Source organism: Amblyomma maculatum, chromosome 11 (genome assembly GCF_055883805.1).
Source record: "Amblyomma maculatum isolate TAMU_Amacu chromosome 11, ASM5588380v1, whole genome shotgun sequence".
In the NCBI taxonomy this organism is placed as follows: domain Eukaryota; kingdom Metazoa; phylum Arthropoda; class Arachnida; order Ixodida; family Ixodidae; genus Amblyomma; species Amblyomma maculatum.
In genome coordinates, this window is record NC_139354.1 from 39,634,608 (window position 1) to 39,706,696 (window position 72,089).

General features: G+C 44.8%; 1 long non-coding RNA gene and 1 pseudogene across 1 annotated transcript; one reads left to right on the forward strand and one right to left on the reverse strand.

The window, feature by feature from the left end:
• Positions 1 to 8,587: 8,587 nt before the first annotated feature.
• LOC146173597 (lipase member K-like) lies at positions 8,588 to 27,721 on the reverse strand (annotated as a pseudogene).
• A 24,763-nt stretch (positions 27,722 to 52,484) lies between these two features.
• On the forward strand, positions 52,485 to 57,271 carry LOC146173598 (uncharacterized). The gene is made up of 2 exons (XR_014701849.1): positions 52,485 to 52,629; positions 57,207 to 57,271. It is a non-coding gene; the product is annotated as an uncharacterized LOC146173598 (long non-coding RNA).
• The last annotated feature ends 14,818 nt before the right edge of the window (positions 57,272 to 72,089 follow it).

The following is a 72,089-nucleotide window of genomic DNA, read 5'->3' on the forward strand; positions in this document are numbered from 1 at the left end:
GCGGGTAGTCTGCTACCGCAGAAATCTTAATCTCGCTGGGTTTCCTGAAACCTTGACCTACATTGTGACCCAAGTAGTCCACGGTCGCCCTTGCCAGGCAACATTTCTCGGCCTTTACGGTTAGTCCAGCTTGACGCAAAAGGCTCAGTACAGCTCTTAGATGTACCATATGGTCCGCCCATGAGTCGGAAAAAACCGCAATGTCATCTAAGTAAGGCACTGCGAATGTTTCACACCCCTTTAAAACCCTATCCATGAGTCGGGAAAAACAAAATGGAGCATTTTTGAGCCCGAAACTCATCATTGTTGGCTGGTAGCTGCCCGTCGGAGTGACGAAAGCCGCGTATCTGCTGGCGCGTTCAGTGAGCGGTACTTGCCAGTATCCTCGAGTAAGGTCCAGCGTAGTCACATATGCCGCTCTACTGACCTGTTCTACTCTCTCCTCAATATTCGGAATAGGATACACTTGATCCCTGGTGAGAGAATTTAGCTTTCGGTAGTCTACCACAGGCCTAGGGTCTTTACCTGGAGCTTCTACTAAGATCATAGGCGAAGCATAATCGCTTTCCGAGGGTTTTATTACTCCCAATTCCAGCATGCGAGTTACTTCCCTATCCAGAATTTCTCTTTGCCTTGGAGAAAATCGGTAGCACCTTGATCGCACTGGCACGTCTGAAGTCAGCTCAATATCGTGCTCAGTCAAATCAGTTCTGCCTGGCCTGTCCACGAAGCAGGCCTCAAACTCTGTTATTATCTCGCCCAGATCGGACAGCTGGGATTTCTTTAGTTCTCCTCTCTGCTCCGTCTTTTTGAGAAGCTCCTGAGCGTTGCTTCCCTTTCCGCTGAGGCAAATCAAGTTGTCCCCCATCTCCTCGGGAAGGTTTAACGTTAGATTTACCACGGCTTCCCTCTGCACATAAGGCTTCATAAGATTGCAATGATAAATGCGCACTTCTTTACGCCTACCGGGAATTTTCACTGCGTAGTTAGTGTTAGAAAGCTTTGCAACGACTTCAGCCGGTCCTTCCCACTGTACTTCGAGCTTATTCTGCCTTGAACTTCTCAGCAACATCACCTGGTCCCCGATACAAAACGTCCTTTGACGGGCTGTCTTATCATAGTACACCTTGGAACGAGCCTGGGCTGACTTCATGCTGGCCTCAACGAGTTCCTTAGTGTTATGTAAGCGATTCAAGAGGTTCAGAATGAATTCTACTACTGTTGGGTCTTCTCCGCGCCCCTCCCAGGCTTCGCGCACCATTCGCAAAGGTGAGCGCAGTGACCTTCCGTACACCAACTCGGCTGGGCTAAATCCAGTGGATTCGTGCGGCACTGACCGCAAAGCGAAAAGCGCTGCAGGCAGGCAGGTATCCCATTCGCGCTTGTTTTCATAGCACAGTCCCCTCAGGACTCGTTTGAGAACAGAGTGCCATCTTTCTACGCTGTTGCTCTGCGGATGATGGATCGAGCTATGCACTACCTTAATGCCGCATCGCCCGAGAAATGAGGTGGTGAGGACACTCGTGAAAACGCTACCCTGATCACTTTGGACCTCGGAAGGGAATCCAACTCGTGCAAACACTGACAGCAGCGAATCCACTACACTCTCGGACGTCACCTCGCGCAGCGGAACAGCCTCTGGAAACTTTGTGGCTGGGCATAACATAGTGAGGATATAACGGTACCCTGACTCTGTCACAGGAAGTGGCCCAACTACATCTATTACTAACCGGTGAAACGGCTCGGTAATGATTGGTACTAACACCATCGGAGCTTTCCACTTATCTTGCGCCTTTCCAACCCGCTGGCACGTGTCGCATGACCGTACAAAATTTTCCGTGTCCTTAAAACATCCAGGCCAATAGTATTCTTGCAACAGCCTCTGCTTTGTTTTCTTTATTCCAAGGTGACATGACCACGAGCTGCCATGGGAAAGTCGCAGTAAGTCTCCGCGATACTTTTGGGGAACGACTAATTGGTCCCGCTCTACTCCGCGCTTATCCTTGAATAAGCGATACAGCACTCCCTTTCTCATCTCGAAAGAAATATTGTTTGCTGTCTTAGTGGCGCGGTGGCGCTCCCTTATCTCCTGTATCTTGGGATCATTGGCTTGCTCTATAGCTAAGTCCTCTCGGGTTCCACTTAAAAGTCTCGTGAGATTACTAGACACTGGCGGCAAGAGGTTACTCTCAAGAACGTCCTCATTCCGCGTCTCATCAAGCTCCCTTTCAAGTTGACATATCTGAGATGCCTCGCTCTCAAAGTTTTCTGACCTGCTATCTTCCGCATTTACCACTGTTTTAACTGCCGTTTCCTCCGCTGTGGATTTTTCTGGAATGAGCAGTGTAGCTAGTTCTCGCGCCTTTGAACGTGTTAAGGCTTGCACAACTCTGTCTCCGAAAAGGATGCCCCTCTTTCGCAGCAGCATGTCCGATTTGTTGGAGAACAAATACGGATAGCACTTAGGAAGCTTTCCTGAAACGGCAGCCTCGGTTGTTAATTCGCCGAAAGGGCCCTCGATGACCACGTTCGCGATCGGCAAGCACACACTCTGTTCCTCAACTACCTGTCGGATCCATGCACACTGTCCTGTATAGTCGGAAGGCGATACATACGCCGGATGGACAACATCCATCGTTGCGGCCGAATCGCGCAGTACCTTGCAAGGCTTCCCGTTGACTACTAGGTCATGCAGGTAGGGTTCTAAAAGCTGCATATTTTCATCGCAGTCCCTGACATACGAGAAAGCAATCTTTTCTTTCCGGCAGTTGACGGCAATGTGACCCTGCTCATTACACCTAAAGCATGTGAGCGGCTTCCTAGCCTCAAGCTTATTCTTTGTGTTCTGCACGTTGGTCACTTCCCCACTTTTCTCACTGCCGTCCTTTCTAGGGAATTTGCCTGAAGAAACCTTCATTTCTTCGTTTCCAACTCTAGCAAAGTGCCTTTCCTGACGGTTTTTCACACTGAACTTGGGATTGCGGGGCCTATCCACTGCTGGGTTGCTGAATTGTCGGCGCGAAGCATACTCCTCAATAAGTTCGGCAGCTTCAGTTGCCGACTTAATTTCACCTCGGTCCTGTAACCAATTTCTTTCTTTTTCTGGGAGGCAGTTATAAAACTGCTCCAAAAGAATTCGCTCGACTACAGCGTCCCTATCACTGTAGGAATCTGTGCTCTTTAGCCACTCGCCCAAATTTACTCTTAAATTGTACAGGAATTCAGGGTAACTCTCGTCCCTGGACTTAGTAGCGTTCCGAAAACGTTGTCTGAACGCCTCGGCGCTAAGCCTATACTTTCTCAGAAGGCAAGCTTTGACCTTCTCGTAGTTGTCCGCGTCCTCCTTGCTTAGCCGCGCGACAACCTCCGCTGCCTCGCTGGGCAGAACCGTCAATAATCTCTGAGACCAAGTGTCTCGCTGGAAGGACAGTTTTTCGCAGGTTCGCTCAAAGTTAGCCAGATACAGACCGATATCCCCTGATATCACATATGGCTGCATGTACTTTGACATCTTGAAATCTGCCTCCTTGTTGAGACGAGGTACCGCTAGCTGGGGACAATCGCCCGACCTCTTGCTCAACTCTAGTTCTAATTTCCGGAGCTCAATTTCTTGGTCCAGCTTTTTTGCTTCTCTTTCAAGCTTCTCACGTTCGTGCTCCCTTTCCTCTTTTTCCCTCTCAAGTTCACGCTCCCTTTCCTCTTTTTCCCTCTGACGTTCGCGCTCCCTTTCCTCTTTTTCCCGCTCTTTCTGCTGTCTGAGCTGTTCCTTTTTTTGCCCGATGAGGTTCCATGCTTCACTGAGCTCCTCATCATCGGTTCCCAGATCAGTGATTGCCTTTATAATCAAGGGTTTTCGTGCCAAACCACTTGTATCAATTCCCAATTCCTCACACAATAGCAACAGGTCCGGTTTCTGCAGCTTTTGTAGGTCCATGATCGCTCCGAGTGTCGGCTACTTCCAAAACAACTGTGCAAACTACCAAACCTAAAGGCGTTTCCACACTCTCTTTACCAGTTCTAAAATCTAACCCTGTTCTAGAACCTGGTCCACATCAGAAGAAAAGCCAAGCACTCACCCACACATGCGATCGATGTTCCGAGCTGCTTTCTTGTTAGCCGATTGTTGCTCCTGCTTGTTGCTTGAGATGCCACCTCCGATCACCAGATGTGGCTTGTAGATTCTGATCCACCTCGAATCACCAGATGTTGTAGCTTGTAGATCCAGATCCCACCTCCAGTCATCAGATGTTGTGGCTTGTAGATTCAGATCCTACCGCTGCCACCAGTTGTCGTGACGCTGGGGCTACGTCGTCCCGGCCTTCACTTGGTAGCGTGCAGAGACTCGGGGTTGATGAAGGATTGAATCTTCGAAGTAGGTAAAATATTTACAAGCAGGTTTAATGGCACTTTGAGAAACTTATTTACAAGATTATTTACACGAAGAAGAAGGGTACATCAGGAAAATGGCAAGCGTTAAGAGTTCATAGCGAGAAGCGACTGGATGAGCCGTTTACCCAGGGCCCAGAGCGACATTTCGTGCTCTGCAGCGTCCTTAAAACCCCCTATGTCCAGCCCCTCTCTGAAGATGCTGACCAACCAAATCCAGGGCACGCCCCTCAGGTATCGGCATCCAATCGAACACATCACTGCACTGATGGTCTGAAGCACTGACTGGTCCGGCATTCATTCGTTGGGCGTGATCACTTGTTGGCGGGAAAAGCTTGGGAACGGCGAGGAGAGGAGGTACATTTCTATTCTTCAGCAAAGAAACCACAGGCTGGTTCTGACAAGTGGTTTTACTTCTCAGAAACCCGAGTGCACGTGGCGCCGCATCCGCTCCCAGCATTGTCCGTTTTCGACAATTGCAAATCTTTCCTGCATTCCTGGGAAATCACTTAATGGCTGTATGCGTCATGCTCCTTTCTTGTCCTGCAGGTCAGCGGACATGTCACTCTGTCGTCTCCTTTGGAAAGTAGGCATTCCTCACTGGACGATAGGGCTTATCGACTGGAAGGGTGAACAAAAGAAAGAAAGCACTTCCTGCATTTCCCGCAGGGGGACGTTTCTTTGTGTTTTTCCAGACGTTCTCTTGGCAGGGTCAATTTGGCATTTGCAGAGTGTCCACAAAGCAAAACAGGCTTACAAAACAGGATTCCTGGAAACAGGCTCACTTAGAGCCATTGGACCATCACCACATATTCACAGCACTTATCCATGCCCACAGGCGAACAATAGAGCGCGCAAATGCGGATGCTTGGTCGTAACAGGACCTCCAGGATCTGGGACCTATCGTGAACGCTTTGCACGCTGTGCAGTGACTGTGCGCGAGAGAAGTGCTTTTGAACTTCGTGCTTGTAAACTTTGTGCGCCAGGAACGGTGACCAGCTTTGAATGTCATTCGTGCCACCTTGAGACTGTGAGCAAAAGGAACTGTGCATATAGACCATGTGCCAGCGGACGAAGGGCCGCGGCCTTTAGTATGTATTCGGTTTGGCTGGGCAAAAAAGCCCAGCAATCCTCTTATGGTGGGGCGTGTAAGGCCGCGGTGGTCCTTTCTTTAATGTTTCGGCGCGCGCGCCGCAGAAAACGGCGATGGAATGTTCTCCAAGCTACGAGAAAGCGACGCGACCGATTACGTCATCTCGGCCACCGCGCTGCGCCTCCTCGCCCTCGTCGCCATGCGCGGAGTCAAGCGTGCATTCCCCCGCACGGTCCCGGCCCTCCTCCTCGCTTCGCGCGGGAGGGCCGCGCGTGCTGACCATGTTCGAGAAAATTCGAGGCCTCTCCAGAAGGCCAAGGGGGGAAGGCATAGCTTTGGCAGCGCTAAGCTGTTTTGCGTTCCTCCTCCGCGCCTAGAAGGTTCGGCGCTGGCTATTTAAGAGCGCGCCGCGCAGTTACTGACGGTTCTTGTTCTGATTCGATTTTCGCTCAGAGAGGACAGCATAGCAGGCAGGCCCCGACTGAGAAGTCGTAAAAAGAGCAATGCGCTCGTTTTGCCGTTAGGTATTCGCTCAATCTCTTTTGTAAAGTGTGACGCCCCTCTGTCTCGTGTAAATAAGTTTTCTGTACCCTGTGCTTCGTGTTCTTGTAATATAAAGTTAATGTTCGTTTTGTTACGGCAAGTTCATCGTCCTGCGTCTCATTGTGTGGTTGTGTGTGAACTGCACGTCGCCTGCCGAATCGAGGAGCAGCTTGGAGAGGTGTGGAAGATTTGAAGAAGACAAGAACCTCTGACGTTTACTGACAGCTTGCAAAGGTCGGCCCGATTAATATTTTGCTGCTCCTTTTCTGTGGAGGCGCGAAAACCGTGCGGAGACCCGGTGTTTAAAATTTCCGAAGCACTCCGCTATCGTGGCCCTCATAGCCTGAGTCATCTTGAGACGTGAAACCTCATAAAACTTAAAAAAAAAGGGTTTTACCACTACTGTTGTCGTGAAAAGCCATACTTTAATGTGGTCGAGGTGTTAGCTTTCAAGAATTGCAAGAATTATTTCCGACCCATAGGTTTCCATGCTGGAAACAAAAAAAACTCGAGTCAAATATATTTTTAATGCGTCGTGCTTTTTTGTATTCAAGTAAGAACATTCTAAACGAGATATTCAAAGAGAGCTGAAGTGGACGAATTGATAGAATCCATCACTATAAGGGTAACAAAACACTTTCCCCGTAAAGAGTATTTATGATATTGAGTTTTACAGTTCGCTGAGGTCCGCTTGCTTAAGACAACAGCGAGCCGATTGTACAAATCAGAGAAGAAATGAAAAGCAGTGTTACCGTCACTGAGAGATTTCCTAGGCGGACTGCGTACATCGGCACCGAACGTCTTACGAGGACCTACCTGTATACAGGGGATAAACATTTATCGATTACAATATTTTGGTAAAGTTATCGTTATCCCCTCTTAAATTAACAACAGCCTGAATTTGGCAACTTTTCAGAACGCAGAGATCGAAAGGAGAGAAAAACTTTATGGGGTTAGCAAAGTTAAGGTTCGACGTGTTATTTTGTTCTTGCTTCTGCACCCCGCTTCTTCTCGATGTTCCCCGCTAATTTGCCTGGTGACTTGTATTTGACACGAAAAGACGGATTATTAACGAGAAGCAGCAGATGAAACAAACTTACGAACAGTGACAAGAAAACAGTAGACGTATTTACAAAATAGATATGGGTACACTTCTGTAACACACTGACTGAAATCCAGGCGCAGCTCCAAGAGCTGGCTCGCGGTTCGTCAATGAAGACTCCCAAAATCTGGCGCCTGCTTGATACCGCTGTCAGAACCTCATTCATAACCGGCAGTGGGAGGCCGGCACGTCTAAATAGACGTGTCAAGGAACATGCGCGCAGAGCGGGAGCGCGAACACCGCAGAAGTCGCGAAAATACGCTAGTCTTCTCCTTCAGCGCGCTGGAGGGTCCTCCAATTTCCCGAAGCCTCGGGAGCTGTAAAGTTGCCAGAATGAGCTTCGTTTCCTACAACCGTGCCTTCTCCTACTTTACCGGCTTAGGTCTTGTCCAAGCGCGTTACACTTCTCCCGTAGCTGACAAATTCCTCTGGGAGAGTCAGATATCTGAGCATGTCTGAAAGGATATCCAACGCACGAAGGAGTGAGTTCACTACTCGCTGAATGACGGCCACTCCTGCTGACGCACACTGGTCCAATGCCTGGAGTTGTAGCGGTGTCGCGGGTGTTCAAGCTGCCGAACACTCTAAACCTGCTCATCGCCAAGGCAAAGTTCCGCAGTTCGCCTTATTTTACTCGGTTGTGAATCCGAATGTATGGTGGCTTTATTGAGGGAACCCGCCACGTGGGATTCAATCCTGGCTGCGGCCGCCGCTTTTCGATGGAGACAAAAAGCAAGGCGCCCGTGTGCCGTACGATGTCCGTGCATAATAAAAAACTCTATGTGGTTAAAATTTCGGAAACTCTTCACTACAACGTCTCTCATAGCCTGAGTCGATTTGAGACGTTAAACTTCATAAACTAAACAAAATAAAGAAAGCCTGCTTTCTTGAAGGCATTCTGAAAGACTTTCGCGGAATTACCTTAATTAGAATCAGAGATTTACTGCATGGGTGCACCCAGCCTTGAGCACTGCCCTCTCCTTGCAATCTCACCACGTGGTACAATGCAAACGTCCCAATGTCAATGTGAGAATGTAAAACCATACTTGAGCACGTCCCACTACTCAGAGAGAAGTCATTCATCTTGAGTTACTAAACTAGCAACACATGGATTTGGATCATGCCGGCGGAATGCAGTCGTTTTTTCTTCTTTTTCTGATTAGTATTGCAGATTACTGTATTGATTCGCATCGATCAGTAAGTACAAAATAATCTCCTATGCTTTCGTTTGCGTCTGTGGCTGTTCTTTATCGTCTTACGTAACAGTAGCTATAAAATCGCCAGTACTATGGTACTGCGGCAAGATCTGCCACCGCTGGCATTCTGAGCTCACCTCTAACCTCATAGAAAGATACAACAAAGGAAACACCTAATTGACAAGTGCAAAGGATTTATATTTGCATATTATTTTTACTACAAACTCAAGGTCCAATTCTTCTAGCTACAGTGATATGTTGTCGTCTTCATGCCCCGTCGGAACTGTAATTTGGCACAAGGTCAATCATGTCCCGGTGTAGAATATCTGTGGCGTTGATGCCGAATAAGAAGTCCAGGTGACCGAAATCGGGATCTGGGACAACGTATCGACGCACGAGCACTCTTTGAAGTCGTTTACAGTAGTCTTCGACGTCTTAAGGATCCGCGAGGATGTCAGCAAGGCCTTGATAAACTGCGACTGGTGCATGAATCTTCTCCAGGGGATAAGCGGGTGGCGTGGCCTGAAAAGAAGTCGCTTTAGCGATTTTTTTTAAACAAGGGAAGCTGTCACTGTAGTTACAGAGCCCGAGCTAAGGATGTATGCTTGCTACTATTACTTAGTGGAAATAGCACAAGACAGGTTAAAATACACTGCCAATGTTCAATTTCCGTGTGGTTCTCCGTTCGCGTACACGGTGTCTCTGATGGTGTAGTTAACATACACTTATAATGTGCCTCTAGTATATCACATTATCTTACTGGCATACAGTTCGATGCTATTAAGTCATCGGTCGTAGGCGACCACCCTATATAGATATAAAATTCTGGTTTGACGAAACCTTATGAATATGCCTGCGTAGCGTAGTATTAGCTTGCCTGACTCGATATCCAGGAGTTCAAGAAGCCTGATTCCCATTCCTATTCCCACAGCTGATGGAGAACCGCAGTCGGCAATTTATCCCAACCGTGTTATATTGTCTCGTGCAATAGAACAAAGCACCAAGGAATCAGTGTTCGGCCGTGCAACTTGCGAACTATCACCTGCCACAGTAATGCCCGTGATATTTTATCTCACAGTGCCAGATTTTGTGCACAACGGGACATTTAACTGTATCGCCTTACCCACAGTTTACATTTCTGGTTCTCGATTCATTAGTTCGCCTTGCTCTCTTCTCCGCCCTTATGAGATATTCTTTAGAACTGCTATCTCAGAAAGGCGAAGGTACGGTGTTTATTCCCTGGACTAGTAAGGGTTCCTCTTCGATTGCGAAGCCTCAGTAAAAGGTGTAGCCGAATGGCGGTGCTTAGGTTATTTTTATGCAGTTGATACCTCCTTAATCTTTGCACTTCTTGTTGCATGGCCATCGTTAATCGTCCTTCCTTATTTAACTCGGCGCCGATTTTTATTGCAACAGTATACAAACCAATAGAATTTAAAAGACGTCTGGCTATGGATGCTTATAGCATACACAATAAGTGCTGCTTATAATTTGTAAAACAAATAATAATAGACTCAAAATATCTGCCAATCTTGTGAATTTGGAAGGGCATTATACGTATACTTACAATGGGCAAAGTTACTAAGAGCAATCCAGCCCTTATCGTTACTTGCTTAAGAATGGACGCTGTAACAAAACAAATATGTCCACAAACTGCCCCATTTTGCCAAAAAAAATTATTCGACAGCTTGCGTCTGCCGCCTGTTATACTTTCAATCAGTTATTCGTGCGGGAGCTTTGGATGAATGGGCGGGTATACGAGTTAATTGTTTGAAAGCAATATTGTGTGTGTTTTCATATGCGAAGCCAAAACTTTATTGAAATATTAGCATAAAAAATTTCTGATCGGGTCAATGTGGCTTCTTCTCGATCCGAATTTATTTCTCACACCAAAGCTTTTCTTCTTCAGCGTTAGGAAATGCACTTCAAACAGTTGCCCCTGACAGCACACACAGCAAAAAATGGCAATGTAAGGAAACGCGACATTAGAGTTACGAAAATACTTCACGTGACAAAGTACACTTATATAATGGTTTACAATGTACAATGTACATTTGTATAATGGTTTTTTGAGTCTCTGATGTGGAAAGCGTACGCATTATCTTAAGGTAAATCATGAAGGTAATGTGGTGTTTCAGTAATTTCAAGAGATTCTAAGCACCAGAATCAATAGAAGCATTCCTCGGGTAGAGCTCTAAGCACTTCTCGCAAACCATTATGCAGCCTTTCTACTTTGATGCATTCACCCTCGTAATGACGGCTGTTTTTCATATAGGTCTGCCTCACCCGCGCCCGTCAAACCAGAACCTTCGGAGTGGGCAACATTTTGCATGTTTTCTTCACCATTAGACATCTAGAGTTCGCCTTAACAGAAAGAGCCTTGACTGTTCTACAATTGTAATTGGAATCGAAAGACTTGTGTAGATATCTTACCTGGCCGTACTTGATCATGTTTTCTACAAACCCGTAGTCGTATCGAACGAAGTTTTTTCGCCTGTATATCTGTAAGAGATGCATAAAAGCTTTAAGAAAAGCACAAACGAAAGATAGACCAAAGGAAGGCGGGAAGATTGTGATTTTAAATAAGGCGCGAACAAATGAAAGAATGATAGAGATTCAGATGAAACAAACCAACGAGCAAGCAAAATAAAACATATAGAAGGGAGGAGCTCATGAGGGATGCGGAAAGGCAAAAAGGGAAATAACGAAAGTATCAGCGTAGAACTACCATAGGACAGAAAGAATGAGTTAATTCACAAATAATAAAGACGGGTGTCAGCTGTCAAGGAAGCCAGAAGCTTTAAGACAGAACAAACCCATAGGCATCAACTTATCGGACTCATCAATGCCCAACTTAATATCATGCTCCGAGTGCCGTTATCAGTCAGGGCTCATATTTGGATCATTGTCTGACTACGGCTTTCGTCCGGACTGACATTCAAACCACGATGTGTTTTGTACATGATTCCGGACTTGCACACAACTTCATTATTATATGAGTCCTCGAGTACGCGTGCAGACTCAAATCATGATGCATGCTTCGCAGACAGCAGACGAGAATCCATGGCTGTAATGAAGGACGTCTGAGGGTACGGCGGTTTGGCGATGCATCCGGGCGACCGAACACGATAGTTGTGGAATGTCTCCCTCTCCTGCGTTCTGTGAATTTTGCACTTTTTAATATCCCCGCTGCTCTATAATAAAAGATGGTCGTGGGTCTAGTCAATCCTCCTCTCGCTTTTTGTTATTGCCTGACCTGATGAAACAGACAATACACACGCTGCTGTAGCGCCGGACTATCGTGAGATTCACCAGTGAGTATCATATCACTGGTGTAAAAATCGCAGGTAAGCAAAGCATGTACTTTGCTGCTTGTCGCACTGTTAGTAGTGATTATGGATCTCGCTTGCAGCTCATCCTGACGATCCTCCTTCAAGTATACTTACTTTATTAGTCGCCTAATCAATAATCACTAATTTGTATCTGCATTATTAATATTGCTCATGTTGATTACCCTTTAGCAATAAGCTGCCCAGTTTGGTGAAGGATCACACGAGATAGATATCTACAAACGCGTATTTGACATTGGAGTCACGTGGTCTGGTGATGTTGCAAAACCTTCTCATAGATCAGTAGATGGCCTTGTCACCTGGCATCTACCACCTACCAAAGCCAGGCCCTTGATGAATCGTGCAGACCGCTGACAACGCCGACAAAGCGAGATTTTCTGGAAAACGGAGCCTTAACCCTACCACGCTATAACGTACCATCCTGCTTAAACATAATACAACTAATAATGCAAATAATACAACAATAATAATAATAAAATACAACTAGCATGAAATACCTCGATTTTCTCAGTGAGTCCATGTAAGGCTGGCTTCAAACCTAACGGATGAGTGCAGAGGAGTGGAGAGTAGAAGAGTGAAAGGAGTTGCAAGGTGTTGTTCACTCCAAATTAACAGTGAGTTGGAGGGAGTCCGACTGACCTGGGATTCTAAATTACTTTGAATACATGATTCACTGAGCCCAAGCATGTGTGTGAGTCAAGCGTTGAGCGGACTGGAGTACTAGAGCTGTCCTGTTATAATACAATCAGGAATAATTGAATAAAGAAATGTTGGAATGAAGGGAGAAACGAAGGAGGGAGGGCGCAAATGCAAGGAACATAACGTGCACGGAAGCAGTACATGAACCGCGGGCCGCCGCCTTCGTATCCAGGAGTTCGCAAACCACTCCTTTTGTGCAGATGTTTTGGGAAGAACATAAAAGAAATTATTCGTTTAGTACAAAGTCCCAATAAGGTTGTAATTGTCATGACTATTTCTATACACTGTCTGTGGTCGAGCTCTTTTCAATACTGCCTTTGTTAGCAATAGACTCCAATCCCGCACAATCGCTATGCCTCCTTGCCCTCTGTGTATGTCCCGGAGAGAAGGATAGCGAAGCTTTGGCTTGGAGCTATTTAGGAACAATGAGTTTGCGCACTAACGCTAACCTTTCTCCGTTCTTGCACTGTACATACATAGATTTCTCGGGTACCCGGCGGCACCAGGGATCGAACCTGGTACCTCCCGAACACGAGGCGGATGCTCTACCACAAGGTCACGCTTCGGTCTAAAAAAAAGGGCCACATAATGGGCTTTTGCCACGCGAGGCGGACTTATTGTTGTCCGATGGCGGAACGGATCACTACCACATCGGCGCAACTATTTAGGCCGTGACCCCTTTTCCCAAGCATTTCACCCCAGAAGAGCCGGGCATCAGGCCGGGCGAAAGCTTGTACCCATTTAAAACCTGTGGGTACCCGGCGGCACCAGGGGTCGAACCCAGTACCTCCTGAATTCGAGGTGGATGCGTCACCTCTTTTAACCCCAAAACGTTCTTCTATATGGAGCTTATACTGAGTCTAACGACAGGTATTTCAATAAACTGTCCAGTGACAAAGTACCTCACGGACGGGCCTACATGTGCGTTCCTGCAAAAGGAAAGGCAAATGCAGTACCTTTCAAGTGCCTTACAGTTTTTTAGAAAAGTAAAGATGGAAAGAGAATTGAAATGAAGAATTAAATAAGCAGATTTGTGGCAGAACGGGTTATTTCTCGGTTAACACGGGTAATGGGGTGCAGTAAAATTGGGAATGGAATTTTGAGTCTTAGGTGTGCATGTTCTTACGCAAATGAATGGCATGTATTGTTAAACCATCGAAAGTGAGCGGCAGACTTGCATACATCAAGCTCTCCTATTTTAATTATGAATGCTGCAACTACCAGGCCCCGTTTCGATCCCCCTCCGTCTCGTGGACTCTAGCCGCAGTGCTGCTCCCAGTGCAGTCCGCGCGTCTCGCCCTCCGTTCAGTGATGTGAAAGGGCGTGCAAGCAACGAGGCGCCGTAGGACGCATGGTCTTCGACAGTCAGAAAGCCGAATCAATACAAACACTCAAATCCCTCAAAGTAGATTTTCAGTCGGAGGATGCAGGACAACCTTTGGTGCTTTTATGGTCGTAATTAAGCTAATGCTCCTAATGACTGATGCATCATTTTGAGATTGCAGAGGGAGAACAGGCGCGCTTTCGAATTTGAACATTCGGCTGGTTCTCGAAGCGAGCACATCTCCGACAAATTGCAGAGCGGTACATAGCGAACACACTGCGTTTGATTATGTACAATGCCCATGCTGGGGACGGAGCTTCTTCCCGGAACATCTATGTGCCGATTCTGCCCCCTAGTCTAAATTCCCATATACAAAACATTTTAAAATGAATCTTGGGCAGGTGTGAACCGGTTTCCATGGATTTAAAAATTGTCTTTGAAATACACTTGCCAACTTGAAAGAAAATTTTCAACAGAATGTAAAAACCATTGAAAATATTTTCCACTGACAAGAAATAATTACCTAAGCAAGCATGTACTGTATAACAACACGTCTTGGCAATATCGTTTTACCTGAGCGTAATGCACGACGTCTTGACTCGAAGAGCCCACAAGCAAGTTTGTGAGGTAAACGGGAATTCTAGTCTGGAATGAAGAAAGAATAAAATATTAATTTCCAAATACTGTTGGTCCTCCCTGGCAGTTTACAGGGTGGCTAGGATACACAGAATCAATGAAAACCGTCCCAACTTGTTTTCAAAAGTTTTGGAAGTATAACAGCTATAAAATGCCAGTAGGCAAACTTTATTCCATCCAATAACCGTTTTAGGCGCAAATGAAAATTTACAGACGTGAAGCCTTGGCACATGAGAAATAACTCGAAAAGGTGCGGATGGCAGCAAGTTCAAGCTGGAATCAAAATTGCACGAAGATTAACTCCTTTGCAAATGTTAAGTATTATAACCGGTTCAGTATCTACCTCGGCACAAGAAGACAGCTTCAGGCTGTCAGTCAACATATACTGCATGTATGACTTCGGGGAAAGAAACTACTTGCTGAACAGCAGCGATAAGGGTAGGTATGCCCCTTGGCTAAGAAAAAGCAGGTAAAAACATCCCAGGGGAATTCAGTCGACTTAACAATATTGCTCAACTGTATTTATGAAAAATATATGTTAGGAACCTACACTGAAGTAACGAAAGCCTCGTAGAGGTTGCGCAGAGGGAGCTGGCAACCTCCCGATTCGCATGGAATACTTCAACGGCAGTAGATATTCCTTTTCATCTAAGTCATCATTACATACGGTTTGCTGCTCGAGTACGCAAAGTTCAGCTACACGTGCTGAACTGTGTGACACTGACAAGCAGCAAGAGTCGGCGACATAACATTGCTGAAGATGTACAAACCAAAACTTTATACTTTACTGAATATTTGCAAATACTCCCACATCCAAGCAGCAGTCATTAAAAGTCAAGCTTTCTGTGTTTGTGCACAATTCTGTCAGGGTAATTCACACACATTTATGGTGCTTCCCAAGATTGTTGCTATGTAAGTGATAGGCATAGATGAAAAGAAAGCTATTGAACTCAACTGGTGTTCAGCTTTGTACTTTTATCTCAAGGACCCCAGATTATATTGCGAAATCGAAGGCCGCCAGCCTTCAAGGTAGGTCGTGTTTTCAAACAAAAATTAGCATTTGTAAAACGCGGCTAATGCATTGGTTGCGTCGAGTTCATGATTGGTGAGTTTGACGGTGGTCTAAGCAACAGTGACAATAGTATTGCTCTTCATTAACCTACATAAGTTCACAAGCTGAAAGTGTTCTTCCGAACCAGCCCGGAAAATCTGTGGCAGCCCTTTGATTAGCTTCTTATTTTTGCTCATTTTGCTCTGCTCGGCGGCCATTTTAAAGTGAATAATGACGTTGCTGGGGCTGTTCCTCGTATTCGTAGCACTTCCGCGTCATTTATGCTATAGTTTAAGTACGCCACCGCTTCAAAGCGTTCAAATGACTGTTTTGCCCAAACTCGTGTCATCTTTATACACTAATGTTACCGTTTTCTGACCCGAACCGGCGTTTGCTTGAAAACTTATTTTTTTAAACTGTAAAATTTGAACAAACGTCAAAGAACCTAAAAGAAAAGATTTGCAAAGGGAAAGGATATTGCTTTTACGCAATATTTCTTTGACATCAGTGAACTTTCACTGAAGTCAAAGAAATATTGCGTAAAAGCAATATCCTTTGTTTAAATAATATTTCAACCAAGTTATTTTTCACTGCATTCATTTGCAACTGAACAATGAAGTAATCTTGCCACACTTCTGCATTTAGAATTGGAGTGGTTAGTAAATCAATACCTCTGCCCACGCACCCGTTAATTCATCCGGCACAACGCTGTATTGGGGAGCAAGGCTTTCAGTTTCCTATGCAGATCATGGTTTCTTTAGTTGATATTTTGATGCTTCATCAAAGGTTGGATCTCCTTTCTCAACTTCTTTCTGAAGGAGTTCGCTGGCTATAATCTCTTTTTTAGTGAGCGTAGCGCATGTTTCGACTGAGACGCAGGCGGCATAGTCGTCAAAAGACAAATGGCTGTCTGTTCCTAGTATTTCCGACAATTCTTTGCAGACATAGGACTCACTCTAGATTCGTGTAGACAGCGATCCAGTTTGCAGCATATGGGCGTGCTCACTGCCAGCAGTTCACTACATTTGCTGACTTCAAAGTCTCCTAAGCGACTGTGCGCCTTTCGGCTGCCTGTAGCACGCTAACTGCATCAGGCTTCTGCATTCTAAAATTCGCCGGAATGAGGTGCACATGCTACTGCCGGCAATGTACTCTTGATTTTTTATGATGCCAAGATCAAGGGAGTGCAGTATTGATGTGCAATTTGGTGGCAGAAATTTAACTTTGATGTTGCTCAGACATGTGTCATGTGAATGTGCTGAGCATTTGTCCAAAATTAACGAATTTATTTCAGTCTTTTGGTCATGTCCGTCGACGCCCACAATCCGCAACGCAAACATCTCACGTGGAATCCAGGCTTTTGAATTATGAGTGTAGGCACATCGATGTGATGCAAGCCCTTTAATGCACTCAGGACTGGCCTAGCGATTGATAATTAAATACTCATCTTAGGCGTACCCTATGCTTTGCAGTAAAACAGTGCTGTGATCTTGAACTTGGAATCATTTGCACATTTGCACGCGACCTACTGAAGCATATGGTTTTCTTTGGGAGCAATCCCTAAAATACACCGGTCTCGTCCCCATTGTGCACATCATCCGGACAGTAGTCACTGATGGCCTCGAGCAATTTCTCTTCTTCCCTCGTGCTTGCAGCATCCGTGTCCATGCTGCTCGTGATTTCGTAGAGCGCCGAAAAGCGATGAAAACCAACCACAGTCTGCGTAAAACCACCGAGACCGAAAGCACTGTGCAATACTATGCCTTGAATCATGGGTCCTGAAACTAGGATTGTCGTGGATGGTAAATCCTTTCAGCCAGGTGGGAACATCATCGTCGACTTTTCGGAATTACCCAGTGCACGTTCGCGGACAGGGCGATCTGCGAACGTTTCGATGCAGCCACGATTGCTTCGCGCTGGCTCTTAACTCCTTCCCTATCGTGCCCATTGAGCATCGTTAGCCCGCTAACGATGACTTCGCGCACCAATTTCGAACCCTTCCGCTTTGCTCGCGGGCATGCTATACTATCTAGTGGATAATCGGATAACTGAAGTTTTGATTTTGATGCTGTGTACATTTTTCCCGCGAGGCGGCTATTTTTGAGCACACTCCGAACATGCGGCAGCGTCTGAGTCGCATGCGGAAATGGCGGCATCCGCGTCGACGACGCGTGCTTCGCAACGTCGCAAAGCTGGCAACTCCGCACTATCTACGATCGATTTTATCGATGACCCAAGCAGAAGCAACTGAATATGCCAATTATTGTCAGATTTCAGTTTCGACCACGATGACGACGGAAACTAGCCCAGAACACTGCCGGCTACACTCCGGCCTGCTAACAATGACTTCGTGCGCAAGTTTTGAACTTTTTACGTCACTCACGCACATGCTACGCCATCTAGCTTCTTTTTAGGCAACTGAAGCTTCGAATTGTTACCGCTTACACTTTTTCCCTCGAGGTGGCTATTTTTTAACGCGTTCGAACAAGCGGCTGCGTCGGAATCGCATGCGAGAGTGGCGGCATCCGCATTGATGATACTTGCTTAGAAAGGTCGCAAATTGACGCTTCCACACTGTCTACGACCGATTGTATCAATGACCCAAGCAGCAGTTACTTTGAAGATGCTGACTGATCGTCAGAATTCAGTTCCGACCCCGATGACGATGAAAACCATCCCAGAACATCGGCGGCCACACTTTGTTGGCCTGTTTTGCTTGCGTCTGGGACCACTCTGGATGCTTTGTTTGTGCTGTTATTGTGATTTATCTCATTCCCAAGGTGTCAACGTCATTTCAGTACGATGTTTTGCCAGCCGCATGACAGGGAGTGGCGTTCTGCCCAAGAAGGAAACCGGGCATCCATTTCGGCATGGCGCTCTGCAGTGGCCTAGGTCGTCGATTGCTCATTATGCATCAAGAAAACTATATAATACTGAACATTTATTTTTTTACAAGGAGTGGCCAGTATAATGGTCTGCATTTTTTTGTATCTCGAACATTTTTTTTTATTTTTGAAAGTTCATTTACAAGTGCTTTTATTCAAGTTTGAATTTGTTCAATTTGTTTCTAAAATTTGGTTGCGAATCTATTAACTCTTTTTTCGTGTATTGCATAAAATTTTAAACATGATAGTTTTACAGAAAAAAAAACAATCTACTGAAACCTACAGTAAGCGGCCATTTCGCCCACGATGACACTTGATTCTCAGAAGCGTCCGCAGTGTCGACATAATTGACGCTGTCCGGAGTTTAGTATACGCCAAATATCCAGTCTTCTGTTCAGAGCCAGGCGCTTTCGTTTGCCATTCATGCTACCAAGCACGCATAGACATAACTTTGTTGGAGTTAATAGGCCTAGTAGGGATGGAGCTCTGGCTATGGCTGGTTATGGCTATGGCTCGCTATATGACCATAGAGTCAATTAAGCGTTCTGTGCTCCGAGCTTATGTAGCCAATTCAGCTTAAAATAAAATATGTCCCCATTTCCTCTCGCGTTAATGGAGCGCGGTTTACGACGTATCATCATCATCAACAGCAGCAGCTGCCGGACTATACCCACTGCAGGGCGAAAGTCTCTGCCATATTCTTCTAATTCATTTGGTTATGTGCTAGCTGCATTCATTTGACCCCCTCGAACCTCTTAACCTTATCAGCCTACCTACAATTCTGCTGCCCCCTGCTATGCTTTCACTAGAACCCAATGCATAAATATACGTTTCAACTTATAAATATGCAGAAAAGTACGTGTTGTGCTTGCTTAAGGGCTCCGTATGAAGTGGCGGACATATGATCGCGCTGCAGTAAATGTTCGTAGAAATGAATGCACCCTGCATTCAATATTGTTAAACTGAGAGGGCTTGGCATAACGTTCAAAAGCTCTTCAGGGGTTTTTAATAAATTTATTACAGCTGAATATATCACTTACGTGATGTTCTTTCAAGTGACCTTCTACTGCTTTTTTCTTTTCAAGAGATATATTTTGGCTTATGGAAAATTTTTGTAAATCTTGTTTTATTCAAATGTTTATTCGCAATGGCTATTTTTGATTTTATTGAAAACATGATTTCGCCAATAAATTTAAAATAAAATATGAGAGACTTTATTGATACTCCTAATTTAAAAACGTGTCTAATGAGATTCGGTTTAATGCATTGCCAGCTACTACCTTAAACCGCATCGCCCGGGCCTTCAGAAGAAAGAACTTGCACGAGATTCCCTAGACGATAGCTGTGACCTCAGTTGTCTTATTTAAATCAACATTTATAGATTGCTTCGCTGTTACTCATCCTTGGTGCTTGGCTCTGTAAGATCAGTGTTGTGGCTTGCAGTCTACCTGACTGTAGCTACCGTTCGTGAACAATGTACAGGAAAAAAGCAAGTATGCGGAAAATACTTACACTGTTGTGCTGTTTCCAGTTTATTCCATAGATGATGTCCACTGGTAAATAGCAGGCTTCCCGAATCGGGCCGTTGCACACGCTGGCAATGAACCGTCTCTGCTCGGGGCTCTGAACTAAGAGTCCGCCGTGAGTGACCAGGTCATTTGCGGCCTGCGTGAAGTGTACCAGCGAGCGGGTTTAAAAACTATTGCTTCTTGAAATCACATTTCAGCCCGCGTTGTCTCTCCAAGGGCGCTTAATTGCGGCCTGGAAGGTGGGTTAATAAATTGGCCTCACAGTTGTCTTACTAATGGCGTGCCCTAATATGTATGGTGTGCTCAAACCAACGACATCCTACTTTGGTGTAGCTAACACATAAACTCAAATGAAATAAAAGTTCAATTTCTCTGTCAATAGTTCAGTTCAGTGAGTTAACTGTTGCATCAAATGTTTCTCGACATTCCCGAAACCAAATGCAATTTAGCAGAATAATAACTGCATGTCTGATCTTCAAGTAATACTCGAAGCTTGGATACTGTGTACGAGAGACGTGTGTTGTAACTTAGGTAATTCGTCACTGTCAGTGAGTTGATGGTGAGGCTTTTTACAAAAGTAAGTAATGATTGACCTACACTTTAGTATGGGACCACATGATGGTGGCCAATGCCGAAAAAATAAATTACACTGCTCTAGAGCTTTACACTATTTGCTACTTATTAGCACACCGTGTGATTCGCATGTTCAGTGCAATGGCAGAGACAGCTGCTTCATAAAGAGCAGACGGCGTTTAGGATTCGCTGACATGCTACTCTGCTTAGGAAAGGAAAACCGTCCTCGCACTTCTCCGCAAGCTGCAGCCTAGTCACGAATTTCAAACTGTCGGTACGCAAGCTTGTGAAAGCAACTCGTATATTTAGAAGCATGTGGTCACCTTTATTTCCTCGGCGACTGGAATTAGCCACCGGACTGGTGACGTGAAGTGCGTCAAGTTTCCAACGGGAGCATAGTTAACGAGAATGTTCACCTGCAGTAAAATTATAGACAAAAAGCACGCTGATGGCTTTGCAGGCTCTGCGACGTTTACGGTACCTCTGCCATTATTAACGTCTACTTAGAACGCCTTTTATTGTGTCATCATCAACAGCAGGGCTATACACACTGCAGGGTAAAGGTCTCTCCCATATTCCTCCAAATAGCCCGGTGCTGTGCTAACTGCATCCACTTGACCCTGACGAACTTCTTTACCTCATTAACCTACCTAACTTTCTGCCGCCCCCTGCTACGCTTTTTCCCCCTTGAAAAATAATTTTTTACCTTAGCTAAGCGACTACCGGTTGTCCTTAATAAGCACTACATGGTCTGCCCATGCCCATTTTTTCTTCTTGATTTCTGCTGAAGTATCATTAACCCGAGTTATTTCTCTCACCTGCTCTGCGCGCTTCCTATCTCTTAACGTTACATCTCCCATTTTTCGTTCCATAGCCCTCTGCGTTGTCCTAAATTTAAGTAGAACCCTTTTCGTTAGTTATCCTCCATGTTTCTTCTCCATAGGAGATTACCCTTAAGATGCAACTGTCACAGTGCCCTCTTGAGCGATACCGGTAGGCTGCTAGTCATAATGCGCAAATACTTGCCAAATGCGCCCCATCACAGTCTTAATCTCCTAGTTATTTCCCTTTCATGATCTGGATCTGCGGTTACTGCCTGCCCTAAGTATAATCGCCTACCACTTCCAGTGCTTCTGTAGCTATTGTGAGCTGCTGTTCCTTCCCGATGCCGTTGAAGATTAACTTAGTCTTCTGCCTATTGATTTTCAAACCTATACCTTTCTGCTATTCCTGTCTAGGTCGTTAATCATACTTTGCAGTTCATCCCCTGAGTAATCTATAGATAATTTCATTATCGAATCGCAGATTTGAGATATTAGATATTCTCCGTCAACCCTTATCTCTACTCCCATTACAAGTCTCTGAATACTTTCTCTAAGCAAGCTGTGAATAGTATATTTATTCAATCCTGTCTAAATCTTCTGCGAGAGCCAACGCAATGATCCCCTTTTCCAGCAACGTCTGGCGTGCACGTCGTCCAGCCTATATGGCTACTGGCATTCGCTCCGTTTTTCTTTCAAGGAAAATATTTGCATGAAAAAAAAAACGTGAAAAACAGCGGGTTTATGATTCTGGTTAACATAGACTCATGATCCCGGCAAGAACCAACCTCGAGCAAGAAGATGCAGTCATGATCACCGGCGTCTTTAAGTGCAATATAAATAATAAATAAACCACTCCCTTCTGTAATGCGATATGGTCCTGAGGGTATTTTAAATAAATAAATACGTAAATAAATAAATCTCCACAAACGAGCAAGCGTAGAATAGGGACAGTATGTAAGGATACAGATTCAAGGGCCCTGCAAGATTAGATACTGATCTTGACCTCCTATCTCAACGGCGAAGACGAGTTTACAGCGCCTGCCATATCGTGCCTACAAACATACCTTCAGTTTTCCTGAGTAACCTCGTCAAATGCTAGTTACACATAAGAACGACCATCCCATCTCTTTTTTCTTGATGCTGTGCAGTTAACCTCGTGTTAATCATGTGTTGCCAGGGACAACGCATGGACTAGGTAACCGAGCCATGTGGCCTAAATATCTGGTCGACATGTTTCTACGTCACCTACAAAATCGTACTATCGGCACCCCAGTCAACGCAACGATAAAACGTTGCAGAGTGCACTAAATATGTTAAGTGTTATTGGCGTGACGTTTAAAACGCATGCAACGCTCTAAACTGTGCGTAGGCCCAGGTTGTCTCATTTACACAGCCTCTGGTGCACTATCTCGGCTAAAATGTCACGTTATGTTACAGGTTGCTGTTCTATCGCTGTAAGGTGAAAAAGACTACGCCCTGCAAGGGCATCTTTTTCACAGCAAAAAGACCCGGAAAGAAGTATTTCATGAAATCATTCCGAATAAAACATGTTACACTTTTAAAATTGGGTCTTTCAAAACTATGGTTTGGCATGGTGTGGTATGGTACGGTATAAATTAAGCTGGTTGAAAGAGTTGAATCACAACTGGAGAGTCATCTAATTGTATTTTTAATCTCGTTGGTAAGAACCGCACTTGCCTTGTCGTTGTACTCAGGACGCATGGACAAGAAGATGAGCGCCGCCGTGGTGCCACGCGAGGTCGCAAGCATGCTAACTTTCTTGGAGCCCGTCGCGTTCATCATCCTGTTGACTACGGCTGGCAGGTCGTATCGGCCGATCTCGTCGAAACTACGCACGAGAATGTTAAATAACGTGTTTATTCACATGAAAACTGCAGACTTGCATTGTATGCGTAACCGTGCGCCTAACGTGAACATTCACTTCATATTTTACTGATAAGAACGTTAGCGGTTAGTCAACGTGAAGCAAATACCTTTGAAGAAGTAATGGACAAAAAAACTACCGATACTCTAGATTGTTGTGCCATAAGAAAAGGGGTCGCAGTTAAAAACGGGGGAAGTTGATTGACCTGAGCAAGGAAATTGAAGGCCGACACTATCTTCGAAAATTTTATATATGAAAAGGAAAAGAAAGCATAAATGTTCAGGACAAAAACAAGGAAAACTAAATTGCGAAATTAAAATAAAAAAGAAAGTAGAAAGTACGAGTGAAAAAAGAACTGTTTTATGAAAATGATGAACGCAATTGTAGATGGGGGAGGAGATATGGTTAGGCTTTAATCCAGTTGAGTAGTGTCATGGAAGAGTAAATTTCTCTTACAGAGTCACGCTGAATTCTAGCATGAGCAAGAGAAGGATGACTGAATTAAGAGATGATCCCCGCGTACATTTCAAGAGTAAAGAGCAGGTTTAGAATTGACTTTGGAGACACAGCGCAATGCTAATGTAATATTCTACTTGGATTATCTGACACAAAGGAAGAGAGAGCTCCAGACGGCTAGGTTGTATCCCCTATATGTTTAGAGATAAAGGTCGCATGCGCTAAATTTGTACTTTCTCACTGACTTGGCGGAAGTTGTAACGCACGTAGCGGACCTTTTGCTTCGAACGTTATTCATTTCCTTCAAACTAAAATGAGAAGCGAGATGCTAAAAGTACCTCCAAAATGAAAAATTCGGGAACCTCTGACAATGAACACTTCTCCTTAAATGCTGATCCTTACTGCCACAAGGTTTTAAATGAAGTGCATTCTTTCCAAAATTATATCTTGCTCATCTGTGGGGCTAAAATTTGATCATATCTTCATACAAACATATTCGCTACAATTTGACCAATCTGTCTAATTCTTTGTTCATGGCAATTATAATACCTCCGACCATGATCCTGCTTCAACCGTATCAACACGTACTGCTCCTTTACTTACCTAAGTATTTATTTGCCCAGACTTTATTTCCTTTGGATGCGATCCTTTTAAAAATGCCATCCCTAAAGCGCGTTTATTTTATCACGAGATTTATTCGTTCTTATGTCTAGCCTCTTCCTGATGTATACATCGCAAAAATACGTATGAATGACGTTTCATAACAAGATGTTGCATCCCTTCTCTCCTACCAGTTACACAGCGTTACGAGCTAATAGATAAACTGTGAACGAACCTGCATTAAGTTAGGTTCCGCCATTTTATTACAAGCAAAATTTCATCAATAAGTGCTACACTGTGCCAAAAACTCGCGTTAATTTCTGGTAGTTGCGAACGCCCCATTCAAGTCAATGGGAAGAAAAAGACGTTTGATTGGGAGCAACTTATTGTCGCATGACAGGAACTAAATTGATAAAGCTGAAGGGGTGAGGTGAATGCAGAAAAGGAAACTAAAAGGCACAGACAACTCGCCTCCAATTCCAGAATTCGGGGTCGTCCATTGACAGCCTCACGTGATAGTTTGATTGAGGCACACCCCTGGTGTTTATTAACCAGACATCGAACCCGGCGTCCGCAAGGAGAAATCCTGAAAGGAGTGGTGCTCCATTAAATGTGATTTTCATATACGAGATGGCAATAATGAATACCGCACCGGTGACACAGTTTTGAAGCAAAAAAGAAGCTAAAATTGTTTTGTTCTGTGCAATATCCGAGTGCTGTAAAGAGCCGCAGGTGGTCGCACTGATTCCAGTATCCCTAATTCGAGTCTTTAAGTCCTAGGTTGCATGCAATATATCCTGGGCATTGTAATAATTGATTTACTAGCAGACGTTAATTATCGAGCTCAACGATTCAGTTTCAATACGCCTCCGTTAACGATTCATATCGTCATACGGCACTCGACTGGCTTTTATAAGACACTACAAATATTTTTTTGTTGCGTCTGGGAAGTGCCGAGCAAACGGCCGCCACCTTAATTAACACCAGGTATAGTGGGATGGAAGCTGTTTTTAGTAATATTTACCTTCACCTTTTATTCGTGATTCTCACTCCATCCGGTTACTTGTGTAATACCAACGTACCAAATTCTACATTCGGGTGTAGAGTATGCGTACATAAGGAATTCGAACGAACTCGTCATAGCATTTCCAGCGAAACAATGATTTGTGAGTGGCTCGCCATAACCAAATAGGCAAATCTGATGATTGCATAATTTTCTGAAATGCAAAATTCAGAAACTTTGTTCAGCTTTCAGTGTGAATCCAAGATAGCTTCATTATTTCTAGACTCTATTAAACTGCTGACGTGCAAAATTATCGCAAACAAAAATGACTAAGCAATGTTGACATAAAACCAATTGGTAGTAGATAGTTTCTGAAATCCAGCGCTTACACATAAAAACTTCTTGTAAAGTTCAGCTTGTTTATTATACATGGAAACAGGAGTTTTATAAACTGTTAGGAAGTTGCTGCCATTCTTAGCAGAACTGGTTTATGTTAATAAAGCTCTAGAAGCGGGTTACCGGTTACGTAAAATTCATTCGTTTCTACCACTATCTAATATTTTAGAAGCATTGCCTTTCTGAAGGAAATCCCTTATACTTGACTCTACAACAATGTGACCTAGCGTCGTCTTTCTCACTAAAAAGTTTTGATACCATGCTTTCTCTATTTAGCATATTTTAATGCTTCAGATAAAGCAAACCTGTTGGTTGTGCATATCTTATGCCACTGAAAACGTTTCCAAGCTACCCTTACAGCGACTGAAATAATGTAAAAATAATATATAGTTCCACCTTTAATTATCTCCGTTTTCGAAAAGACGTGTGTTCACAACATGACTTTTCGAACGCAGTACGTTGTCAACTAACGTTGGCTGTCCATTTGAATAAGCGAATAATTCAAACAACAGTTCTTAATTAGGCAGAGCATTAGAGAAGACAATTAGGCATCTACGCCATTAATGTCAGAAGCAGCCCTAGAAAGATAAATATTTTAAGTGCGAAAAAGCGCAATCCTCAAGGAAGGTAGAATTATGCAAACGTGCTTCGTCACTTTTAATTCTGTGTAGAATTACTTGCACCTGCTTCGTCAGTTAAAATTCGGCACTAAGTTCGAATCTTTCTGCCTGAATAGCCAGCATAAATAGGAATAAATAAGCAGCTATTGTAATGGGATTTCTCCTTCATGCCAGCTGTACGGAACATTGATATCGCACCCATTTATGGGCTGTTGAGACAAAAAAGGTAACTGGGTCATAAAATAGATTGAAATGTAGAGCATTTGGCGTGAAAGTTGTGATTCATAAATATATATCATAATTTTCATCGTCCGTTAAGCAGCTTTTATACAATGTAACATGCGATACACCTCAACATCAAAGAAAAAAAAACATACAAAATGTCCACTATTTGCTGTTTTATTTTACAGGCTGCAGATTACTGCGCTAGGATGTTCCGGGTTGAACTCTCATTTTGATTTTCACCTGGAGCATGTACTTGGTTTCAAGGGTAAATTTTATCATTATCAACTGCTGAGAAATAGTGACGTTCTGTTCCTTTACGAAATATGTGTGATATAATATACATTTGCCATCCACTTTGCTTGAAAGTGTTAGAATGTAACGAACATTAAAGACGAAGTGCTGTTCCGATCCAGGGACCTGTGTATTAAAGCGTACATAGAACGTAAGCAAAATTGGTATACAATATACATTTAAAGGAGGTTTTCGCCCGTAAGAGGAGCGAAGTATGACGAAATTATTTCTGTTTGCAAATACCCTTAAGATCTCGATGCCCCCATAGTTGTTATTACAACTATTATTTTTTGATCGAATGCACTGTTGCTCCTCTTGTGTTCTTTTTATTCATCACTGCTTTGTCTACCTACCCGCCTTTTTAATCCTTTTCTCGTGTTTTTTTTTGTTTTGTTTATCTGCCTGTCACTTTAATGTTGTACCCTCTCCCCTACTATAATGCTGCGGTGGTGCAGGGTGTACTGAAAATAAATAAAATACTTTTGGCTTTGCTACATTATGCTCTAGACACTACCAAGCCATCCTTCACGTAAGCCTTAGGCGTGGCAGACTGGTTGTGCATGGTTTTAAAAAACAGTCCAGAGAGGCAAATGGCTCTGCCCAGAATACAAAGGCTTCGAAATATCGCTCAATAGAGGCCTTATAGTTAATGGCGCCGTCCATTTGTTCAAACAGTGTTTGTTTCAGATAATCAGTGATAAATCGCACTGTACTTGCCAGCCAAGTCGTTTCATATAAACAGGTAGGAAATGTAGGATTAACATCGACATCGTGGAAGTCGTTCGACACCATTTCTGGAATACTTGCCGTGAAGGAAGTTTTCAGCCTCGTTATTCATCTGTAGATTTAAGGACGACTTGCCTGCGCTCTGCCAAGGTTGATTGGCCACCCACGTGGCGGCGTTGCAGAATAGGCCATGGACGAGCAGAATCGGCGTCCTCTTGGTTGTGGAGGAATTTGCAGATACTCGCGGCAGTATTCTGTCCACTTCCAAGATATAGCCATCATCAGTGATATCTTTGTGCACTTCCACATTATGGCCAAAACTGCGCATTAGGCTGGCCTGTCGAAGAGTTCATCATCATCATCATCAGCCTGACTATACCCACTGCAGGGCGAAGGCCGCTCTCATATTTCTCCAATTAACCCGGTTCTGTGCTAGCTGCGTCCACTTGACCCCTGCGAACTTCTTAACCTCATCCGCCGATCTAACTTTCTGCCGCCCCCTGCTATGTATTTCCTTCCCTTGGAATCCAGTTTGTTGCCCTAGGCGACAATCGGTTATCCTCTCTTCGCACTACATGTCCTGGCCACAGCCATTTCTTCTTTTTAATAGAGAGATTTAGCTTACCGTGATCCGCGATCCGCCACCGTGGCTCTCTACCGCGCGTGGGCGGGGCGGTCAAGCTGATTGGTTCCGACGCGGCAGGTCTGTGTTGGACATCCAGTATGTGGCGCCATCTGTTGGCGTCAAGGCGGGTCTGCGCATGCGCAGTGGAACGCGCGGTGTCGGATCCCAGTAGCGGATCGCGGATCACGGTAAGCTAAAACTCTCTAATTTCCACTATAATATCAGTAACAATTCTCTGACCCACTCTGCACACTTCCTATCTCTTAATGTTACCCCTACCACTTTTTGTTCCATAGCCCTCTGCGTTGTCTTTAACTTAGGTAGAACCCTTTTAGTTAGCCTCCATGTTTCAGCCCCATAGGTAAGTACAGGTAAGATGCAACTGTCGTATACTTTCCTCTTTAGCGATACCGGTAAGCTGCTATTCATAATCTTCGAGTGCTTGCCAAATGCGCTCCATCTCAATGTTATTCTTATTGTTATTTCCTTTTAATGATCCGGATCTGCGGTTACTACCTGTCCTAAGTAGACATATTCGCCGACTACTTCCAGTGCTTCGCTACTTAAAGTAAACTGCTGTTCCTTCCCAAGCCTGTTGAACATTACCTTAGTCTTCTGCATATTGACTTTCAAGCCTACCTTTCTACTTTTCCTGTCTAGGTCATCAATATTTTCTTTGCAGTTCATCTCCTGAGTTACTTAGCAAGGCAATGTCATCAGCAAATCGCAGGTTACTGAGATATTCTCCATCTACCCTTATTCCTAACAGCTCCCATTCCAAGCCTCTGAATACTTCCTCTAAGCAAGCTGTGAATAGTACTGGGGAGATCATGTCTCTTTGCCTAACACATTTCTTTATGGTAATCTTGTTACTTTCTTTGTGCACAACTATGGTTGCTGTGCAACCACTATATGTATCTTCCAGAACTTTTACGTATGGCTCGTCTACCCCCTGATTTCGCAATGCCTCCATCAACGCCGAGGTTTCTGCTGAGTCAAATTCTTTGTCGAAGAGTTATTGTTGACTAAATGTTCGGCCACCGGCTACGGTGTCCCATTAAAATTAGTGCGCAAATAAAGAGAATAGTGATTCGGGTTAATTTACTGGGTGATAATAAAGAGGCACGCTCGGTTTAAATGCTTGTTTGTTGACATTTTTCATGTGCCGTTATGTAATCTCGCTGGGCCGTAAGTGTTCCTCCCAATTATACTGCTCGAGCGCAGAATCCATGGCCCGGAACCCATGTCTACCTGTTTGCAGTAGAATATCATACTGTGCTTCCCCTTTACTTGATTTTAGTCATGTACAAATACATGAGCCTTAAACTTCGCGTTTGTTTTTATTTATTCCTTTTTGTTGCATAGCGTTTCTCCCTCTTAATCAATTCTTTAATAAATCAACAAATTACTTAAAAGTTTCTGTTGCATATTGTTACTCAAACAGGGAACTGGTTCTGACGCATATTTATTCGCGCGACTAGAAATTATGCTAGTGATAAATCGTAACATGGGTAACCTGCGTGGTCATCTTCAAATTAGTAGCTTAGAAATTTCGTGGCGTTGGTGCTCGTCTTCAAGTAAGTTTAAAAAAAAATGGCTTGCAAATACACACCTGTAACACCTTGACTCCTTAAGAGGTTGCTCTGGAGAGCCTACCAATTCATGCGTTGTTATTGTTGAGAATACAAAATTTACCTGCATAAACTAGGTCTAGCGTGCAGTCAGTGAGCCTAGGTCTAGCATGCAGTACGTGAGACCACATTGTTGCTATAAGATGAACTGTAAAATTTCATGGCCGGCTTGGAAACACGGGTATGCAAGTGATATGTTCATATTATTTGTCATAAGAGTTCGGCGTGAGAGCTCGTACTCGAGCTGTCTATCAAACATATGCTTCTTCTTGATATGGGAACAGTGCTGGCAAGACCCAGTAAGGCTAGGCCCTGTAGAACATGTACTGAATGATCGCTTGCCAGCCGACTTTGTGCTACATGGGTAAGAGGGACCACTGAGGCCACACATCACGTGCTTGATTGGTAATCGTGCTGCGGCCGAAGAACGGCCTCTCGCGCTGCGTGCTTTACCGATAGCCTCTTGTTATCTTGTCCACTGAATAGCCTTCTCTTCGCCGTATGTTACAAAAGTGCCTACTGAAAGGCTTCACTCTAAAGGCGGCGCTCAAGCCATTGTTGTCGAATGCATAATGCAAAAGTTGGCACCTGCATGCGTGGGACGACCACAAAAATTAACATTTCTGCTGCTTCAAGCAGCCTGTCCAGTTTTAAGAAGTGGCGAGACAGAGTCCCTTCAAAGTTCAAGTGCCAGAATGAATGCCCTTCCCAGAATGCCCTAAGTCGTATCTACAATTCCTTTCATCCTTACATTTAGGTGCGCCGGTGAGACACTGGGGTCTGTCTTAGGCGTTGCTTTTTATTCTTATCCAAAGAAACTCTAAATTGTTCGTCTCTGTTTCATAAAGCAGAAAAGTAAATCCTGTCCTTAATGAAAACAAACATGTTGTAAGATTACCGGCGGGAAGCTTCACTTTTCAAAACCGCTGAATGCACTGTATGTGAGGCATGTAATCCTAGCAGCATAATTTATTATGAAAGGGTGAGGTAACAGACAGCTAATAATATTACTTCTGTTTGTGGCAGCTGAAAGTATTCTGCGACACGTTTAAAGTATTCAACAACACTGTAAAGCGCTGGGTAAAATTAATTTGAGCTGCTACGGGGTGGCATGTACGCTCTTTCTTTAGAAAAGTTTGTCACCCTTCAGTGATTTTCCTTTACCGTCTACATAATTTAACGTTGCTTGAATCCTTTTTTTTTTTTGCGCTAAACCTTATATGAACAAATGGAGGTGCACTTAAACTCACAGGAGAAATTCGCTGCAGGCTAATTATATTGAAGGCAATCAGGTAAAATCTTTATTGTGCGCCTGATACATGTTCATTCCTCTCTACATTCTCTAGATTCATTGCCCTCTACATCCTCAGACGAAAGGAAGTCATATTGTCACGAATTTCGGCCACGAAGAACTCGGATTCAGGTTCAGGAGGCTTCCCTTCTAAACATTGCCGAATTTGCTGCTTAATCGTATTCCTTGCGTAGGCTTTGTCTGAGTTATTGTGAGATTTGCAGATTCTAATTCTTTCAAGACAGAACTGAAATTACCTTTTCTAAAGTCAATTTCTGATTCCATCTATAACGTGTCCAAGACGGTGACAAAAAATACTATTTGCAGTGTCAACAAATATCTTCTGCTTTCAAACAACAGCCATCTTGTTTTCGCCGTACGGAACTACATGGTTCCGTATAGTCTGTTTTAAGCAGCTAATAAATTATGATAGCAAATGCGGACGGAAAGTGATTCAAATAATAGCATCAGTTTCGCACATTTATGACAATAATGGTGATCTAAGCAGTAATAAATAACAGCGAAATGGCTTTATTGCTCTTTATAACAACATTTTTAGATTAAGACGATTCTATCAGTAGACAGTCTTCGCTGTTCTTCACTCACACAACGATTAATTTGCTATGCACGTGTTTTTTTTTTTTCGCTGTTCTTTACTTCGCACAGCAATTAATTCATTACGCACGTGTTAGAAACAAAGTTTTTACTCTGAAACATGTTCTTTTAGTAAAGTATAAGACAGCAAAACATTGTTGACATCTGTCTTGCAGAATGAAATATGAACGCTTCGGCCGTAATAGCATTGATATCCTTACAAGAGGAGACTGATAGTTAAGGACGATATGGCGATGGTGAAAGTATATTTACATACTGGGTCCTTCATGGCGTCGTCATAAACGTCCGATGCTGACGAACTTGGAACCATGAGCGGGAACAGCAAAGAAAGCGCTCGTAGCCAGAATACTATCTTCAATACCTGATTCATTTTCCTGGAATAAAGATGGACAGCGCGTCATCTTCGCAACCTTTTTTCTTGATTATTTGAAATCAAAAGACCATGAAATGATTCGCCCCAGTTAGACTGCTGAAATGAGGCACCGCAGCCTGCTAGCGGTTTAAGTGCTTCAAATCAGGCACACTTCAGCTGAACACTGTCACTTCTGTGGAGGGAATTAAGCGGTTGGGCAAATTTATCAGGGCCATGAAAAATCCGCAAAACACAACACCCTCCCACCAAGCGACGGGCCCATTTAAAGAGGGTGGATCCCATGCGTATGCGCAAACTTGTACTCAGCAGGGGGAGCGGATATCCTGTAGTGAGTGTAGTCCCGGCAACTCCTGTATATCTGAAAGCAAATTATGCACGTTCGTGCTCATTTCAGGGGGAGATATATGCAGAGGGTGAAGTTAGGCGAAAATATAGAAAGGCCTTTGTTCAGCTCCAAGCGCCGGAACGCACAGCTGTGCCTGTGCGGTGCTCAGATTTTTGCTGTTTTTTGCGGTTCATTGCGTTGGCCAAAGTCAAATTAAGTTGGTCACAAATGTTCAGACGAAGTCAAATTTTCGAGCTGAGGTGAGCTAAAGTTTGGGGGAGGCCGAGCTCAGTTTGGAAGTTGCCAGTGAGTTGGCTGCAACAAAATTATATTACACACCGAGATTTGTGAAAATTGGACTAAAAAATTAAGGATCCGGTGCCGAAAATTTGGAGGTGGTGCACCTAAATTTGAAGTCGTCACACGAGTTTTCCGTACTCAAATTATGATACACACCAGCTTCCGTCAAATTCGCCAGCAGACGATTTTGGACGCCCAGCAACCAACGTTTGTGGGTTACCCTTTTATATTTTGAAATAAAAACTGTGTTTGACATAGCCGATTGCTATGTCATTATTCGTATACCAATCAGTAGTAATCAAATACCTCCCTATCGAGCGTACTGGTCTGCGACACCTTCTGTGGACACTTCTCTGTTGTATAATACTACTAATGGTCACGCATTAAAATTCAATAATTAGTAATTACATGCGTAGCAAAATACGCGCAAGTAACACAAGAAACGAAGGCAAACAGAAGATGAAAAGAAAAATAAACCAAGCCATAAAAGGCTAATCAAAGGGAAAGCGCATCAGAACACGAGGGGCGCATTTAGTTCAGCCATGTATACAGGGCTTAGGTGCTGCAGGCTTTGACTTCGTCCTTCAAATCACAAACTGCATAAAGGAAAACACAGATAAACAAGTATTCGCATACGGAGGTTATTTTAACCATCAGGTGTCCTCCACCGCATCGGCTCTATAGTTAAAGTACTCGATGGTTGAGTCCTTGGACATGAGTCTGATCCCAGACGTTGCGACTGTAGTTCCATGGAGCTGAAAGGCAATGCACATGTGTACTCTGCTTAGTCAGGGCGCGTTAAAGAACCCAAGGCGGTCAGAACTATATCAGAAATCTAACATGATGTCTCTCACGGCAAGCGTCGTTTTTGGAGATCAGATCCGACAGCAAATTTTGGACAGAAGCAAAACCAGCCGCCCAGATTCAGCGCATTGTTGATCTTTTCAAGTTTAGTTCGAAAGCCCTTCAGGAATAAAAATGGTTACTAAGCGCAGGTTTCATGTAGGGGCTGCGCATATGTATATTTAAACTAAAAAGAACCCGTAAATAAACCCCGTGCTCACTTTCTAAAATTTAGTTTCAACTGTAAAAGGAGAATATTTCTGACATCCGTCCGAATGCCAGCCAGTTTCGCAGGCTAACAGTAGACGAAGGCAGAAAATTATGACATATCCGAAAGACAGTAGCCCTCGCGAACGATTGCTACCATCGAAATTTAGTGCCATAGTTGTGTGATTTCAAGCATTGGTCTGCTAAGCAAGCTTATACACAATCCTATGACCCTGTGTGATCTCTTTTGCGGAAGAAGTAAGAGTTGCCTTGAAATCCTGAGCTGTTAATCGGTCGCGCATTCGCGTGTAACTTGTGCCCCATACCCAATTTGTGTCCTCGCACAACGAACGAAAATACAAAGAGAGTGCCATGATTTGTAATTTTTCCTTTTTTTAGCTATTTTGCGTGAACACTCAGCAAAGCAATCCAAGTTGTCCGTTTTGAAGTGCGTCTACGATAACGAGACGTAAAAGATGTTTTTCGTATAGACACTTCCAGTAACTGCACTCACAGCCGATAACGGTAACCTTGTGTTCCCTACCGAAATGCTTGAGAACGCACTGCCTCACTCTTTGAATCCCAACATTCTTTTAGCGCCTCGCAAAATTTTCTTGGCAATTCAACGAAGCTACGAAAGGGTACTGAAAAGCATCGTTCCTGCTACGATAGCTTTATGAGATAGGCCTTCATACATGAACCGCGCGTTTACAGTCGACGGTGAATATCTTCTGCAGTGGCCCTTGTAGAAATTCTGTCGTATCGGAACACTGTATTGCATCTCGTCTCTACATGATCAATTTCCGAGGAGTGACCTGGACTAGAGCAGGGCCTTTTTGGTGTGATGGTCGTAAGGGTGTGCACAGTGTTGGTAAAAGAGGGAAGGTATGTATTATTTCTGTTTGAGGTTCGGACTAGGTCTACTTTGAGTGGAACAATGACATACGGAACCTAAATTGAAAAGCTTGGTGTCACGCATGTTGCCATGCTATTTCGATGTCAAAGCATCGCACTTCGAGTAAGTTCATGCTGCATCTGGAAGCTCAAGGTCATTTAGACAAATGCAGGTGCACGACAGGAGAGATGACGTTCCCCAAGTGCGATGTCGTACAAAGGAACCTAAACAAACGGGATCACCACCGTACGGGTATGCTATTAAGTTTATGATTGATAGTTCATCCTTCCTACAGCTGCGCACCCAACCTCCGTTGCATAGGTTTCCCAATGCCCAGTTGCTTTTAGGTGCGCTGTTTTAGGATGTGCTGTTTTCTCGTGTGGTGCTTCTTGTGCGTCTGGTGCTTACGTCATTTACGGTTTCATTATTAGAGGTTTATGTAGAGCAAATTAGGCACAGCGGTGTATAGATTTATTCTTTGCAGTACACTGAACTAATATTTGATAGCTGGATGGCTGGTTGGTTGGTTGCACAACTTTTATTTCCATCGGAAATGGGCGTCCTCTTCCCCGCCTCCGGCACGCGTGCCGGGGAAGACGCAGAGTCGTGCGCCCGCGGACTAGAGGCTGGCAGGTAGCCCTTGGCTTGTTGTGGCCTCTTCCGCCAGATGGACGGTGCGGTGCTGGACAGCAGGGCCCGCGCTTCGCAGCAGCGTATCCTAGGCTTCTCTACTTGTTATATTTTGCCCTGCCCCTGGAGATTGTGGGCACTCCCAAATTATGTGGTCGGGGGTAACTCTCACCCCACAGTGTTTGCACAGGTCATTGTCCCTAAGGTCTGATAGCGCGTGGAACGCCCGGAGCGGGTTCATGAAGGAACCCTTGTGCCAGGTCACAACGATGAACATGACGCTGTTTGCTGCACAGTTTGCTGCACAACTAACCCACTTGTACATAAAATATGAGTGACATTCAAGAATAAACCGGCATCGCGCTATATCGGTTACGTAGCGGCTTCCGAGCTGCGCATGCTTTATATTTTAAATTTTAGTGGTGGCGTGTATTGAAGCAACAAAAATTGGCCGGCGGAGTACATGCACGACGCAGACTCACAAGATAAGCACATGTGTAAGCTTGCACCGCGAAGCGTGTCTTCATCTTTCATGGATGCGTAATGTGGCGCGTGACCGTGGAATTAAGTATGCGTGCAAAATAAACAAAAACTTCTAAAACATATATTTACCAACTTAGAACAAAGCACTCTGCAGCTGATACGACTTTCCAAGGCCCCCCTTGCTGAGTTGTTCTACAATAGCTATCTCTAGCTATCCTTCGAAAGTTACCCAGGGTACAATTCACACTGGTTGCCTAAAGTCGTGCGAAATGACGACAGCTTGAATTGGCTACTTGCTGTGCGTGATTTGTTTTGTGCCGATGTGATAATAGTGTTGATGACGAATCTTGTGATAACATGGTGCTAATATTATGGTAATGATAACCATCGAATTTTGTAGCGTGGTGGTGTTGTGAGCCTGTGTGTAGAACAGTAGGTCACGTTTCACCGTCAAGAGCGCAGTACGAATATTGCGCGGGCGCAAAGAGGCAAGGCCAGTGGCAAAGAGACGAGTGTCGACGATGCTGTTGACGAATTGGTTGTGTGAGCGTGCGCAAAGCATGCGTAAAACCTAGTGACACCCCTTTGAGTCAGTGGCCGACGCAGATGCATCCATGTCTTTCGTCTGTTGATGATGGGAGCAGATCGGCATCATGTGTTCGGTGCCCACGCCGTAGGGGCAACAAAGTGACGAAAGAGTACAAGTTCACCGCATTCAATCTGATGGTCGTTTTAGATGATGAGGCAACTTTCCACAACGGTCTTTAAGAGGAGGCATGCGGCCGGTGCAACACCTTACAAGTACACGTGGCAGAGATGAGGAGAGCCAGCATTGAAATAACATCTTTCCGTGCATTATAAGGAGCGGAATGCGAGAACGAATTCCACGAGAAGATGAAAGACTCGAAGGACGAGGTGGACCAATGGCACGAGGGGGACGGAGGATCCATGAAGGATGCGATGTGGGACAACATTCTGGAATGCTGTCAGACCAAGATTCCCAAGAGCGTCACAGTCTGATGACGCAAAGTGACGCCAATGTTCAGGCTCTTGGATACAGTAGGTTCACTGAAACAAATACACATTACAACTTAAAAGCTAAGAAATATTTCGTGTGTAAATAAGACAAAGAGTACTAAGCCCGCTTATGTACATCTAGTTCTCCAGACATCAGTACACTAGGCCGTACGTGCATGTGGTACACCTTACTTTGACGCCCTTACCCCTTTCACGCGCCTCAGTTTCTCGAGCGCCCATATCTCACTCGCAGTACCAAACCCTTCCGACAGACGACGCTGGCTGTCCAATCATAAAAGTAAATCGCACAAAAAAACACAACATTTTTACTGCGGTTATTCAGGTGTCTTGACCACCTTTCAAAACACGTTTTTTCCACGAACTAAATATACTTGTTTTGGTACAGCTGGGCCAGCATTAGCCACATTTTGGGCCCACATAGCGCTTGCTGACGTCTCTTCATAGTCACGCTATTCCTGCCTTTATAAAGTGGCAAGCTCGATGGCATGCGGCGTTCATGTATAACGAAGGAAATGCTATAAAAAAATTTTCAAAACCTCCACAACACATCTAAAAGGGCCTTAAAGTGCACCTCCAGTCAAGCCCTACATTAAAATTTAAAAAATATTTAATCTTCATGACTAATTTGTCATCTTAACAGCCCACGTTTATTGGGTTATAGAGACGTCCTTTGGATCCATAGAAAATAATCAAAAACAAAACGAGATAGTAGGCAAGATTGCATGCTGTTTTGAAAGCCCGGCGACTAGATATTTCATTGGTTGTTGTCATTGAACTACAAAACATGATCGTATAGCAGCCGCCATAGTAGAAAGACTGTTTTGACGCATGTCGCTTTTAAAGAAGGCGACGCCTGTTCTCCTCTGAGGCAATAAACACAGAACAGCGGATGTATGTATTTGCAATTAAAAATACTAGGAGGTTAGACTGAAGCTGATATGTTGAATATCCGGCAGCGCGAAAAAAATTTTCAGCTGTTGATGTGGTCGCACTTGAATTCGGTTCAGCGTCCGCTAAAACAGAAAGCTTCAGTTATAACTCACAACGTGGAGTAGCACACGACACACGTACACGGCTGCTGCCATCACTGCGCAGCGCTCGATCGCCCGCATTTTTCGCCTTAGTGAGGCCATGCTGGCGTTCAGCCATTCTGTAACAACGAATCAATCACCGTAAGAAGTTGAAAACAACGACTGTTCTAGTCTGTTCTGTTATCGCTATATTTTTACAAGCTCTCAGCAGAGCACATGTCAGGACGTCTCGAGGCATTAACTTACGTTTACAATGTAAAAAACCCAATTTACTGGCACAGGATAAATCATTAAAGGAATGTCTTTCATATACACTTAAGTAATGAGTGCCCTAAGGGTATCTAAGGAAACAGTCATTAAACGTGTGTATCTTGATACGCGGAACTGGAAAGGCACAAGCCTGTTTGGGCCGGGGTGCCTCTGCCTTTCGCAGTGCTGCAAACATCTTGTGAGGCGAAGTATAGAGGCATCGACGTCTTTCACCTGTTGATGATGTGAGCAGATCGACATCATGCGATCAGTGCCCACGCTTTAGGGGCAACAAGTGACAAAAGAGTACAAGCTCACCGCATCCAATCTGATGGTTCTTTTGGATGATGAGGCAGCCTTCCGCAACGGTCCTAAAGAATAGGAATGCGGTCAATGCAACGCCTTACATGTGCACGTGGCAGAGATGAGGAGAGCTTACTTAGAAATAACATCTTTCCGTACTTTTCAACGAGCGGCAGGCGAGAACGAGGCCAAGGAGAAGACGAAAAACTTGAAGGATGAGGTGGACCTTTGGCACGAGGGGGACGGAAGATTCATGAAGGATGCGAGTTAGGACAAAATTCTAGAAAGCTATCAGGCCAAGATTGCCATGAGGGCTAGAGTCCGATGACGCAAATTTGAAGATACGCCAATGTTCAGGAACTGGGATATAGTAGGTTTCCTGAAACAAATATCCGTTAAACCTAAACGCTCAGAAATATTTCGTGTGTAAACGAAACAGAGAGTATCAATCCCGCCTATGTGCATCTCCAGATATCAGTAAACTAGGCCGTGCATCTCGTACAACTTATTCCGACGCCTTTACTTCTTTCACGCAGCTCAGTTCCTCGAGCATCTATACCTCACCCGTGGTACCAAAATCTTTCGACATACGGCACTGTCTGCCCAATCATAAAAGTAAATCGCACGAACAACAAGACATCGCTTACTGCAGCTATGCAGGTACCTCGACCACATTTGAAAACACGTCTTTTCCCCGAACTGGATATGCTGTTTTGGTACAGCTGGGCCAGCTTTGGCCGCAATCAGGGCGCGCATAGAGCTTTTTTACGTCTATTCATATTCGCGCACAATCCTACCTTTACAAAGTGGCATGCTCGATGGCATGCGGCTAACTGAACCTAAGTTGCGTTCACGTATAACTAAGAAACGGCTATAAGAAAAAATTGCGAAAACTCCTCAGGATAGTTAAAAGGACCTTAAAGTGCTCCTCCTGTCTTGCCCTACAATAAAACTGAAAAATTTAAACTTGGTAACTAATTTGTCATCTAACCAGCACAAATATATTCGGCTATAGAGATGTCTTACAAATGCGCCTAAAAAATCAGAAACATAATAAAGGGATTGTAGACAAGACTGCCGGCTGTTTTGAAACCTGGTGACTAGATATTTCAGTGTTTGTTGCCATTGGACAACCTTACGATCCTTACGGTCCACAAGTGGTAAGTGAACAGGACCATTGTGCTAAAAATACTTAATAAAGTAAAGTCGTAGAAGTCTTCTTTGAGGTAGGCATCTCTGCCTCGAAAAACCCATTCGCAATGTATAGAAGTGTGTAGCTGATGGCAGTGGAAGCTACACTTCTCAGTATCTGGATCTATACTGACCTACTAAAGGACAATATCTTATGAATTGCGCGTCAGCATGGTCACTCTTACTCTTCACAGACATTTCATTTCACGACTGATCAAATGCATTGAAGGACCACGTCATTCAATGACAGTTTGGCGACCGAAAAAAAAACAGCTGAGGTGTAACTCTTCTGAACCAAGCAAGCGAAATGTTCTGGATATTTAAATGCTGCCTCACGACGGCTCAGAAGAGTTAACGCACTACTTGTCGTGCGCCTCATCCAAGACAAAGCGACTGCATTCTAGCGAATCAGCTCGGTGAGCAACATCTGCTGGACGATCTAAAGCAGCTTGCCGCCTACGCAACAAAATAACCCCTGTCGAGATCACAGAAGATGGCCTTGCAAGGCTCTCCTCCCATCGCGTGAGGCAAATCTAACGATAGGCTCCCATAGCACCATTTTCAATCGCTCATATGGTCAGTGCTGATGAAGCTAGATGAAAAAGTTTTCCTTTGCAGAGGATTGATGGGATACATAGTGCTAGTGCGTGTTTTATAATTCTATAGGTAGCTTTTCATAGGACTTAAGTTCTGTCTTTAAGGCTATGAAGTGATTGCAATGGCTACTGCATTACATTAAATCCCCGATTTAACCATGCCCATTCAACTTGCCTGGGTGGCCTAGAAGTAACTTAACACGTCCGATTGAGAATGCAAGTGTCCGGTCAGGTTGATTCCTGTATTACCCTGCCATAGGGGGAAGAGAAGATTGTGTTAGCAGCTCGTGCCAGATGTAACGTCAGGCAACCCTACGTCCAATCAGTGCGCGCTGTCAGTGTCAGCTGCCAGCTACCAACTGCCAGTGCCTTGCTCGTGATATTTCGCTCACAACGCCCACGCCGACAACATCGCCGATGCATTGAAAACGCGCATTCAGTATTATCGATCCGAAAACACAAACGCAAGCCAGCACACACTGCTTGTGTTTGGCACAGATACACTCAATGAGCGAAGATCACAGCTAGTGATACTTGGTATTGCAGTTCCTTTTCAGCAAGAACTAACTGTTAAAACCATTGACAGTGTAATCACACCGATAACGAAATTCCTCCAAAGGCACAGCGATAGCATTTATGCAGTTATGCGCATGTTCAGTACCGTTGGCTCCTCCATTTTCCTTTTGACATAAAAAAAGAAAGGAAGCATACAGTGGAATCGCAGAAGAATTGATAAGGACAAAGTGATATTTACAGAACCCGTCAGTGGCACTAGGAAATATAGAAATGCAGGTGCTCGGCTCTCCCTGAAAGCAAATCGGAAATGTGCACTGGTAACGGCGCCGCATTACAAGTTTTACGCGATGGCCGACCAAGTTGGGCAAGAATTCGAAGTGCACTCACGCGGCCTTGCTTTCGTGTCCTCCGAAAATGAAGCGGCAGTGGCAGCCCTGATGATCATTGCAGCTGGCGACCCATCGATGAACTCAGTCGCTGAAGGGTGGCGAACCTTGGAAGAGCCGCCAGCTGAGGAAAGCAGAGGTGAGGGAGCCAACTATGGAACGGCTAAGCATAGTTATTTTGACGAGGAGGCGAACATCGGTGCACGGTTCCAGGAAAGTAACTCTCCGGACAATGGGCCCTCCGCTGAATTCCAAGTCAGCACACCGATGCGGAATGACAATTGCAAGGACAGTTCAGCAGATATCAAACATACTCAGAAGACTAGACCTGCAATGGGGAATGGAAAAGACCCTCATAAAGAGCAAGCAAGTTGCAATTCAACGCATTCATTCTTTTACGCGAGAGAAGAAAGTCATAGTACTGTTACTGATGCAGTCTTGGGAATCGATCATGCATTTAGCTCTACGAAATTAAGGCGTGCAAACATGAAACCTTTATGCCAGAGCCAAACAACCAGGAAGGCTCTGTGCAGCATGGTTTCTCCGACGAAGCAAGCCATTCCATTTCTATCTTCATCAAAGGCTTCTTTCCTGCCTAACTCAGAGGAAGAAAGGCTGTTTGACTGTGAGCCATTTCATTTCTTTGCTACCACGAAGAATGCGCAATCGAGTAGGCACCATGGCAATAATTGCGAAGAAGCCAGAGCCCGAACCGCACCCGTGTATCGCCTACACGAATTGCGCATCGATGCCGATATATTTAAATTACCGGAGCTCTTTTTTGAGATGTGCGTAGAAGCATTTAGTTGCGACTTCATCGTACAGCACCGTTCATCGACTGAAGGCCACCGGCAAGCATGTCACCTCAAGCGCAGTTCTGGGTGACCCCGCTATTCACTTGGAAAGCCTGATAGCAAGATTGCGAAACACGTGGAATATATAAGCTTGAACGGCCTTTTCCGATGTCGCCCGTCGTCGAACGTGCCAAGCCCAGTTTGTGTTGCGAACGAAAGGGATCCCTTCATCTCCCGATCGGTTCAAAAAGAAAAGTTTCAGCGACAACCTCCAAAGAGACCGGAACCATCCCAAAAGCCGAAACCGCGGCAGCGCGCAATACTGCCCCACCAGGTGAACTCGCAAGAAATTCCTTCGTTCCAGATGTCATCTCAGAGCCAGCTTTTAAGCCAGGCAGCAGAGCGCCACTCGCAGATTAATCCAGAACCGCAGTGCGCACTACAAGACGTGAGCACACAAGCGTTAGGCCCAGTCGTCAACCCCCCTACGCACTATGTATCTGCGAGTACGGAAACACCAGGTGTAGAAAGGCAATTTCTTCCCATACAGCAAGTGGAACATGGGCCATTGAGACACTCGATGACTGCTGGTTATGTGCAGCCAAGTTCGCAGGAATGTTCTATGCCTTCTAGCTTATCAAGTGCTGAAATGCCCGCCCAGGCGCACTCAGCTCAGCTGAATATGCCCACATATGTGGTGATAGGTAACCCTGCAAGAGATATAACAATCTCGGTAGGGGCAAAGCCCTTAAGTCAAACTACGAATGTTAGGCACTCCGCTAATCAATTACTGCAGTATGCCTTGAGAGGGATTTCGGTTCCTTCCGTGGAGCACGTTGAAGAGTCATCGGCAACCGCCAACAGTGCTTCGCAGACCTCAAGAGAAGAAACCCACTCTACTCCCGAATCTTCGAGTCAACCACTTAATTTATCCGACAAGAGCTTCACAGCTGCTAGCAGCACTCCTACAACGCCAATGGATCTCACTGCGGAAATGAATGTTTCTGAGTTCCTAATTCCTACTGGTGATTTCAGCTACCCGTCAGCTGTGGAGGAAGCACGGGTGGCCAGTTCGTCTTCCGAAAGAAATCTTCACACTTTACAGCACGCCATTCAGGGACTATCTCAAAGCCACGCTGTTCTCTCTGCTATAAACGAGTATTCAAGGCAAGCCCATGTGATAAATCCGCAAATACTTATGTATCAAGACGAAGGTACTCCAGATCAAAACAAGAACGCACATCATATCCAGAGTGCTCCGCAAGTCACTCGAAGCAATGAGCAGGTAGCCTGCGTCATTCGGCCGCAAGTTCGACTGCAAGCTCAAGATGCTCCATTACAACCGCAAATCATTCCAGTGCCAGTGCAGGACCTGCCACTACAAGAACAACGAGCTCCATTTCAAGCCCAACGTATTCCAACACAAGCTCATGGAAACAAATTAAAAGCTCAGGATGCTTCAGTACAAGCTCTGGGCACTTCATTTAAAACACTTTCCGGCCCACCACAAGCCCACAGCCTTCCCCATAATGCCAACTGGAATTTCCTGCAAATCCGAGCCGCTGCACTGCAAGAACCTAGGACTCCGTTTCCATCCCGAAGCTTTATACAACAGACCGAAGGCGCTCCACAACACACTACAAAAGTTTCACAGGAAGCATTAAGCGCAATACTGAAGGTCCAAGGAGTACCACAGCAAACCCGAGACGTTCCGCAACATGCCGTAGGCATTACTAAACATGTCCTAGGAGTTCCACAACAAGCTCAAGGTACTTCGCATCAGGCCCGATGCGTCCCGCTGCAGGCCCGAGGCATTCCACAGCAGTCCGGAGGCGCTCCACAGCAGGCTGGAGGTGTTCCACAGCAGGCCCGAGGTGTTCCACAGCAGGCCCGAGGTGTTCCACAGCAGGCCCGAGGTGTTCCACAGCAGGCCCGAGGTGTTCCACAGCAGGCGCGAGGCGTTCCACAGCATGCCCGGGGCGCTCCACGAGAATCCGAACGCGTTTCGATGCCGTCCTTAAATGATCAACAAGATCCCAAAGGTAACCCATGTCTACCATATCATTCTTCACAAGATTATAATGTATCGCTTCAATTTCTTTCAGCGGCCCAAAGCAACGCGGAGTATTCGAAGCAGGGTCAGCCTCCTTCAGACCAAACGGGCGGCAAACAAATGCGACAAAGTTTTCGGCAATCTTCGCAAGGATCGGCGTTGCCTCAAAGAACGCACGCAGAAGGTACTTCGCCCGGCTACAGTGACTCAGTGCCAGACTTGGAGCCACTTTCTCCAAAACAGCTTGGCAGGTTGACCGCTGCGCAGCTGTCTTTGATTACTGGAACAGTTCGTCAAAGAGAGAAATCATCGAGCTCCACTGATTCAGCGCCTGAACTAGAGCAACTTTCTCCAGAACAGCTTACCAGGCTGACCGCTGAGCAGCAGCGCCTGAGTACAGAGAATCCCCCTCCAGGAGGACATTTACCCGGGTCCGGTGACTCAGTACCTGATCTAGAGCCACTTCCACCAGAGGAGCTTGCCAATATGACTGCTGAGCAGCGGTCTCGATTTGTTCAAAAAGTAAGAAAGGCACATAATTCATCCGGGCCCAGCGACTCAGTGCTTGATCTAGAGCCACTTCCTCCAAAGAAGCTTGCCGAGATGAATCCTGATCTGCGGTCTCGGTTCGCTCAAAAAGTAACAAAGGAAGATAATTCAACTAGCTCCAATGATTCAGTCCCTGCCTTAGAACCGCATTATCCAAAAAAACTTGCCAATATCACGTCTAGTACACCGCAAGCAGAATCGGATGCGGAACATACTGTGCCAGAGCCCCTACCTGCATTAAATCCTCTAGTATTCTCAGAGTTGCGCTCAGATACAAGAACTGTAACAAGTGAATCGCCGTTTTCCGTTCTAGAAGCAAAATTACTGGATATACAAGGCGCAGACATACGGTCGCAATTAACAAATGAAGGTTCGAAGGAAATAAACATCGCAGATATTCAGCAAGAGGTTTCGTCGCAAGGATTACAACCCGCGCCGAAGAAACTTATTTCTGCCCCTGAAACTTTACCTTCTACTTCAAGACAGCCGGCGGAGCAGCACAAAGGTTTACCTGCAAGAGCAGAAGGTTTGCTTCGTAGTAAAGAAAGCATGCATGAAACAAGGAAAACATTCCAAATAGATGCTCGTGAATTACAAAGCCAGTCTGACGAAAGCAGGAAGAAAAGGGCTGCATCACCTCTAACGCAACAACGTCCTTCAAAAGTGCAGGTAAATGAGTGTTCAGAGAATTCGACACAAAAAGTAATTTCTTCTACTGGTTTAACTCCGCAAGCACATTCAGTTACAGCGCGACGTTTTGCGTCCGCTGTGCTGCAGACATTTGCCCGGATGTCCCGTCAAAAAAGGCCAGAAGTTAGGCAAATGCTAGACGTATCGTGCTCCACAGATTTAAGTACAGCCGTATCCACTGCTAGCCACCTAGGTTCCGACCACGCTACTTCGTCCCGAAAAGGAACGCTTCCATCATTTTCCGGGCTCGTGAAGACTATTAGGAACCGCCCTTCAACAATGTCTCTTTCTAGGAAACGCCGAAGAGGAGATGATATGGCCAGTACATCCCAACCACAGACAGATGCCGATTCTGGCTATCTAGTTCCCTGGGCAAAATCGGCAGAAGCTTCATCGCTTCTAACTGGAGACCTGTCGACACAGCCATTTACAGGCATGCATGAAGAACGCCAAGGGCCACAGGTTAAAAGAGGGGGTCAGCGGTGTCCGCCTGACCAAGATTCCCAGGAGCAAGGATCCGCTCAACAGTTCCAAGAGCGGGAGGTACTGAGGCAAGAGGAGTACCTCGGTGTATCACCTGAGTCGCTCATTAGTTACGAGAACTTATCCTTAGCTGGCATGCAATTACCAGTACTGACGATGCAAGACCTAAGAGAAATCCGAAGTTCCACCAGCTCAGCGTCATCAGAACATGAAGATTCACCTGTAGGGTCAGCCACGCCTTCACATAAACGTGAAACTGCCGCTCCAACTCTGCTTATCCCGGCACATGTTGGCCCGCTGCCTGATCAGTCGGTGGAAACGGCGTCTTCTGAAGGATCTGTTCGTGATCTTTCAGAAATGTAATGCCAGCAGCTTCAGTAGAGGAACTTTCGACAGCGCATTTGATTGGTTTGTTGTTCCACACCAACGTCGTCACGTTTGATGCCATTCAGTACATAATATGACATAAGCCGTTTAGTAAAAATAACCTAGATATGGCTAGTTTTCCATGTAAGCTTTCACTTACTAAAGACATTTTCACGGCATATGTTCACCCGTCATGCTAGCTTAAGATACGCAACCCACCGTAGTTGGCAACACCAATAACTCTTCGGATGTGTATTCTTATAAACCTGGCACAACTACATCGTCCCATCAAGTGTGTTCCGCTAACATTTGCCTTTCGATGCTTTACATAACTGGCTGAAACTTTCCAATGCTTTTCACGACAAAGTGAACATTTCATTGTGTAAGCATGCAGCCTCATTCTTTGACTAAACTCGGCCAAGGAAGTCGCGGACTCGGATAGCCCTTTTTAATTACGATAAAAAGAGACCGCGATTTCCAGCCGAATTGCTATATCAAATGTTTTATTATGTGTTTTAGATAAGACAGAGCGCAATTTATTGTTTTTTTGCATTTTGCGCGCATGACCGTTCAAAGAATAAAGATATTTGCAAAAAGCCATCTTCTCACATTTGGCAATGACGTTCTCGGCTTTTTTCACTGAGGCGCCATCGAAGTGTAAGTGAAGTCTGCTACAGATAAATCCTTTGTTCGGAACTTGAATGCGTATTTTGCAAAACATATTGTCATCTGGCTATCGGGAGCATTAGGGCTGGATGCAATATAATGTTCTTTGTTAGTATTGTTTGTTTTGTAGGACTTAACGTCTCAAGGCGACTCAATCTGAGAGATGCCATAGCGAAGGGCTCCGGAAGTTTCGACCCCCTGGGGTTCTTTAACGTGCATTGACATCGCAGAGCACACGGGCTTATTGCTTTTCGCCTCCATCGAAAAGCTGTCGCCGCCGCCGGGATTCGATCCCGCATCCTTGGCCAGCGTAGTCGAAGGTCCTAACAACTGCCCCCCCCCCCCCCTCCCCCACGGCGAGGTGGATTGAATATAATGAATCGCACTCTTGCATGCCACAAGTCCCAACGTATAATTTGCTTATTCGAGGAGGGTTCGAGCGATCTTTATCACCTGTGCTTCCTTGAATAAAAAGGATATTTATTCATTTTATTGACATATAGAAGCTGCAGCACACTGCTGTCTGCTACCCATTGTGCTGCAGCGAGTTGGCTTAATTGACTGTGTAATCTATCATGCGTGGATCAAGTAAAGGCATCAAGGCGAATAGTTCCCAAACTAAAACAATGCAACTGGTCCTATGCCGGTTGCTCCAGCGCTTGACAGAACAGGACATCGAAAGCGTTTTGAGTGAAATTTGATTTCGCAATACTAACGTAGTAATGGTTTCGCAATAATAACGAAAGCGTATTAAAGCGTACGCCTTAACACGCTTATTACGCTTATTACGCCTTAATACGCCCACCTTTTGGGGGCGTGGACCCAGGGTGGCCCAGCTTGAGCTATGGTGGCCGTCATATTAGGCGGCATCATGTTGCCTAGGGCGGCCACAAAGTGTGACACCTTCTGCGAACGACAGTATGAGTGATTACAGGATTCCGCCTTGAAATTTAGGGGGACTCTCAAGCTTCGTCCTAAGGGTACGCCGCGACAGAAGTCTGTGGCCCTCTCAAGTGCTTCAGCATTGAGAATTCGATAAAGACACGCATTTGCACTGCGAAAGCTGCTTTCAAAATTTAGAACGCGGACCAGCCGTCAGTGTCAGCAATTAGGAATCAGGTGTCGAAGCAGTTCCGGCGGAAGCCGCATGTCGGCGCCACAGGATGTTTTCCCAATATTGCCAGTACTTTCTTCTTGGAATGATGCCTTTTCATTGAAACGAGTTGTATACACTACCGCATAAAATATGCTGTAATGGCCAGCCCCAAACTGGAGACTCCTTCCAACATTGAAGGGAAGAACGAGCTAAAGCAACACTAACGAACCTCTAGAAGCACCATCGACGAAGCTATCGAAACGATCGTGTAAAGTGATGGTCGCCATTTTAAGACCGTTTCGACGCGCTTGTAGAAGACAACTGCTTAGAACAAATATTCTAAAAAATTCCTCGTGATGGCGTAGCTAGTGGCGCAGTGCCTTCTTGCTCCCGTCGACCCGGTCACCAGGTCATTGTAGAATGAAGGAGAAGCCACGAAATCATTCTGGCATGGACAAGTAGGCATGGTGGCCCGCGCCCGCATCATAATGTAGGGTCCCAGCCCTCCTCTCTTATCTGACCCTTCAAGAGGCTGTGCATGAACAGCAGTTTTCCGAATATTCTAGTGCATTCTGGTACACTGGGAGAGGGGAGTAAATCATTGAGTTTGTCGCAGAGGTTGCGTTCTCCCTCACTGCTCTTCTCACCCTGGAGCGATCCAACGCGGTTACTTAAAGGGCGCATCCCGACGCAATGGTTGGCTCTTGGTCAGGCTTGGAAAAAGGAAACAAGGGGATCCTGAATTTCGAGAACATATAACAGAGCAGTGAGTTGTAGTGGTGTGTAGCATGCTAGGTTCTGTAGCTGCGCATACAACAATTTTCAGCCAGTCTTTGTACGTTGAATATAAGTCGCTTCTATCTTTTTGTACATCCGCATTTGTACACATTGTTGGTAAAGGATGTCAGTGCTATATAAAGTTAAATTTTTCGGTTGTTTTTCCGTATCATCGTTCTTCGTCTCCCTATAGTTAAGGGTACCGCAAGGTCGAGTATAAAGGAATAAGGACCGTTCTATATCAACTGTAATTAACTGTCTAGGACTCGACAGAGGATATAAAGCGCCATATAAAAGAGCACATGCCGAAGAGCAGACCAAAATCATATGTTTCTGTGGTTCTCATCCGAGTGTCCCGCCGCGGCGACGCAGTAGTTACGGCTCTTGACTGCTGTACTCTAGGATGCGGGATGTAGTCCCGACGGCGACGGCTGCTTTTCGATGGACGTGAAAAGCAACACGCCCATGTACTAGCGCTTGTTAAGCAACTCGAAGTGATCGATATTTCTAGAGCCCTCCACTAACAGCGTCTGTTATAGCCTGAGTTACTTTGGAACCTTAACCCCTGTAAACCAAGCTAAACCAGTTTTCGTCCAACTGTGAGGCTGAGACGAGGCTATGATCAAGTTAGGTTTGACTACTGCGATTCATGTGTACCACCTGTGCTGACATCTAGCATAGATCTCCAGATCGTGCTGGATGTGTACGCTTGCATAAGCACGCAAGGCCGGGTGTATGAAGGAAGACAAGCCAAGGCATGTTGAACTGTCTTTCCTACCAGTCAGCGCGTAAGTGCCGAGTAGGCGGTATGAGCAGGACTTGATAAATCCTTCGCATCATACTCTGAAAGGTGTCTCTTAAGCTGCCATTTGTGTCTTTTTTTACATTTTTGTTTTTAGATACCATATAACCACTACATAAAACACTTCACAACACCAGACAGCGAGAGTAGATAGAAGACATATAGGCGAAATACCACCACTACCTTGACTAAATAGAATGAATGAATGAATGAATGAATGAATGAATGAATGAATGAATGAATGAATGAATGAATGAATGAATGAATGAATGAATGAATGAATGAATGAATGAATGAATGAAGCCTTTATTTAAAGGAAGGGATGGCTCTCGGCCGCCACTTATGGAGTTAGGTTAAAAAAATCGATGCCTAAACTGAGACAACGGTTGAAGGCCAATTAAAAGGGCTGCTTCATGAAAGTTAAGGGATCTAATTTGCTAAGTTTTCTCATCTTTACACATCCATTGAGCATATTATGAAGTGGTGTGAACGTTAATTTGAACATTTTTTGGATTCAACGTGAACGTTTGCATTCACAGTACAAATATGTTTAGACCTTCTAGCAAAAGACATCCACTTAGGTGCATGCAGATAAAATGAAATTAATTCATTTTTTAACGTGCCAATTATTTTTTGAATGTTGTCAGTGGGCCCTTCAGCTAAATGCTCGGCCATGAGAAGCACGCAACTTTTATTGCAGTTGCTTTGAGCGATACCATGATTATGTATGCTACACAGGGCACCCGATATTTCAGCCTCGTTTATATTTTTGCGCCAAATTCATATGTGATAGAAAATCTGCTTTTCTCGGTATAAAATAATAATACCGTAAAACAAAGTGTGCCCTCTGTGAACCGGAAGTTTGAATCTCAAATTTTAAACAGGCTTCATACACAATTGCATCGGAAAATCTTTTACGACAATGTAAGCCATGTACGCGAAATAAAAGAACACCCTGCTGTGCCAGAAGAGCACTATTTTAAATCCAAGTTTCATTTATGGTGCTCTGGTTTCTTTAATGGTAAGTGACGCCCGCGAGCCCTGACGTCTGGGAAGCAAAATTAGTACATTCAGTTGCTATGCAACCTTTGTCTACTCGCCTGGGGTGCATGCAACGGTCATAATGAAAGTAACATCACCGTTTATGCTGAGGGCATAATAAACTGCTGTTGAGAACACTGAGATTATTTAAATATACTAGTTAATAAATTAACACGCGATCGATAAACCAATCAGACTGTATTACGTGAGCATGGATTATTGCGACTATGCACTTTTTATTTCTTTTGTGTTTGTGCCCACTTGCTCTAGTTATGGCGCGTGACGGCTGTCACTCAAGCGCAGTAGCGATGGCCCACCTGCGGCTCCTCTTCTGCCTTGGCTTCGCTGCGCATGTTTTTTGCCACAAGAATGAGGGCCAACTTCACGTGATAGTACTTCCAACGCGTGTGCAATATGCTTTCATTGTATAGTATCAATGAAAAGACTGCCCGAATTACGTGCTCGATGTCCAATCCAGCGTTTACGAATTCCAATCTTGTAGCTGTGGTGCGTGTTTCTTTTTTTTTTTCATAACTCTGCGGCGGTGTCACAAGACGAACAGTGTTTTCTGAGACACAAAAAATGTAGTTTCTATGAATTAAAATACTACAGGCTGTATATGCCACAGACGCTAGGCACTGCTTAGGCCTCAATGAGCACTGCTGACAGCAGTACCACTGGCAGCGTAGGGCCAATGTGCCTTTCTGGTAACATATATAACTATGGTTACAGCATGGTTAAACCATTGAAGACGTAGTGATCACAGACCGCAACTAATTAAATAAATGTCTTAATATTAGGGAGAAATATATCAGTGGCGGCCAGTGTTGCCCGACTGTTCTGCACATTTTGCAGTGCCACAATATTCTATATTGTAGTTTCGTCTAAATAATATATATATATATATATATATATATATATATATATATATATATATATATATATATATATATATATATATATATATATATTGTAGTTTCGTCTAAATAATATATATATATATATATATATATATAACCTCCACCAAGAGATGTTACGTGGAAGATCTACAGTCTGAAAGCTCTCCGCACAGCTAACGTTGATGAGGGCACAGATTTCACGACAATCAGCGTCGTCGTCTTCTCGGAATCTGTTGCACTTCTTCATCCTCATCACGAACAGCGAATACAGCTAAGTAACAATATATATATATATATATATATATATATATATATATATATATATATATATATATATATATAGATTAGCATATTATATTAAGATAGCCTTGTTATTGTGGTAAAATGAATAAATTGCAATTCAGCGACTTCTCATACTTTGGGCGTTCGTCTTACATTTTTAGGACTGACCTTTTAGGAATCGTGTAATTAGCTTACAAATTTAACCTAGAAAACTGGATAATATACACCCATTTCTACTAAATCTGACTAAGCACTTAGTTATTGTTTCATAGGGGTGCAAATAAACCTTACACTCACGCACGCCTAATTAAGACCTCACGTGGTGGTTAAGTGGCTTTGGATTGATCACCACTACGTCACGTGATCAAACCCCGGCCACGGCGTCCGCATTTCATACGAGTCGAAATACAACAGGTAGTCTACAATAAACCGGAGCCATCTATTACGGCCTCTCTCGTAACCGATGCCACTTTAATCCTAAGCGTCAAACGACTCATCCAATGCCGCACACCATGCTACCAAACGAATTCGGGCTATATATGCTCGATTACGTATCAATCCAATTTCACCAATAGTTTAAGAAGTCAAGGAACCACTAAATGAGTGACAACCGGTCTTAGGGCCATCAAAACACACCTGTTGCCACTGATTATAGGGATATCAAAAATGCGGCATGATTCGATACAACCAAGCATAAATTATTTTACACGTGCATGGCTTACTAGATGAGTCAACAAATTTTGCTGCAGCACGAAGGCGGCAGTATCCACGGTGCGGTGATACCAGTTCGTGTATTGTTAATGCTAGCATGGTGCTCTCAGCACTGGCTTATATTTCCTTATTCATCATACACTTCGAGTATGCAATGAACGCTCCTTCGGTCCCATGTTTTCAGCACAAATTAATCTTGTTTTCACACAGATATCTTGAACAGCCGTGACAGGTTCACACGGGGTGGGATGGAACTGCATAGTGTGTAGCTGTGACCTATGAAATTTAATTCCTTTGCCCGAGAATATGAATAAGGACAGAAGAGCACAAACGTTGTCTAAAACTAAGATTGGCGAAAAAAAAACTGCATGTTTCAGGAGCGCGAGGAATGCGTGAAGAAGAAGTACTGTGAAAGCCTTGTAGGCTGATTCCAGGAGAGACTTGCAGGCTCTGAATAGACAAGCTGAAGGGCGTCGGATTCGGAGCCGACCGTTTGCCGGTGAGTGTGTTCTATGTGAAGCAAGCCCATAACCATAAGAGCAACTAGACGTCAAAGGACAAACATACGCCCTAAGAACCGTTTAATCTTTCAAGAAAGCCATGTATGCTTGTCAACATAGTCTAGCAGAATTAGTTGGCTCAACGATTCTCGGCGTTTCAGTTGTGCTTTAGTTGGTGAGCTCCACCTACTACCCTGAGGCTTCCGTAAAGGCTTTGGTTTATTGTAAAAGCGCCACGTTGGTGCTGGTATAAGCTACAAAACCTCGCGAGTCTGCTTCTGGGATGTATAAAACACGGGCGGGTGGTGGCATAGCTTTCCGAATACTTTTATTATTAGTAGTTATTTACCCTTCAATGCATTCAGTAAGAAAAAAGCTGCAGTTGGGCAGCTTGAAAGTGTAAATGCTTTTATATGCAGCACAAATTTTTTATTAAGCGCATGAGGCGGCACACCCTGCACTGGAATGCCTATATGACGATCTTGTTTCGCCGTCTATTCTCACTTCCGAAATTTTGTTTTCGGCTGGGCGGATCGCGAATCACGAGACATCAAATTTACTTGTGTTCTAGCCAGGCATATGTAAAGCTTATTTGTCGCTACAAGCCGCATACAATGCAGCAAAAACACATTTTGCGTTGATGATGATACAGCAGTAAGAAAGTGCACATTGCTGACCTAGTTTGATCCCTTGAGTTCTTGCAATAATGTCTACTGCAACAGGCTTATATAAACTTGGTTTTGCACCATGTATTCGTGCCAGAATTTTGTATAAGCCTATTTTCAGACCATTAGAAGTGAGTGTGCATTTCATCGCTACAGGCACCTGTACAGTCGAGCGCGATTTGAAGGTTATCGCGCGAGCGTCGACCGGGAACATGAACAGCGCCATGGCCCAGAATTCTCTGCCGAGGCGAGGGAGGTATTAGGCCAGCTTCCCTCACTTTTTTTGCTATTCCTTCAGCAGCCGTCACTCCCTGCAGGGACGTCACTTTCTTTTTTTTTTTCTTTTAGTTCTGCGAGCAGACAGTGACCGTTGTGTGCACGACGTATTCTTTGGTATTATCTGAAATTGGACTCTTTATCGCAACAAATAGAAAGCTTAGAATAGAGAGAAAGGACGGTGAGTTTGTCGCGGGGGTGATTGTTGTTGTATAGAACAGCGAATGAGGGAAAGAAGAGTGCGAAATGATTTTTCTTGTTCCAAACCCGGCCGCCAGGTGCCTGGAGTGCTAGGCTGGTCGACGCTCGCGCGATAACATTCAAATCGCGCTCGACTGTACCTTGCAGAATCGGAACACCCGACCCAGACGTATATTTCTGCTTGAGCAAAACCGTACGAACAAACCGGCGTGGTTTAGAAATGGCATGCCTTACTCGTAATCCGAGGTTCTGGTGGATTGAATTCATGTCTAAAATGAGCTAGCCGAGTAGGCAGCTGCTGCCATTGAATGCGGTCTTGTGACGTCACGCAATTGATAGAACTATCAGTACCCGGCCATGTCACCTGCTTTCTAGAAGCTGCGAGTGTCACACTCGCGCCTTTTAGCTCACAATGTTGACGCCGACAATGCCAGATGCTCTCTGGAACGTAGCCGTTGAAGCTGTCGCTTTAAACAAATGTGAAGCGCATATATACCGTAAACTACCGATCAAGTACCTTCGTATACTCAAGGCATAACTAAAGAAATAATTCAGGGCTGGGAACCGGTTCCTTTATTCCACAACCATTTTCAGAAAGCACGCAGAACAAACCGCCGCCCACTGACAAGTAAGCAATCTACTCTGGTCCCATTCACTAACTCTGCGATTCAGGGCAAAATTTTAACACATTTTTACAGAGACCCTCCCCTTTTAGGCTGGGCTACTGGACGACCTCTGTTCTTTGCAGTGTGTACGGATGGATACCGTGCCTACACTATAAACCAAACATTTCAAAGAGAACCTTATCTTTCATGAATGGCAGTGCGCAAGGAAGAGTGATTACTTGTTAGTGGGCGAAAATGTTAGATTCACAGTGAGTTCAAGCATGAGGGAACGGTTCCGCGGATTGTGACACTATTTTATTTATAGCCATGCTTGAATTCAAATTTGCGGTGCCAAACTGAGCGCAGTATCACAAAGCCTAACGAATGAGGGAAGCAGGTTTGGGTGCACGTATCTTTAATTTCGACAGAGCCTGCGTTAGCTTATAGACATCAGCTTGCTTTATACCAAATGCTCAGGTGGCCCGCTTCTACAAACTTTGTTACGTGGCGAGAAGTTATAGGCAAATACGTTATCACTTGTAATTGTTTGGGGTGCGATTTCACATTTCTGGCCACCCAAGCAGTTGGCAGCCGCAGTTTTAGAGCGCAGGTGAGACGTCTGTTCTTGTACAGCGAGTCGTTGTTTATGCTGAGCCGGCATAAACAGCCACCTTGCAACTGTGGCAGGTCCGCTCTGCCACGAATTCCATCAGGCGCCTCTCTGTGTTTAGGAGGGGGAAAAATAGTAGCACGGACTCTGTAGCGAAATCAAAAACGCTAAGGAGAGGAATGGGAGAGAGGGTACCTAGCAAGGAAGAGGTTATCACAATGACTGAATAGGATGAAACTATAAGGATGCTGAAGGGTGATCACAGCAAAGCAGAATTTTATGGCAAAACGTAGGAATACACCTCACGCGAGGGCGACAGTGAAAAGCGCAGCCGGGGATGCGGCTTAGAAGTGTGGAGGGCTGCAACGGAATGCAAAAAGATGAGAACCTGAGTACAGAAATCAGAGGTGGTAGGTAGGGAAAAGACGGGAGAGAGTTGTCGCGAAAAATTTGCTGTGGCTGATGCACATTGTAATAACAGGTGCCGGTATTCCAGTCGACTTGTGTGCAAAGAATCACAAACATGCCTCTTGCCTGCGGAGGCAGGCAGATCATGTGGATTGTGGGCGTCGACGTGGAACAGGCTGCTAGTTGAGGCAGCTGCCAAATGTGAACAATAGATGGGAATCAAGTTAGGTAACCTTTAGATCCAGAATAAATGAGACTTGCAGCCCTTAGGTCATGGAATCAAGTACCGGTGGCTTAGTTAAGACAGGGAAAAGCATTTGTTAGGTGCAGGTGTGGAATGTTCGCCCCATGTGGGCCGCCTCCTCAGTCCGGGAAGCTGTGGACCCCAGCCATGTCATTGTCCGGTCGACGAGATTACGCTGGACATCCAGGCTGAAGCTTGAAAGCTGCATTTCCCATTGATCTAACGTCAGGTGCCTGGTGGTTATGATATTCTGGGGTCATTTGCATCCCCACACCATATGTTTCAGGGTGTACGGCACATTACAGAATGTGCATTCATGGTGGTTGACGATACCCTGTGTAGTAAGATGCCATGTACATCACTGTTGTGTGTTTTTTTTAAGAGGGTGACTGCTTAGTTTCGGATGAAGTGGCGAATATTATCTTCTTTCAAGCCTGTATAAACAGATTTTTATGAATATGTCGGCTCCTTCTTTCCATATGATGCATGTATATTTACATTCTATGAGGACGTGCAGAATAATTTAGGCAAAATACGGAAGTTAACGAGCAGCAAAGTGCCTTTATGCGAAGGTTGATCGAAATGAAAGCCTCAATAGCCAACCGCTGATCCTATCGAGTAATAACCTTAAAGTGAACCTTAAGTGTGTCTTGAATTTTTCTGTTGTAAAATATGTTTGCCACGTCACTCATGTCTCGCCGCCACTAAGCAGTGGTACGTTTCATGCCGACGCCCCGTTTATCAGAATCAAGAACTGGGTAAGAGTGTCAGTTAAGATAAGTATGTCTTAAAGCAAAGAGTAAGCTCAAACTGCATATATAAAGAAACACGCTCCTTTCGAAATCTTTACCTCAGCACACGGCAAAAGTAGAGTGCTTGAAGTGCCACTTTCAGGTTTCGATTTTCCTAGTGCTATCATCGTTGGTAAAGTTAAATTTTGTCGAGTGGAACAGTGGCAAGGCCACCTAAAAAGTGCAAATTGCTTAAAGAGTAAAGTCCATTTTCTATGCAATAGTGGTGTCACGTGATAATATCTTAAGCATCTGAAGAATAATCGCCTTATCTAGCATAAAACTAATTAATTACTGGTCTAATTGCTGCATTATTCATGTTGCCGATGGCGCGGGAGCATTTGTTTTTTGAAGAAGTTTCTATGTGGCCTGTCCTGTGTGTCTATTTGTATGTGGTGCTCTTTCGAAAAAGTTGGGCTCGGCGCCTGTCGCGTGTGTCTATCTGTGAGTATCTATTTGCTAGCGCTGTGAATCTTTCCTTTTATCTAGCATATTTCACGGAAACTGTATCTGCAGTCACAGAAGCGAAGGTCAAATGTTTCTAGAATTTATGCCTAAAATAGTAGAATGAAGCACTGTCTGAGGTTATCAGAATAGAAAGTGGTGAGCGCTCTATTCAAGCATATAAAGCATGTTCCTGCATCCGTTCGTCTTGTTGCTCGCTTATGTGTTCGGTTTTGCTTGGCGACCACTGACACGCCGGAAAATAAAAAGTGTAGTTGCAGTGCAATCACATGTTACCAACCTCACTAAAGTTATGGTTGACTTCCTTTCAGGGGGCTTCTATCTACTACAACTGATATCTGGCGTTTACCATTGGCTTGAAGCAAAAAAAAAGAAATGGAGAACTGTGGAGCGGAACATGTCAGCGGCGCGGCCAACACGCAAGCAGCTGGTGCTGAAGACCTTCGTATTTCAACTCGAAACATCCCCGAAACAAGTGCCGCGTATACTCCCGATGCAGTCAGCCATGAACCCAGAGAATATTTTCATGGCGCCAGAGTGGAATGGGCCACAAGCGACAAGTTCACCCATGGCATTGCTTCACATGCCTTACCAGAAGAGAAGAGCTCGTCCCATGAACTCAACAGAGGCGGTGATCAAGAATACTCTGTGCATAAAACCGGCTTCTATACTAAAGCTCGAGAAAAACCCTTAGCAGGTCAAGAAACAGGTGTAGATATACGTAACACTGGCAACAAGTCAGTTTCCAGCAGTACTGCTCGTAAATCACAAAGCACCTCTAAAGATTCGAAACATTTTAGCGAACCTTCACCGGCTACAGTCGAAAGTAGGGTGAGTAGCGCCAGCAGCAGTGTTCCTTTCACTCCACCGCGAAACATTCAGCGAAAAGGTCAACGGCGAGAACAAAAGCGTGCGGGACAAACCTCGAAAGCTGCTACGTCACAAGCTGCTCCCTCGCAAGCTGTCACTGCCACCCAATCATCGATTCTGCAGAAGTACCGTCCAATCGCTCCTGCACCTCCCCCCGCCACAGCAACGTTAGCACAACAGCCGCCGTACCATTTGTTACCTCCTCCAAATATTGGTTATAAAGGTTGTTGGCAGCCCACTCGCATATTTAGGCGACATCATGCTTCTATGACTTCAGTGCCCCAAGCTCCACAGACACCGCACGTGCCAGAATTTCCTGCCGTAAGCAGCCCTTTAAGCCAGCGACCTCAGTCCCCTGCAGCGCCTCTGGACCCAACACGACAACGGCAGTTAGTTCCTGGAATGCAAACCACGCCACTTCAGTTGCTGCAGCCCTTAGAAAATGTTTCCCCGATGCTGAAAACCAGTGCAACAACACAACGCAATCCTAGTTTACAGACTTATGGTTCACCGGCGCATCCCGGTTACATCACAAAGAAGTCCACGTTAGTACAAAGCTCAGCTCTGCCTTCAGTGTCATTGGCCCCCGCAAATTCATCGGCAGAGCAGACAGAGCCAATGATGCAGCCGGGTTTCTCGAAGTTCAAAACCCAGTTTAGTTGGATGCCGGTGGCACAATATCTGCATGAAAGCCCGTCGCCATTGTGGTTACCTAGTCTCAATCAGACGATTGAAAACTTGCAGGCTCAACATAGCACTCCCTCCAACTCTGCGTCACGAAGCCAACTACGTCTCGGCATGCTGCAGATGATGGAAGTACCCCACGAAGATCGTATGGCTGCTGTTCGCAAATGGCTTGGTGACTGCGAGCGAGCAAGGGCTGATGATGCTCAGGCACGTTCATCGTTGCAGGGTCAGAATGAGCAAGCTGCGCTATCAAAAGACCCCTTTCTTTACCACAAGACAATGCCACAACCTACCGGAAAGACAGAAAGGCATGTAGCGAGTGAACAATCGAAATGGCCTACGTTTCCCAACGCGTCCACCGTCACAAAAGAATGCACCCCATATCAGCAATTATTGGCCGCACTAGAATCACAGCAGCCAGGCGGAGCAAGTGGTCATTCTTTATTTCTACACGACCACTATCATCCGCGACAACAGCACGAACCTGTAAAGCAGCGGCAGCATGCTGCACAGAATCAGTTTCTTGAGCAAAAAAATCGGCTCATTTCTCAAACACGTGCCCCGTATTTGCCACACGGTAGTTCTGAAGCCGCAGTAAATGTGGAAGAAACATTTAGCAGATGCGGAGGTAGTGCTACGGTACCCTCGTATCCCGCCGCACAGACCACAAGCGGAACGCAACGTCTGAGTCACATGCAAATTAGCGCGTCCTCGTCGGCCCTGCCTCAGAAGCCTAGAAAAGATGGGGTTGTCAGCATGCCAAATGCCACAGAGAAGTCAAGGTTCGCTTCAAAAGATTCCACGATACGACAGAAAACTCCAGCACCTTTTTCAATTGAAGCTCTCCCTTCTTCAGGGCAGCCTTGTACCCGTAAACCTACAGGAATGAAAGCCAGCCCTTCTTGCGCAGCGCGCCGAACCCCTCAAAAGGCCTCAGACTCGACAGGAGACACTCGAGGGGTATCGAAAGAAACGCGGAGAGCATCAGCGCAGACCTCGGTTTCTGCTTTGAAGTTGGATGTTCCTGCATCAATGACCGAAAAGGATAAACACTCGGGACATCATCTGCAAATATCAACGGAGTCTAGAGGCAGGATGCAGTCAACGCGCGAAGATGTGGGTCATAGCTCCAAAGAAGAAATACCGACAGCTGCTACTTGTGGACGTGGTGCCAGACAAAAGAGAGGGCGAGGCACTAGGCGACGAAAGAAAAAATGTAAAAGTACGGAACTTCCAACAGACAAAGCTGGGGTGGCGCAAGAACGCCAGCCCGCATGGGTCAAAGGCAAATCACCGGCGAGAGAAGAGAAGGACGGCGATAAGTCATCTCCCGAAATTCCTCGGTTCCAGTCGCCTGAAGTTTCGTCTAAGGTTTCTTTGCTTGATCTTTCCAGAGTGTCCAGGATATCTGAGTCCCGTAGTCTCATGAGCAGCATTTGTGTTGTGGCCCCACGTTTGTATGCGAGGATGAAAGCTGACGACTTCTTTACACCACCAGACGAAGCGATCTTTTGTCATTCAGAGGATAAAGTACCGGCTTATGGAACAATCACATCTACTCCCGTAAGCACTCGAACCCGACCAAAACGACAAAAACGATGTGTTCCCGCGGGTGCTTGTGGCTCTCCCAAGAGACGTCGACTAAGGCTTGACGGTTTAGAGACGCTTTCTACCACTGCAGATAGTGGAGTGTCTGATTAGTGACGTAAGCGCTGTAACACTAGAAACGCGTCGAAAGCACTCAGAAGCATATCATTTCGCTTAAGGAAGTGACAAAGCACCGCGCAAATCCTTCTTGTAATGCCTAGCGCCACGTTTCCCAGTATAAACAGCTTCAAACTGGGCTGTTAACTTATTTAGGCTGTTAATCGTTAGTGTTGGATATACAGGACATTATTTTTTCTTATTTTGTTATTTGACTTGCAGTGGGCTGTGAAATCATTGTGGGGTTTCTATCAGATGCATGAGTAGTGAACCAGCGCTAATGTCTTGAGCTCGTCTGCAACGCTCTGCTGCTACCATCTACGCATGTACAGTGTGTGGCATTTAGCATACTCAAAGCCACTTTTTCTTTTTGCGACAGCTACCACAGCTCTGACGGAAACAAGGGCTCGACAGGTCATTACAATAAAGTCTACAAAATCTTTCTTGACTTGCTTTATGTGCTATACCTCAACTGTGTTGTTGAAAAGATTTTGAAGTTTATGCTCAAAAAACGTTTATAAGCAGCATTCTTTTAAGCTAAACCGAAAATAAACAAATGCCTCCTTGAAGAGAGGAACTCATAACTATAAGGATGCCTAAGGCACATTGTTGAAAGACGATTGAGGTAGTTTTAAAATTTGGTGCACTTACAGAAATCGAAATTAGAAAGTTTGCAGATAAGGCATGAAAACACTGCGCTGGAATTTATAATTATGCATTCGCGAAATACATTCCCATAATTGTTTAGGAATCTTAAGTCATGACCCTCAACGGGACCAAACTGGTGACAGAAAGTACATGGTTAGAGCAGCGGGAGCGGCTGCTAGGAAAGGTAAAGTTGCTTCAAAGAAGTGACGTAATAAAAGCACAATTGGTTCAAGGTGGAATTAAGTGTGATGTCCGGCACCGGATGAAGCATGGTAGCACCTTGACGAAATGGTTAAATTTGGCATTTACGATCCGTTTTTCATATGCTGTGAGGAAGAGCATTAACATCGCTGCGGTGTTAATTGGCTATTGCGTAACCGTTTGACATGCTGGCGCAAAATTACTTGGGACACTTTACATGGATGCCCCATGCTCTGACATCCTTCCATTTCGTCGAACACCATTTCAGTTTCAATTTCATGGGTTTTTCAAGTAGCTCCAATTTCTTCTTATAGCTGGAAAGGTTACCAGACCACGGTGCGCAGTTCTCAGAAAATTCTTTATTTCTCAAGGCCTTTTTCTAGGGCCGACAAAGTAGCGCAGTAACAACTGTGAAATTTGCTATATACATTCTATAAATAGCTATGTGGATAAATCCACAAAAACGTTGCCAGGAATACGATACGGAAAACGTGTTATGCATATCATTCTTGTCTTTTTTCACGTTCGGAAATAAGCATCTAAACGATACTGCGGAAACGTGAGGCGCAGAAATTTATGCGAGCTTCAGCTAGACTAAAATGTGTATAATCATCCAATTTATTAACCATTCTGTTGGCGTATGAATAACCACATAGATATATGGTTGTATAGATGGTTTTGCTAATGTCCTCCTCAAAACTCTCTTCCCGAGGATGGTTGCTAATGAAAGCATCTCCATACACATATAGATTGCTAGAACGGAAATGGTTTATAGCACTGCAACAGAAAATTGAGCAGATTATAGTGTTAGTCATTTGGTTCCTATGTCTCTTGTTGCCTGGAATTTTTGGCATGTGACATGTATTTTAATGGAGTCTTAAAGACAACAGTATCTTTATAGGCAACACACTAAAAGCGGCTGGGACATTAGTCGTGAAAGAAGCCAAAGCCGGCACACAAACGTCTTAATTCTTAACGTGGGCATTGCGGCTTGCTATGGAACACCATTTACACAGATGTGAAAGGCGGGTTCCCTAAAATGTAGGCAGGGTGCGCAACGTGAAAGTTTCACGGAGCATATGCTTCCCGGAAACGACATTAAAGCTGAATAAGGCAAGTGCGCAGATACGTCTAATGTAAAAACCATTCATCAAAATTCAGCAGACTTTCTCCATTTAGACAGTAAGATAAAAGTCTTTTTTTTTGTTTTTTTTAACACACTCATCGAAGCGGCTTTGGTTTGAGCACTAGGCAGGTAAATAAGGAACGGCAATGTGAAGTGATATCAAAGTCCTTCATTACTCGTAATGGTCACGAAACCCCCGCCGAAGCATGGTTCGCTGACAAAAGTGGCCGCCAGGGGCGGCACCTCTGATCGTTGGGCCGCGAGCGGCCGGCCGTCCCGGCGGCGTACGGTGTTTGCACCCAAAATTCCCCTGTTTTGACCAGTTTTTATTCCTTTGTGTGAAATTGAAACTGAAATCCTGTATTCACTGGACATGCGTAATCGTAGTACAGTGTAAGCTCATATGAAGAAGGCGCTGTCGGCTGAGTCACGGGTAGTCTGCTCCTTACCCTTGATTGTCTAGCGCCTGCGGGGAGCTTTTTATGCTTACAGTGGGACACTGAAGCATTGCCAAATCTGTGTGGTGTATTCATTAACCTACAATATACTAGTGTCCGCGGAGCAGTTCACAGTAAGCCAAAGGCCGTGTTATCAGACAGCACTTGGATTAGTATCGCGCTTGTTGCTCACCCGGTTTTCTCAAGTGGTCACCCGACATCAGCAGAGGCTTCACAGTACGTCGCTTTATCTTATTGCACACTGCGACTACATGAGGTTCGATCTGAGTGGATTGTTCATGACTAAGCGTCTGATACTGTAGAGCGTGAACGCGCAAAAAGTCGCACTCGTTGCTGTTGTGCGCAGCTTTCACGCTCCGACTAGAACAGTGCATTCTCACTCGCTATACTTGCCCAGTAAAGAACAGTTTCACGTGTCCTTGTTTTGAAATTATTATTGTACAATTTGGCACGCATCGGTTTCAAATTTGTAAACTGAAAATACTACTACACGATGTCACGAAATTCACCGACCATGATCGAATGACAGTTTTAAATTTCAACGCGCCTAGATACAGAGTACAGCTTCATACCGAGGTGCTTACCAGAGCAACGTAAATTATTTTTTTCCAACATATCCACACCGGTCATCTACGGCGCACATGCGCAAAATAAAAAAAAAATTGGCAGTGGCTTAGCTTGGTTAAGCCTGGTAATTGCGAAAGCAATAGCTATGGCTACGCCTAGGTTCATCTGGTGGTGTAACTGGTTATGTTGCTTGTGGTTATGCTTATGGTTATGCAGTGATTCACTCTGGCCACGTCATATGGTTCAACTATTGTTTATTTCGGGGTGGTACCTGGTTATTCTATGTATAACTAGTACAGAGGCAAGGAGTTCCGTGGCTGCAACGATATACTTGGTTGTGGGTGAGGTTAAGGCAGAATGTACAACTGCCGCTCCGGCCCCGGCTGCAACGGCATCCTTTACGCCAGCAGAAATGAAAGCATCCCTGGAGACTGCGTTGGTTCCACCCGCCGCTAGGCCACCTCCTATAGTATCCAACGTTGCACCCCCGGCGGTAGTTACGGCTGCAGCCCCATAATTCTTCTTAGCTTTAGGAGCATGTGGCACAACTGCAGCTCCGCGGTTGGTAGCTACCGCCTCGCGAGCCGACGGCGCGAGTTGGGGCCCCTGTTTTTGCCGCAGATGGGATGACGTCACTCCGGCTGTAGCGCCCCTCGTGGAAGGAGCGGGAGTATAGGCCGCGGCTGGTAGCTACCGCCTCGCGCGTTGAAGGCGCGAGTTGGGGCCCCTGTTTTAGCGCAGCTGTGCTTGGCGGCGCGTCAAAGGTCAAGCTAAAGGTCAACGATAGCTACCGCCTCGCTACGCGAAGGGCTGAAAAGTGAAAGTAGTATTGCTTTCGCAATAAAAGCAGGCTCCTTATACGGATTGAACAATGCACTCATTCTCTCGTAGCTGTTGGGTTTACAAACGCCAGCCGAGAAACACACACTCGGCAGCTCCGACAGAAAGAAAGTATTGGCGCTCAAGAAAGCGCTAGTAAAAGGCAGGGATAACTATGCTTTTGTCATGTATTTATTCATATGTATTTATATGTCATGTAAGAAAGTAACAAAATTCCCATAAAGAAAGGTGTTAGGCAACGAGACACGATCTCCTCAGTACTATTCACAGCTTGCTTAGAGGAAGTATTCAGAGACTTGAAATTGGAGCAGTTAGGAATAAGGGTAGATGGAGAATAACTCCGTAATCTGCGATTTGCTGATGACATTGTCTTGCTATGTAACTCAGCAGATGAACTGCAAAGATTGATTGTTGACCTGGACAGGAAAAGTAGAAATGTAGGATTAAAAATCCATATACAGAAGACTAAAGTAATGTTCTACAGCCTCGGGAAGGAACAGCAGTTTACGTTAGCTAGCGAAGCACTGGAAGTAGTAAGCGAATATGTCTACTTAGGACAGGTAGTAACCGCAGATCCGGACTATGAAAAGGAAATAACACGAAAAATAAGATTAGGAAAGATGTTCATATCAGTTGCCAACCGCTGGTGGGGGCGCCGTAAACTAGCCTCAACACCTATTCGTCTAGATCTGTCCGTAACTCCACATCAGGAAAATTCAACAGTAAAAATGTTGGGTTTATCAATTCATGAGTCAGGAACTAAAACTTCATGGCTATCTCGAGCTAAAAAATAGGCGTTACACACTCCGGGTCTGATCAGACGAATTGCTCCAAAAACGGGCGGCGTCCGCTCAGATGTTGCTCGACTGTTGGTGCGGGAATTGTGCAACTGCGCCTTGTTTATCAAGCCCAATTTCAACATTTGACAAAGGCATAAAAAGGTCGCCTTGAAGCTAAAATCCAGATGCAATGAGGGTCATCACCTGCCTTCCTCGCATCACACCAATAGTGGAGCTTCAAGAAAACGCACAGCTGAACACAATAGATGCAGTGGCGCATGCAGCAACGACGTGATGCTCGCAGGTTTAAGGCCACCCTCTCACGCAACCTGTGCTCTGAGGACTTATGCTTCGTCACATTTCATCCTAACACCACCACTGCCAGTTCTTCCTTGGCATTTTGTGCAGCTAAGCAATAAAAGCCCAACTGATTTATGACGACCGAGGACACAGGAATCGGCGGCGTCACTTCACGACCTAATTATGGAACAAGGCGCCCGCTTGCCGCAAAGTTCCATCGTAATTTATGTCGACACAAGCATCCAAGCCCGTAAAGTAGCAACTGCAGTTTCTTCACTCAACAAGACATCAACGTTTCAATTATCGTAACCTCCATCTTCTTTTTGGGCGGAACTGCTTGCTTTGCAAGAGGCGCTTCACTCTGTGACGGCCATTCCCATATTTTCCACCGTCTGTATAGTCATACTCACTGATGCCCTCCAGGTGACAAAACTTCTTAGACGCGTCAGTAGCAGCACAGAAATCTGCTAAAACATACAAAGTCTAGCGGCACGCATACCACAGCCAATTCGTATTGAGTGAACATCAAGTGACCTTTAAGTGCTCAAAGCCATGTGGATGCAGCGACCCGCCTTTCCACATCAAACTTGTCATCGCCAAACAGGATAAAATTGGATAATGCTACCCTACATTTAACAAGAATGCACCTCCGACGCCGTGCGTGTGCTCTCGTGCCTCTGTGTACGGTAAGCCTCCCCCGCGGTCTAACCCGTGCAGAGCAGGTGGCGCTTCGGAGGATTCGAGTTGGGGTGGCCCTAACACCTGCAGTGACTCGAAAGTTGGCCCAATTTCGAGATTTATTATCCCCATCCTTGGTGTCCCGTCTGCAAGTCCAGAGATACAGAAGCCGATATGCACCACCTGTTGTTGGAATGTCCAGGCTGAAGCCTACGCGGATTCGACACCTAGTTCCATCTGGACTCTCCTCCCAAATCCGTCGACATATGCCGCTTGGACGCAGGGACCGCATCATCGCTCCCTCCTCGAATTCATTACATCAGCCAACCTTTTTTCATTTATTTGATCATACCCTTCAGCCTTCATAACATTGTTTTTATGCATCGAGGCAATAAACATCGCAAAAAAATATATATATATATTCTGTTGTGAGCTCGCGCTTTTCTTGAATTTTCTTCGTTACCAATTGCATGAAACAAAATGATAAAATTGTTGCAATTGTTGCACCTTATATTATGAAAACTGGTGAATTATCAAACTTTGTATTGTAGCAAACGTAACAAGATGCATGGGTAGAACTTCCTATAGTCTTCTAAGGCGGTTAACAATGCATTCGCAAGCAGAGCTTCTGAACTAATCTCGACTTCCTAAACTTCGTTATTGCCAATTTCTGCTACGGCCTCCACGCGAGGAATGTAGAAGAGTTCTTCCGCGCATCAGAAAAAATTATGCACTGCACTGGCAATGTTCCTGATAAAAAGAGATCTCTCAAGATGCATGGAAGTCAAGCGCTCGTACCGTGCGCTATTGACGATGGCCTTCCAGTCAGGATTCAGTTTTATAACGCGTATTGGAACAAATGTTTAACAAGAAAAGGACTGCACAACAGAGACCAGATTGCACAAGGAACGATCTGCATTCGCAGCTGTTCATTTCTCTGAAGTCTGCATGCTAATATATTATGCGCTTTTGACGCCACACCATTTTATTGACAACAAGGAAAGACATGCACATGCTAATGTGGGCTCCCTTATAAAAGTACTGAGATAATGACATTTTGAGTTGGGAATTTAGCATTTCGCTACTACTCAGTCGCGTGTTCTTCATGCTGCTCTCTTCTCTGGGTTTGTCGGATTAACAACTGTAAAGATGGTATAGTTCGCACGCTGAAACCTCGAAGGCGCAAAGCCCAAGAACTGAGCACACTCGTAAAGTTTTAAATTTTGATCGTCAACATAGAGGCCTACAGGGCCGTTTTGTTGCTTTCTGCTATCAACAACTCCTCTGTGCTCAAACTGGAAAAAACACTTGGTGTGATCAGACAATTTAAGCGGCAAATGTATGAATCCATGCTATTTAATCAGGGTGAATATTATGAAACTCAATTTTTGACAGATCTAACCGTGAAGGTATATTTATAGAAATATGTCCACATAAATTTATTCTTCTCTACACTGATGTCAGATACAGTTACACGAGCATCGAAGCTACTGAAATTCAAAAACCTTCAGTGTGCAGGATATGCACAACGGCGGACACTTTGCTAAAATTGTAATCAAGAGTGTTTCATTCTGCTCTCCGGCTCAATTCGTAGACTATTCCAGGCTTAATTTCACACTCTCTGTCTGCCATTTTCGCTCCGTTTTGTGGCAGGGTCTGTGGCATATTTTACTCAAAACCTGTTGTGCCGCTAAGCTTACAACAAATACTGTCCTCCAATACAAGCTGCTTGATTATAGAAACTTATGCGGTAGCGATCGTAAATCACATCTGCCCTTTTCGCTCAGTATGGAACCTAAGGCTCATAAAAGCAAAGCGTCTCTTAAATTGTGCAACAAGGCTTCTTAGGCTATTGCTGAATCTTTGTTCATTAGTGGAATGCACTTTTGTCCACAAGTAAACGTTGATCAATGCGAAAATTTTACGTCATAGGCAACAAAAGAGCTTACGCCAGGTTGCTGAAAACAGTTTAATTTTCAGCTCTATTCTGACACCAAATGCTGTCAATTTATCTCGCATCTCCTAAAAACAGACGTCTGTACTTGGTGAAGGTACCTTGAGGAAATGGAATTGCTATTGCCCTGCAAAAATGCTCGCTTGTCGCAACGGGGTTCATCACGCATTCACAGTCCGGCGCACACGCATGTATGCCGAAGATCGGTTGGCACTGAAAATCAAAGAGGAGATGGTATGTGACACACGTCAACGTAGAGCAGCGTATATTAGAATTTTGTGCCAGGAATTTTATATAACTGAAATTCAAATTTTATATCCTGCGCTAGCTGCACATTTTAGAACAAGCTAGCCTGGTATGATTATGCTAAAAATAGAAGTACGAAAAGAGCCCTCTAAGAATCAGAATCGAATGTCAAGTTATTATTCTATCTCATCGTACAGATGCAAGTGAAGGCGTGAAGTTTTTTGCAAGAAAACTGTATCGCATCCTCGGAAGACTCATAGGCGGCGGTTGTCGCCACGGCATTTCAGCCAGGCCTCTTGGCTATTGCACGTGATCCTCGCCCGTTTGGTTTCATCGTTCTGGTCAGCTCATTAGACTCCACGCCTGTTTTCAGGGCATGAAAAGCAGTGACTAACGACTGGTTTTCTAGCAGATGTAGAGCGTTGGTGTCGGTTTAGGTGACTGACGACCCGTAGCGCTCCCCCGTGACATTTTTGTATTCAGATTCATAAACCAGATCTGCACATAACGCTGAATACTTTGCATAAATATAACTTCTTCTGCGAGAAGATAGACAATAGTTTTAAGGATCAAATTTAGATTGAGAATAAAGCACGAGATACGTGTAGGAACATTACCAGTGTTCATTTGCAGATATAAAAATAGCTGAAGATTCCAGGGGTCAAACACTAGTTATTGGTGTCCTAGTCGAAATCAAGGATAACAAACGCGTCTGGAGCAAAAATTTTTGCACACACGACAGTAGCATCGTGGGGGAAGTTTTAGCAAGTAATATGCTTGGGCACCGTTGGAAGTTCGTACACAAAATAACAATATTTAGAGCACTAGAAAAGGCAGCACGAGTGGGTGGATACACATTTATATGCTTCGGATTTTTAGGTAAATCAGCGCAGTGGTTACGGCGCTCAACTACTGTTCCCAAGGACGCGGGATTGAATCCCGGCCTCGGCGGCAGCTTTTCGATGGAGGCGAAAAGCAAGGCGCCCGTGTGCTGTGCAATGTTAGTGCACGTAAAGAACTCCAGGTGGTCGAAATTTCCGGAGTCCTCCACTACGGCGTCTTTCGTAGTCTGAGTTGCTTTGGAACGTTAAACCTCACAAACCACAAGCCACCGCCAGCTCTTGAAAATCTGCTCCTGTCTCTGCCTACGCCCTCATCCTGTCTTTGCTCGTGCGGTATTTATTCTCTTCTTTAGCAGATGTTTACCTCAAGCAAAAATGTACAGAAGTGCAGAAACGTGCACCTGCAGCAATGTGCCTAAGCAGAAGTTTACCTGAAGTTACAAACAATATTAAAAGCTGCCTTGCTGTGTGGAATAACAAAAATGCAATAACGAGATTTTGTACCAGGAGAAATAAGAACCAAAAGAAAGCACGCTTGTCACCGGTGGCTGGTGAGTTATCACTGCCAGCGCACATACAATCGGTTCTGTTTACCGAACTTTTTGTGCTTATATTGCAGCAGACTGAAGCGAACACACTGAAGCCTCGCGACATGCTGGCCTGTGCCGGTTTGCGTCCTGTGGAGAAACAATCCAACCAGCTAAACAGGCTATAATTCGAACTTGGGAAATCCTCCCCCATTATATTCTGTACAAATTGCTCATAAACAAAGCAACCTCACCGCAAAGTGGCCTCGTGTTCACGCGAATGGCAAAGGACACAAAAGGTTTCCGAAAGTGAGATTCATTTATTTCCGCTTGCCTGCGAACGGCAGCCGGGACAGCTTCGCGAGATGCAAGAGAATGCTTTTCGTCTAACTAGCCCCGCACTTACAGGCTCATGCTTGACGCCATGATTTCAGCACTTTACACTAAAAATGAAAACTAGTGGCTTTTGTGATGAACCCCTGGAAGAAAGAAGCAACTACCTGATCAGAAAGTGCGCAGGTTTAGTTCGATATGGGACAGCACACCAATTGCACTAAAAAAAAAAATTGCTTTTCCAGTTTTAGGGTACATGTTTAGAAACTGCATATTCTGTGCTCTATAATGGCACTAGCACTGCCTTTTAGGCTGAGGCCTTAACCTCTACTGACCTTCTCATACTGTTCGAATATGCCATGGCACTTTGCTGACCGACTTTTGGCTTTTTATCGCTCATTCCTATATTTGCATGGTTGTGCGTGCTGATGTCAGTGCATTTGTAACAAAAGTTCAGATTTCGTGAAAGAAATGCGCACAGCCTACTATTCGTTATGAACGGGCACTACTTATTCCTCCAGAAAACCGCGGATAGGTTGACATTTTCGTAACAATACACGTGGAATTATCTTTAATATACATATGGCGTGTACTCAATAAAAGTTATGCGGTGGCTCTCATTTGGCTACAAAGCTTACCAATGAACACACATGAATTACTAAACATACACAGATGTTCAACTTACAGTCACGAATCCACATTTAGTAATGTGGTATTGCAGAAGTTGAGGGTACTGACTGAGAGGCTTCCTGAAAGAGATGGTTAAGACATTTTCAGAACCCTATCACAGCTGGATCCTGGTACATGATTTAAAAGTTGTTCCGCAGTTAAGTCAAGCTTCTGCACAAGCAGTAAAACAACAAGCAAAATCAGACAAAAGTTAAGGTATAATTAAGGTGTAATCTTTATTCCGAATAGCTCACTTAAGTTCTCTTCTCTCAGCGGTATTTCACTACTGTTGAAATTTGAGAACACGCGCTTTGTTCATGCTTAGTAGACTTTGAGCATGTGGAGGTTCCACTGACTTTCCGGGCGTGAACAAATGGACCTGCTAATCTGAACAATTCCTTCGAACATTTGTGATACATCAGACGCCTTCATTTGGTGACGATTCACTCAAAACCTAGTGCTTTCGCGTGCCGCCTAATCTTTCAACGGCTATCTTTAGTCTTTGTCAATGCTTATCCCGCTAGCAGGCATAATGCTTTATTAGTCCGCCTTTGTGCTGAGCACTGTGTTGTTGTTGTTTTTTTCATTGTGGACACAGTGTTATCCTGGTCTAAAGTAGTATCGTACGGCTTAATAACAAAAACGACGCCGTAGTTTTCGCATGAACTGCAAAATGCTTACAGCAGCTATTGAATCAATAAAGATCGCATTGATTCAAAGAACTCCAGCAAAATGAATGTCCGATTTCTGCCATCTTAAACGGCACCATACACCGTGTATCAGCTGAATTGTAACGCTCGACACCTTCAGACTATAAAGCCAATCGGACATCGGAGGAAAGAAGTTGGAAACATTTCTGAAGCTCTGCTAATGTTACTCCTATGCCAAAATGCGTGGTTACCTGGTTCGAACTGCTGCTGCCGTGGCCACAATCAAACAGAGTTTGACGACAAAATATAAAAAGTTCATATCGAGAAATTCCTGCCGCCGCCTAGATGTCCATCCACCACACTTCTGCTGCAGCTTCAACTCTCACGCAGATTTTATAAACACTGAATTTGATGTTTTCGACATTGCAGGCAACCAATTACGGCGGTGCACGCACAGAAAATGCATTCATCCATCAAACAGATGCAGGAAAACTGAGGGGCTTTATTATGGGATACATAACAAGGGAGCCAACATCTACTTATGCAAAGCAAAGCACAATTAATTTTTTTTTTTTGCCGATTGAGGGGAAGTATTAGCAAATCGTGACGACAGTTGATTGCAAAGTTGGAGGCTTTGGATAGGGGTCTTTAGGCTTATTCAATTCTTCACAACAATCAGCATAAAAAATTCCCTAGGCTTTCCGTTGAGTCACTGGCTGTGGGCTCGCTTGTAATGTAGTAAGCCGTCAAGCGTCACATGGATAAATCTAAGCAGCAAGCGTGCGTGAGGAGTAGTGAAGAGGCTATGCGGATTTCTTAAAATATATAGGTCAATGTGGGAGGGTCTGAGAAATATGATACAGCTGTGCCACGAATATTTCCTTCAACGCAGCAATTCCCGCCGAGTTCCCTGGAACAGGGGCATAGCTTCTGCTCGAACAGGACGATCAAAAGGGCGCGTATATAAATAACACAGGAAGGCTCCCGCGTTTCCAGATGCTCATTTTTTTAGTTTGTGTGTGTCTGAAGCAAAGAAGTCCTAACAGTAAAAAAAGTAAAAAAAAAAACAGTGTTTTACGTGAGTCAACGTTGATGCCTTTATTAAATTACGAATA